Raw genomic sequence first — 53,817 nt, forward strand, 5'->3', positions numbered from 1 at the left:
GGTTCTCCCCTACCCGCAAGCTTACCGGCTAGGGGAGATCTCACCCAGGGAAATTCTGGTTGAAAAAAATTTCCCTTGCTTTTTGCTTTGCTTTTGGTTTTTTTTTTTGTTTTTCACAACCATGCCCATTGATTTTTACTAAATTTGAAATGCGTTGTTTGTCATATTTATTTATTAATAATTATAGGATAAATATATAATAGAATATTATATATTTCATATATATATTATATATTCTCACGCTGCGAAAGATGCCAGCCACGCATGCTGCGGAACGAAGGTAGCACCAAAAAGTCCGACTGGGTCGCATTGGTTTATTATTGTGAAATGGTAAGTTTACTGCTCCGTTAATTCAATTCTTTATATTTTATTGTGTTAATAATGATGAATAAACGTTATTTCATTAAACAAATATTTTCAGTTCTGGCTGTACTAGAAATTTGGACGTCTCAATATCTTTATTTGTAAGAATCTTAAATAATTTGTTTTCTTTTTAATTTATTTTCAGCTTTTTGTTATTTCTTTTTTTATCTTTTCAGTTTTATTTTTTAAGATCAATAAATAATATTCTATTATATATTTATCCTATAATTATTAATAAATAAATATGACAAACAACGCATTTCGAATTTAGTAAATATCAATGGGCATGGTTGGGAAAAACAAAAACAAAAACCAAAAGCAAAGCAAATAGCAGGGGAAATTTTTTTTGAAGCAGAATTTCCCTAGTGGAAGGTTCATACCGTTTTCCCATAGCCGGGAAGCGTGGGCCTAATGGAACTCAAGCTGCGATCCGCGTGCATTACGCGCTTGCGGAACGAAGGCATACATGAAAAAAGCGGCCACGCCAATGTAAATTGGAATGATGGTTTTCCGCAGATGGATGTGCGCCGCGAGCATCATTTGCTATCGCGGGATGTTCATTTGGCAGTTGCAAGGCCCGACTGGGTTGGCGATCGGAAAAAGAAGGCGGTTCTCCCCTACCCGCAAGCTTACCGGCTAGGGGAGATCTCACCCAGGGAAATTCTGGTTGAAAAAAATTTCCCTTGCTTTTTGCTTTGCTTTTGGTTTTTTTTTTTGTTTTTCACAACCATGCCCATTGATTTTTACTAAATTTGAAATGCGTTGTTTGTCATATTTATTTATTAATAATTATAGGATAAATATATAATAGAATATTATATATTTCATATATATATTATATATTCTCACGCTGCGAAAGATGCCAGCCACGCATGCTGCGGAACGAAGGTAGCACCAAAAAGTCCGACTGGGTCGCATTGGTTTATTATTGTGAAATGGTAAGTTTACTGCTCCGTTAATTCAATTCTTTATATTTTATTGTGTTAATAATGATGAATAAACGTTATTTCATTAAACAAATATTTTCAGTTCTGGCTGTACTAGAAATTTGGACGTCTCAATATCTTTATTTGTAAGAATCTTAAATAATTTGTTTTCTTTTTAATTTATTTTCAGCTTTTTGTTATTTCTTTTTTTATCTTTTCAGTTTTATTTTTTAAGATCAATAAATAATATTCTATTATATATTTATCCTATAATTATTAATAAATAAATATGACAAACAACGCATTTCGAATTTAGTAAATATCAATGGGCATGGTTGGGAAAAACAAAAACAAAAACCAAAAGCAAAGCAAATAGCAGGGGAAATTTTTTTTGAAGCAGAATTTCCCTAGTGGAAGGTTCATACCGTTTTCCCATAGCCGGGAAGCGTGGGCCTAATGGAACTCAAGCTGCGATCCGCGTGCATTACGCGCTTGCGGAACGAAGGCATACATGAAAAAAGCGGCCACGCCAATGTAAATTGGAATGATGGTTTTCCGCAGATGGATGTGCGCCGCGAGCATCATTTGCTATCGCGGGATGTTCATTTGGCAGTTGCAAGGCCCGACTGGGTTGGCGATCGGAAAAAGAAGGCGGTTCTCCCCTACCCGCAAGCTTACCGGCTAGGGGAGATCTCACCCAGGGAAATTCTGGTTGAAAAAAATTTCCCTTGCTTTTTGCTTTGCTTTTGGTTTTTTTTTTTGTTTTTCACAACCATGCCCATTGATTTTTACTAAATTTGAAATGCGTTGTTTGTCATATTTATTTATTAATAATTATAGGATAAATATATAATAGAATATTATATATTTCATATATATATTATATATTCTCACGCTGCGAAAGATGCCAGCCACGCATGCTGCGGAACGAAGGTAGCACCAAAAAGTCCGACTGGGTCGCATTGGTTTATTATTGTGAAATGGTAAGTTTACTGCTCCGTTAATTCAATTCTTTATATTTTATTGTGTTAATAATGATGAATAAACGTTATTTCATTAAACAAATATTTTCAGTTCTGGCTGTACTAGAAATTTGGACGTCTCAATATCTTTATTTGTAAGAATCTTAAATAATTTGTTTTCTTTTTAATTTATTTTCAGCTTTTTGTTATTTCTTTTTTTATCTTTTCAGTTTTATTTTTTAAGATCAATAAATAATATTCTATTATATATTTATCCTATAATTATTAATAAATAAATATGACAAACAACGCATTTCGAATTTAGTAAATATCAATGGGCATGGTTGGGAAAAACAAAAACAAAAACCAAAAGCAAAGCAAATAGCAGGGGAAATTTTTTTTGAAGCAGAATTTCCCTAGTGGAAGGTTCATACCGTTTTCCCATAGCCGGGAAGCGTGGGCCTAATGGAACTCAAGCTGCGATCCGCGTGCATTACGCGCTTGCGGAACGAAGGCATACATGAAAAAAGCGGCCACGCCAATGTAAATTGGAATGATGGTTTTCCGCAGATGGATGTGCGCCGCGAGCATCATTTGCTATCGCGGGATGTTCATTTGGCAGTTGCAAGGCCCGACTGGGTTGGCGATCGGAAAAAGAAGGCGGTTCTCCCCTACCCGCAAGCTTACCGGCTAGGGGAGATCTCACCCAGGGAAATTCTGGTTGAAAAAAATTTCCCTTGCTTTTTGCTTTGCTTTTGGTTTTTTTTTTTGTTTTTCACAACCATGCCCATTGATTTTTACTAAATTTGAAATGCGTTGTTTGTCATATTTATTTATTATTAATTATATTTATTATTTATTAATCTTAATAAATAAAACTGAAAAGATAAAAAAGAAATAACAAAAAGCTGAAAATAAATTAAAAAGAAAAACAAATTATTTAAGATTCTTACAAATAAAGATATTGAGACGTCCAAATTTCTAGTACAGCCAGAACTGAAAATATTTGTTTAATGAAATAACGTTTATTCATCATTATCAACACAATAAAATATAAATAATTGAATGAACGGAGCAGTAAACTTACCATTTCACAATAATAAACCAATGCGACGCACTACGAACAACCCTATGTGACCGTTTCGATTTGGGTTGATTTAGCTTAAAAACGCTGCACAAAACGCACACTAATTACGCGGGATTATTTTTTTGCTGCCCTCAGTTAATGTAAGAAAAAATTCCTTATATAAATAATCATCATTTCATTAAATATTGAGCTATGTTTAAATTTTGTACTTCAATAAAATTATTATAGAACATAAATTGGTAAACTTAAATAATAAAATACGTTGAATTGTTCATGAAATAATTTGCCATGAAGACCCAAGCGAGATGAAAATTTTCTAAGTCCAGTTTTTTGAGAGCAAAATCTATGTACACACACAAGTATAAGTAAATGCAAGCTTCACAGGAGGCTGCACAAAATGGGTAACTGCGCTTACCATAGAAAGTCCCATCCTTCTAACTTAAAAAACACCAAAGTTATGGCATTTCCGATCAATCAGTTATATGGCAGCTATAGGATATAGTCGACAGATCCCGGCCGTTCCGACTTATGTACTACCTGCAAGGAAAAGAAGGATGTGTGCAAAGTTTCAACTCGATAGCTCTAAAACTGAGAGACTAGTTTGCGTAGAAACAGACAGACGGACAGACGGACATGCTCATATGGACTCAGGAGGTGATCCTGATCAAGAATATATATACTTTATAGGGTCGGAGATGTCTCCTTCACTGCGTTGCACACTTTTGACCAAAATTATAATACCCTCTGCAAGGGTATAATTATAAGTGGCTTCACAAAGTCCAGTTTCTTTATATGCGGGGAAGGGGGCGGATGAAGGCAATGGTACTATTCAAAAATCAACAAAAACCGAAATTACACATTAATCTTAATAGTGTATATAAAAAATGTATCTTTAAAACTAGAGTTTATGCCAAAAAATGGATTTTTTTCCCATAGTGCAGCGCCAATTTAATGATTCAACATTTTTTTATTTCACCCTAATTTCTCCCAAACCAAACGACTTTTGTTCAATAGTATTACAAAATTCAATTGATTATGTTGCTTCTATAATTGGATATCCTTGAAAGTGAACTGTAAACTTTGAATGGCACAAAAAAAAAACTTTCACCTTAATGTTTATAATATAGTTAATTTCTATCCGCTTTTTAGTGAATGTAGCCTTTCTGTAGAATTTTCCTGTAGCAACCTCAAATTTTTCATCATAGAAATACGTTCGCTTCAATTGCGACTGTTATCGCCCACAAGAATTTTTAAATGAATAACTTTTATGTTTTTTATCCAATCTGGACCAAATTTGGGAATAATAATTCAAACCGTAAAAAGTATATAAATTACAATTGAGGTCAAAAACTTAAATTTTAAAAATATTTAAAAATTTTCACAAGATTTTTTACAGATCTAAAACTTATTTGGTTATTTGGAAGGTTTAGCAATAAAAATGCCAGGAATATTCGGTCTTTTTCCGTTTTTTGAGGACGGTGCGGGCATTGCCAAGTCCAGAATAGCTTTTAAGGTCCTTTAAAAACACAGTAAAAATCTCTCGATTAAGGCCAAGAAAAGTGGTCGTTGGCCCATAGTGAACCGTGTTCTTGCAAAAAGAGGGGGAAAATGGACACCCGGAATGGGGAAAAGTATTTTATTTGCTCTTTATTTGTAGGGGTTTTTAGAGGAACGAATGCCCAGAAGCTCTTTTATAGCCAATTCGATTCTATTTGTCACTAGACCTTCTCATCCTTCTCCTTTCCACCTAAGTTACTAGGACGCCGTCGTTCTGTCCACATATGTCGGAAAGAACATCTCCCACCCGGACAGAACACAAAACATTTAAAATAGTGCTGTAGTTAAGTCAAACTGAAAAATGTATTTGTTAAAACCTGAGTTAATAATTCTATACAAGAAATTTGTCAATAAAGTAAATATAACTTTTTATTTTTTCCATATCTCTGGTTCTGGTAAGTTGAATTTTGTGAATTTTCTGGATGCAAGTAAATCGTACATATGTATGTATAAATTCTAAAGATAAGATTTGTTAGGAAAACAATTCTTTAAGAAAAGGTAATCGGAATAAGCTCGCTAAAACTTGAAAATAATGGACTTATGTAATTTGGGTACTCCGAAAACCCCTCAAACATCCCTCGTGGTATAGAGATCATATTCAACATGTGCCCTTGGTTCCGGGTTTAGATTTATCGAGACAATTCTTCCAACACCCAAGCTAATTTTAGAATATATGTACGTAATACAATTCTCATGTTTTTGAAGGTTTTTCCCATAACCAGATAATTATAATGGTGGGTGTGACCCAATATACAAATGATATATCCCCTCATGAGTGACGTTATGGAGCTAGCTACAGGAAGTGGTATTATCAGTCAAACCTCAACTTGGCACAGTTGCTAGCACACACTTGTGTGTGTGCACAGTTGCCATTCGCGATGCTAATTTAAGTTCAGCCGAGGCGATATCTTTAAGAAAAGTGAATTTTTTTGCGGAGCTTGACCCTTCTCATGCTGTAGTTTTAGATAAAAGCTCTAGATCGTTAGGAATTGCGTCTGAATGGAAGCTATAAAAGCCACCTCGTTCATCGTTTTATCCAGTTGTGTTTTCGCAGTCGCTAAGAAATCGTCAATTGTCGCAAATTACTAGTAGAAATCTGCCGTGAAGTTTTGGTTGAAAACTTTGATTTTTTGTGGAACGGAAAAGAAATAGTTGAAGTCCTTGCATAATGGACTCCATGTGCTAGATTTATATTTTTGTCCCGTATATATAAATAACTCTGTTCTAATGGATAAGAAAACTATTTTCTTAACCCTGTACTTGCTCTACATCTGTCACGTGCATGCTGAGGATGGAGACATCATTATGAACGATGAAGACGACGAGGACATAAAGTAAATTAACTGTTGCAAATTACACAAATAAAATAGTGTTTTTAGTCCGAAACAGGAATTTTCTTCCAAGTATAAGCTGTTGAATAACAAAAATCCCCGCAGCTTAATTCTATTTTTATACCCTTGCAGAGGGTATTATAATTTTATTATTTTTATTATTTTTTTTATTTTTTGCAACGCAGTGAAGGAGACTTCTCCGACCCTATAAAGTATACATATTCTTGATCAGGATCACCTCCTGAGTCGATATGAGCATGTCCGTCTGTCCGTTTCTACGCAAACTAGTCTCTCAGTTTTAAAGCTATCGAGTTGAAACTTTGCACACACCATTCTTTCCTTTGCAGGCAGTATATCGGAACGGCCGGGACCGGTCGACTATATCCTATAGCTGTCATACAACTGATTGATCGGAAATGCTATAACTTCGTTGATTTTCAAGTTAGAAGGATGGGACTTTGGATTCTTTCTTTGGGCAAAATAATTCGATATGCCAAATTTCATAAGGATCGGCCAACTATATACGATCCGCTATATATCTAATAATATAAGATGCGTGGCGCCACCTAGCAACTGCGACTCAACTGCAAGGGTATATAAACTTCGGCTCCGCCCGAAGTTAGCTTTCCTTTCTTGTTTTTAATATAGTATAACTTTTTATAATATTCAATAATACATGTAGATTTTAGTAAATTGTCCGTTTCGAAAACTAAAGAAACCCTTAGTGAACTAATCAATTGCGGTTGAAATTAAAACTTAGCGCATGAATACATTAATAAATAATTGCGTTAAAAAAACCCTAAGTTAATTTATAAATGGACTTTCATTCAAATCATACCAATATAATTTTTAATTACATCTTATTTTATTAAAATTTTATATCAGTTTTAACCTGACTTCTATACCTTTATACTTGTTTGGGGAAATGTGACAATATGTATGATAAATGAGACAAAGTGTGATAAATAGCGAGCAATCCTGAAGTGAGACTATCTTCTGAGATCAAAAAATTAAACAATCATATTTTATTTATTTTTGACGTAAAAATAATTATTATTTGAGAGAAAGCTAAAAATAAGCGTTTTCAAATCATTGAAGAAAAGTTTTTGCCGTAGAAATCAGTTTTCATGTTTGTCGATCCTAGGACAATAAATTTAAAGGTCTATATTAAAATTTGCAACAATAATCATTATGACATAAAAGCCCTGAATTCGAAGTCGTTATATTTATTTTAAAAATATTTATGGCTTATGTTATTGCTTAGTGCTTATGTTATTTATGAATGTTATGAAAATGTATGAATTTTGGGAAGCAATAACAATAGCTTTGATTTAAAAACATTGAAATATATTTAAATTTAAAAAATAATATTATTTGATTAATAATGATTATAAAATTAAATAATAATTCAAGTGGAAATAAAAGATATCCTTTAAAAAAATAAGTTAAAAACCTACTTAAAAAAATATAACTTTTTTCAAAAAAATGTAACTACTTGAATGGAATGATTTCCAAAAGAGAAACTTCCTCTGCCAATTTTAGTGTCCATATTTTTAAAATATATGTATGTGTAAATATCTGCTTTATAATATTTAAAAATGTGCATAAAAACTTTGAAATTTTAGCCCACTGGTCCACGCCGCACCGGAACTGACCGATAACGAGAGTGACCGTCCCGAGCGCCATATTAGTTTCAACGTCCAGAGCGCGCCGGCTGTTAGGTAATGATAAGTCGAAAGGAAGCGCGATTAGCGCTCAAGTTCAGAGCGGGTTATATAACCTAAGCACTTGCATTATTCCAGTGCCAGATACGCTTATGGCGGAGGAGCAGGAGGCGGGGGAGGATACGGGAACAACATTAAAACGTCATTTAAAACTGGATTCGGGTGAGTAGCTGTGAGGAGAGTTTTCTACCTAGGGCTTCTATGTCTTGTTTCGTTTCAGAGGGGACCTTCTTTCTAAGACTTTAGGTGTCTTTGGACTCGGAAAGGGGTATGGCGAACTTTCGGAAAAGTGATTAAGTTTAAATTTTGACTCGTTTTTTAATTGAAGGCAAGGAAACTTTTACGGCGGCGAGTCCCAACGTCTAGATGCCTCTGGCAAGTGCTCCGCCCTGCCGCTTCCCCCAAATGTCCAAGCCTCGTGCCATAACGGGCGATGCAAGGTCTTTTGCCCAGCTGGGTACAGCTTCGCCCAGAACATCCAGGAGCTCGAGATGTTCTGCAGTAACGATGGGTGGATCGTGGCTAACTCAGTTTTTACCGAAGTTCCTCCGTGTCAGGCCCAATGCTTCCCCCCTTGTCAGAATAATGGCATATGTCTATCGGCTGGAGTGTGCCAGTGCCCGGAAAACTACTACGGCCCGGTGTGTCAGCAGAAAAAGTCGATTTGTGCGTCCTTTCCCAAAGCTCCTAAGAACTCAAAAGTCTCCTGCCGCAACAAGTGAGTTCTGAGATGCTTTCGAAGATCAATCACATAATTACCCCTCTTCATTCCAGTGTGTGCAACGCTCAGTGCATGCGGGGTTTCCAGTTTCCGGATGGCAGTGGCATAACTAATATCGAGTGCCGTAACGGCCAATGGGTGCACACTAAGACTGGACTTTCCACCACCCCAGACTGTGCTCGTGAGTGATGAATCTAATTCTGACTTAACCGATTCTCATTTCAGTGTTTCTTCCAGCCACCTGCAATCCCGCTTGTCAGAACGGAGGACAGTGCATCAGCTTCAACGTATGCCAATGCTCGAAGATGTTCCGTGGCGCCCATTGTCAATTTAGTAAGCTTCCAATATATCCTATATATCCAATATATCCTTAAACATATCCTAGATTCTAGAATCAAATGTCACCAATCATAGCACTTTAGGCTCAGATTTCTACTTTGTTAGAAGACCGCCATCCCAATTTATAACTAAGTAGTTAACTTAGACTACTAGGTATGCTTTTAGCATTACGAGACTTAATCGACACTAATTTTTCAGATATTGACCGTTGTAACGTGACGAATACTAACTTCAACGGCAATTATAAGTGCTCCTATGAAATGGAGGAGGCTCGCTGTACATTTAACTGCCCTCAAGTGCCAGGATTGAAGGTCCAAGGACGTCTCGACATTGAGTACAAGTGCAACTATCAAACGGGACATTACAGGCCCGCAACGCTGCCAAAGTGCATTTTCCGTGAGTGCCGATTAATTAAATACAATTTACTGTGACTTCATGCCACGTCTATCGTAGCTCCTGGCTATACGATTCGCTCCAGCACCTCTACACAGAAGGTGACGCAGCAGGCTGGATCCGTTTATCACGGAGGCTTCAGTGGCGAAGTGGCCTACGAAATCCGCACCGAACGAGAGAAACTGTTGGCGTTGCTGGCAAAGTACAGAGACCTAGAGCGGAAAAGTGTAAGCTTTGGTCCAGAATACATAAACAAACTGTCTTATCCATTAAACATTCAATTGCAGGAGTGGTGGTCCTCCGAGGAAACAGTGGTGACTCCCGGCAGGTATTCCCTGTACCAGAGCAGTGAAGTGGACTTGGTGATCGACAAGACTCCTCGCCCAGCCCTTTGTACTACTTGGGGTGGAATTAACATAAAGACTTTTGATGGCCTTGTCTTCAAGTAAGTTATATACTACCAAACTATTCTTTACATCACAATACATAATTTTTTTTTTGTTACCACAGAGCTCCTCTGTCTTGTTCACACACATTGATTACGGACAACGTTTCCGGCACTTTCGATATCATCCTAAAGGCCTGTCCTTATGGTTCCGGCTATGGGTGTGCTCACACCCTGAAGATTCTATGGCAATCAGTTCTGTACACATTCGAGAATCTAAGTAAGAGTTTTCCTAGGATTAGGAGTTGTGGAAGTCCGACCTTAAATTTTACTTGCAGATGGTACCATGCAGCTGTCGACGCCCATAAAGACTCTTCCCATGCCAGTGCAGGTAATGGGCATGAAAGTTATGCCCGTGGCTCAGCATGTGCAAATCGATCTAGAGTCCGTGGGCATTAAACTAGACTGGGACCATCGTCAGTATGTCTCTGTTCATGCCGGTCCGCAAATGTGGGGCAAAGTGGGTGGTCTTTGTGGATCTTTGGACGGTGATTTCAACACGGACTTGGTCTCCAAGACTGGCAAAAAGCTGGAGACAGTCAAGGCATTTGCGGACGCATGGCGCGTGGAGGACAGAAGCGAAATGTGTCAGGTGGAGAACAGCGCCGAGCTTGATTTCGGAGTTGAATCGTGCCCGCAGGCCAAAATGCAAAAGGCTGCGTCAGTCTGTGAGCGACTGCTGGCCAACGAGAAGTTGGGTGATTGCATAAAACCATTTAACTACGAGGCTCTGATCCGGTCCTGCATGGCCGACTACTGCAACTGCGCGAACCAGGAGCACCCTGAGAGTTGCAACTGCGACTCCATCGCCATGCTCGCCAAGGAGTGTGCTTTTAAGGGAATCAAGCTAGAACACGGCTGGCGAAACCTGGAAATATGTCGTAAGTTTTTCGTTTCCCAAAGTTGAGAGCTTCAACCAAACTATACCACCAATGTTTTCATATTTTGTTATTTCCAGCCATCAGTTGTGGGTTTGGCCGGGTTTATCAGGCTTGCGGTCCAAATGTAGAGCCCACATGCGACTCTAACGGAGCAGTCAGACCGTCCAGAGAATCGTGTAACGAAGGCTGCTTTTGTCCTGAAGGCACCGTCCAGTATAAAGATGCTTGCATCACTCGCGAGCTTTGTCCCTGCACTCTTCGCGGCAAGGAGTTTAAGCCAGAGTCCACTGTAAAGAAGAACTGTAATACTTGCACCTGTAAGAACGGACAGTGGCGCTGCACTGATGATAAGTGTGGCGCCCGGTGCGGAGCTATCGGAGATCCGCACTACCAAACGTTCGACGGAAAGCGGTACGACTTCATGGGAAAATGCTCATACCACCTTTTGAAGACGCAGAATTTATCGGTGGAGGCGGAAAATGTGGCCTGTTCGGGTGCCATTTCGGAAGCCATGAACTTTGCCGCACCTGACAATCCATCTTGCACCAAGTCCGTGACCATCAGATTTACCCTGCGCGACGGTACTCCTTCAACGATCAAACTTGACCAGGGCTTGGCTATCGCTGTCAATGACAAACCAATTGTCAAGCTCCCGAAGATGTTGGGTCTAGGCGAGATCTTGATCCGGCGAGCAAGCTCCACTTTCCTGACAGTGGAGTTTGCCGATGGCATCCGCGTGTGGTGGGATGGGGTATCGCGAGTGTACATCGACGCCTCTCCCAGCTGGCGAGGCCAAACAAAGGGCTTGTGTGGAACCTTTAATTCCAATACTCAAGATGACTTCCTTACACCCGAAGGCGACATAGAAACGGCCGTAGAGCCGTTTGCAGATAAATGGCGGACCAAGGACACTTGTCAGTTCCCAGCTGAGAGTCACCAGGGGCCGCATCCCTGCACGCTAAATCCGGAGAAGAAAGCCATGGCGGAAAAGTACTGTGACTGGATCCTCCAGGACATTTTTCAGGAGTGTCACTTCATGGTCGAACCGGAGCAGTTCTACGAGGATTGTCTATATGACACCTGTGCCTGCAAAGATGAGCTGTCTAAGTGCTTTTGTCCCATTTTGTCGGCCTACGGTACGGAGTGCATGCGGCAGGGAGTAAAGACTGGCTGGCGCATGACGGTCAAGGAGTGCGGTAAGTTGGACATAGATTTCAATTGAAGCTTATTTAATTTAACCCCCTGCCCTTGAAGCTGTGAAGTGTGCCATGGGACAGGTGTACGACGAATGTGGCGATGGCTGCGCTCTCACCTGCGACGATTTGCCCAGCAAAGGCACCTGCAACCGGGAATGCGTCGAGGGCTGTCGCTGTCCACACGGAGAGTACATCAACGAGGACGGCGAGTGCGTTCCTAAGAGTAAATGCCACTGTACCTTCGATGGCATGACTTTTAGGCCGGGCTACAAGGAGGTTCGTCCTGGCGAAAAGTTCCTGGACCTATGCACCTGCACGGACGGGCTGTGGGACTGTCAAGATGCCGAGCCGGGAGACAAGGAGAAGTATCTTCCCTCGTCAGAGCTGCGATCTAAGTGTGCAAAGCAGCCCTACGCTGAGTTTGTCAAATGCGCTCCCAAGGAGCCGAAGACCTGCAAGAACATGGACAAGTACGTAGCAGACTCATTAGACTGCCTTCCCGGGTGCGTCTGCATGGAGGGTTACGTCTTCGATACGTCCAGATCCACCTGTGTGCTTCCAAGTAACTGTTCCTGCCACCATGCTGGAAAGAGCTACAATGACGGAGATGAAATGAAGGAAGATTGCAACCTGTGCTTGTGCCAATCTGGCAACTGGAAGTGCTCGAAAAAAGGCTGCGAATCAACATGTAGTGTCTGGGGCGACTCTCACTTCACAACATTCGACGGTCATGATTTTGACTTCCAGGGAGCTTGTGATTATGTTCTAGCCAAGGGTGTCTCCGACAATGGAGATGGTTTCAGCATAACTATTCAGAATGTCCTTTGTGGGACTTTGGGAGTCACTTGTTCGAAGTCACTGGAAATTGAATTAACTGGTCATGCTCAAGAGTCGTTGATTCTCAGTGCCGATTCTGCCTACAGCACCGACCCTAACAAGACTCCCATCAAAAGTAAGTAAACAATCGGCCCCTAGTCAGTTATTTTAAAATTTAAATATTTCTTTTCATTTCAGAACTAAGAGATAGTGCGGCGTCTAAAGGCTATAACTCTTTCCACATTTACAAGTCGGGGGTCTTTGTGGTTGTTGAAGTAATTCCCTTGAAACTGCAGGTTAAGTGGGACGAAGGAACTCGCGTTTACATAAAGCTGGGTAACGAATGGCGTAGAAAGGTCAGCGGGCTGTGCGGAAATTACAATGGCAACAGCCTGGATGACATGCAGACCCCCTCACTGGGTCTGGAGACCAGCCCAATGCTCTTCGGCCACTCGTGGAAGCTGCAACCACACTGCTCAGCTCCTGTAGCACCCATTGAGGCCTGCAAGAAGCACCCAGAACGCGAAACATGGGCCCAACTGAAGTGTGGTGCATTGAAGTCGGAGATGTTCAAGGAGTGCCATGCGGAAGTTCCTCTGGATCGCTACTGGAAGCGCTGCATCTTCGACACATGTGCCTGCGATCAGGGTGGCGACTGTGAGTGTCTTTGCACAGCAGTAGCCGCTTATGCGGATGCCTGTGCCCAGAAGGGCATCCACATACGATGGAGGTCTCAGCACTTCTGCCGTAAGTAAACCTTTTATTTCCATATAAGTTCTAGGGAAAAATTATCTCCGACCTCTAAAGATTACATATACAAAGTAAATAATAGTGGTAGTTCTTAAGTAATGAACTTGCTATTCCTGTTGGAAAAATGTGAAAATTTTCATTTCATACAAATCCTTATATGATCTCTACCTATCCTTATATTCTAAGTACCTATCCCTTACTTAGAATTAATGTTGAATTAATGATCAAATATCAAAAGTAAATTTATATTTCAACTTATTAAACTTTGTCCCCCACCTATTTTCTTAGCTATGCAATGTGATCCCCATTGCGCTGAATATAAAGCCTGTACGCCGGCCTGCGCGGTGGAGACTTGCGACAACTTCCTCGACCAGGGAATTGCCGATCGGATGTGCACCCGGGAGAATTGCCTGGAGGGCTGCCACATAAAACCTTGCCAGGACGGATTCATCTATTTGAATGACACTTACAGAGACTGTGTACCCAAGGCCGAGTGCAAGCCGGTGTGCATGGTAAAAGAAGGAAAAACATACTACGAGGGCGACGTAACCTACACAGATGCTTGCGCCACGTGCCGCTGCTCAAAACGGAAGGAGATCTGCAGTGGAGTCAAGTGCGAAGCCCCTACGACGCCGAAGCAATGGTCGCCCATTATAGAAGGCACCACAACCTCTCCACCTCTAGCGACCCAAAATCAGACCAAGTGCGTCAAGGGATGGACGCGGTGGTGCGACAAAGACAGAGACTCATCGGACAAGAGCGTACGTCTGAACGACGAAGAGAAGCTTCCGCGTTACGATCGTCTGGAAAACATCTATGGAACGTGCCTGAAAGAGTACATGACCAAGGTGGAGTGCCGCGTCAAAGGAACCCACGAGGATCCCGCTCAAATGGATGAGAATGTTGTGTGCAACCTGGACGTGGGTCTTCAATGCACCGGAAAGTGTCACGACTACGAGTTGCGGGCCTTTTGCCAGTGCGACGACCAGCCTTTGCCCGACATCCCGAAACCAACCGAGAAGCCCCAAATAGGACTAGCATGCGATGCGGCCATTGTACAATACAAGGAGTTCCCTGGAGACTGCCACAAATTCCTCCAGTGCCAGCCAAACGCAGTGGACGGTAGTTGGATTTACGTAGAGAAAACCTGCGGCGACTTTATGATGTACAACCCTAGTCTGTTCATTTGCGATCACATAGCCACCGTCCAACAAATTAATCCCAGGTGCGGCACGAAACCTACCTTGGAGCCCGAACCCGAACCTATAAGACAGTGCCCAGAGGGGCAGATCTGGGCAGACTGCGCCAACCAATGCGAGCACACGTGTCACTACTACGGCAGCATTTTAAGAAAGCGCGGGCTGTGCCATCCCGGGGAGCATTGTAAGCCTGGCTGTGTGGAGCTTCAACGGCCTGACTGCCGGGTGCAGGCCAAGTATTGGCGAAATGAGACCACGTGCGTACATGTAGACGAGTGTCCCTGCATGGACAAGAACGAACTCTATGTCCAGCCCCACAAGCCCGTGGTCGGAGAAACTGAGCTTTGCCAATGTATCGATAATTCCTTCACTTGTGTGCCAAACAAACCGGAGCCCATTCCAGTACCACCAAAAGGTAAGCAACCCCATTCCAATTTAGTCACTCCCCTGTAATGTAATGAACCCTTTCTTTTGCAGAGGAAGGGGAGACACGAATACCCTTTGGACCCATTTTGCCGGTCACGTTGACCCCGCCCTTGGAATGTTCCCCAGAAAGGTAAAATCGTAATCAGCTATTATTGTTACTGCATACTAATATAACCTTGGGTGTAGGCTAATTCCCAAGATTGAAAACATTCAGCACCCCCAGCCAGACGGTATTTTCAATGCCAGCTCTCAACTTGCTCCGGAGCACGGGCCCCACATGGCTCGTCTCACTAAAGAATATCCCAAGGGCAGTTGGTCCCCGAGCATCAACGATCAAATGCAGTATCTGGAACTAAACTTTGGCAAGCCTGAGCCATTCTATGGAGTGATCATGGCTGGAAGCCCTGATTTCGACAATTACGTCACTCTTTTTAAGGTATCACTTGTTCTCAAAATGATTTCCTCTAGAGACACGTTGGCAATCAAATATTTTTTTTACGTCTTGCAGATCCTTCACAGTCACGACGGCATTAGCTACCACTATCTGGTTGATGAAACAGAGAAACCACAAATGTTCAGCGGCCCCCTGGACTCAAGGGCCCCCGTACAGTCTCTCTTTAAAATTCCAATTGAAGCCCGATCCCTCCGCATTTACCCTCTCAAATGGCACGGCTCGATTGCAATGCGCGTTGAGCTCTTGATATGCGGGGACAAAGTGGTTCCAGAGCCCATAGTCTTTGTCCCAACCACCACGGAGACACCAACTGAGCTGAGGAACCAAGAATGCATAGACCATATGGGCGTAAATGAGGGAAAACTATACCCCGAGCAAGTGCAATCGAGCAGTTTATGGCAGTGGCCCGAACTCACTAAGAAGCCACAAATACTGGATTTGCTCAAGCTATCCACTCCACTCGCCTGGAGGCCCCTCGCCAATACTCCCAATGAATTCATTCAGTTTGATTTCCTCGAGCCGCGCAACATTTCTGGCTTCGTTACCAAGGGAGGTCCAGATGGATGGGTTACGGGGTACAAGGTGATGTTTTCCAAAAAAAAACCGACTTGGAACACGGTGCTTTCCGCCAATGGGCAGCCTCGCATTTTCGAGGCCAACGTGGACGCCCAAACAGAGCGCACGCACCATTTTAAGAATCCGATTCTGACCCAATATCTAAAGATTGTGCCAGCGAAATGGGAGAAAAATATCAACATGCGCATTGAGCCCTTGGGATGCTTCCAACCATATCGTAAGTCACCTCCATAGTCATTTCGTCTCCCATTAATTTATATTGCTTTTTCAGCTGAGATCCAGCGTCAAGTACCCGTAGACTTTAGCGAACCCACCAAGTGCAACATTTGTGAAGGAATATCTGCTCCCGGATTGAACGAGGTCTGTGAATGTGTGGATCAACTGTTCTGGGATGGCAATACCTGTGTGCAACACAACCTCTGCCCCTGCGTCGAGAACTATGTTAGCTACCCGATCGGAAGCAAGTTCGAAAACTCCGCCTGCGAGGAGTGCGTCTGCGTTCTTGGAGGCCACAAAAATTGCAAACCAAAGAAGTGCCCACCCTGCCAAGATGCCAAGCTTCGATCAGTCATTACTAGCGACTGCTTCTGCAAGTGCGAGCCTTGTCCAAAACATCAGCGATTGTGCCCGTCTAGTGGAGACTGTATTCCCGAGATTCTGTGGTGCAATGGTATACAAGACTGCGCCGATGACGAGGACGCCAGCTGCAGAGATTCGTTTACTGTGGAGCCCGAAATCAAGCGGGAAAAGAACCAGAGTAAGTCTAGGGTGTATTTATTTCCATACATTTTAAACTAGAAGTATTTTGAATTATTATATGTACTTCCAGCTGAAGTCATCACCTGTCCTGTCCCGGAATGCCCACCACATATGAAGATCAAAATAACAGAGAAGAAACAGCGAAAGATGTCCAAAATGTTCACGTTTTCCAAGCAGGTGTCTATCGTGGATGATGGTGTCACCATCACAAAAACAAAGTTTATTTCTTCGAAAGAACAAATTCTGGCATTACCCAGCCAGGAAGTAGACTTCCATGAGGAGGAGCAGTGCGAAGAGTTCACCTGTGTACCCATCCCAAATACGCAGTTGAACAAAAACGAGACTATTTCCTGCACAGAGCCTAAGTGCCCTGAGAAATACGATGTCGAACTGGATATGAGCGCTGCTAAGGCAGGAGACTGTCTGAAGTACACCTGTGTTCTCCGGCCCAACAAAGACGACGTTTGTGAAATTAGCGGCAAGAGTTTCACAACCTTCGACGGAACCGTTTTTAAGTACAGGCCCTGCAGCCACATTCTAGCCAGGGATATTCAAAATGGTAGCTGGTCCATATCAGGTGGGTACTTCTTTTAAAATCACTGATTTCTGGTGTTTAATAATAATACTTGGGTGTATTTAGTTCACCAGGACTGCAGCGACGAGCACCGAAGAATATGCCGCAAAGTGATTACAATTCAAGACAAAGAGGCCGGAAATGAGCTGATTTTGCTGCCGTATCTGAAACTCAAGTTCAATGGATTCGAGTTTACCGTGGAACAGCTAATCAATTCACCAATATGCAAGGCTTCTTTTGTAGTATCGCAGCCGGGAAAAACTCTTCTGGCAGTGTCGACCAAGTACGGCTTCTGGGTCCAGCTCGATGACATTGGAATCGTCAAAGTTGGTATCTCATCCAAGTTCATACGCACGGTCGATGGTCTGTGTGGGTACTACAACGGCAATCCTCGGGATGACAAAAGATCGCCGGAAGGCCAAATAGTTCCTAACACAGAAATGTTCGGCGACAGCTGGTATGATAAGCGGATCCCAAAAGATCAGTGTGGAGACTTGAAGTGCTCCAGAGATATGCAGGCCAAGGCCCTCCAGTTGTGCAACATCATTCAGTAAGTTATAATATGCGATACTTCCAAATTATATTTCATAATCACTTTTTATGTACAGCCATCCAACCTTCGCCCGGTGCCACAAGGCTGTCAACTATAAGCAGTTCCTCAACAATTACTGCCTTGAGGCTGCATGCGACTGCATGATAGCTAATAACGGGGACACAAGCGCTTGCAAATGCAACATCCTGGAGAGCTTTGTGAAGAAGTGCCTTAGTGTAAATCCATTGGTTCAGCTGACCACCTGGAGAACGGTGGCGCAGTGCGAGATTAGTTGCCCGGCTCCATTAGTGCACACGGACTGTTATAAACGCCGATGCGAACCGTCCTGCGACAACATTCATGGCGATGACTGCCCGGTGCTCCCTGATGCCTGTTTTCCGGGCTGCTATTGCCCGGAAGGAACTGTAAGAAAAGGTCCGAACTGCGTCCCAATATCCGACTGCAAGGACTGCTTATGTAATTCTCTGGGTGGATCCAAGTACATGACCTACGATCGTAAAAGTTTTAATTTCAACGGAAACTGTACTTATTTATTGTCTCGAGACGTAGTGCTGCCTGGGGTGCATACCTTCCAGGTGTACGTCAGTATGGACGACTGCAAGAAACTGGGCCAGATTACGTCTCTGGACGGAGCCAGCTGCACCAAGTCATTGCATATTCTCAACGGAGACCACGTCATTCACGTCCAACGTATTCCAAACAAGCCGAAATCCTTGCAAGTCCTGGTCGATGGTTTTGAAGTTAAAAAGATTCCGTATAAGGACAGTTGGATCGGGATTCGCCAGGTGATAGGCAAGGAGCTTGTCTTATCACTTTTAGACTCCCATGTGGAGCTATCTGCATCCTTCGAGGAGCTCATTTTCTCTCTGGGAGTGCCAAGCATTAAGTATGGAAGCAAGATGGAAGGTATTTGCGGGGATTGCAACGGGAACGCTGGAAACGACCTGCAGCCTAATCCGGCAAAGATGAAGCCTGGTGTAGACGTCATTCAGAGCTGGCAAGCAGATGAACCAAAACTGGGAATTGTGGAGGAATGCCTGAGCGAGGATGTGGCCAAAAAGGACTGCATCCCCCTTCCGCCAGAGAAAGATCCCTGCTTGCAGTTCTACAACTCGGAGCTATTCGGCAAGTGTCCCCTGGTGGTGGATCCCATTGCATACGTGTCTGCGTGTCAACAGGACATTTGCAAGCCAGGAAATACCCAACAAGGGGTCTGTGTGGCTCTCGCGGCTTACGCCAAAGAGTGCAACCAACATGGAATTTGCACCAAGTGGCGAAGGCCCCAGCTCTGCCCATACGAGTGCCCAAGCAACATGGTATACGAACCGTGTGGATGTGCTAAGACTTGCGATACCATTAAGGCCTTATCGGAGTTCGATGCAGTAAGCTTAAAGAACCAGGCCTTCGTTCATACGGTTAAGAGCGATGAGATGTGTCTTAGCTCGGAACGCTTTGAAGGATGCTTCTGTCCCGCAGGTCAGGTGATGGATGACGGAAAATGTGTGCCTGAAATAGCCTGCACGAAGTGCGACGATGGCTTGCACCTCCCCGGCGATACCTGGCAAAAGAGCAAGTGCATTGATTGTCTGTGTGACCAAACCGGCAAGACATCGTGTGTTGAAAAGAAATGTCAGGTGGAAGAAAACATCTGCGCCGAAGGCTACAAGCCCGAAACCATCGTCAGCAAGGATTCCTGCTGCCCCAAGTATCGATGTGTTCCGGAGCTCAAAGACCCAGCAAAGGTGTGCTTGGCTCCGCTTATGCCCATTTGTGGGCCAGGACAGTTCAAAAAACAGAAAAACGATGTGAACGGCTGTCCTCAGTACATTTGCGGTGAGTTTGATTTACTTTTCTATACGACAATGCATTATTTCGGGTTTACCTTATTCTTTTTCAGAATGTATGCCCAAAGATCAGTGTGAACCTTTGATGCCGTCACGGGAGTTGGGTCCTGGCGAAAAGATTGTGACAATCGAGGAGGGCTGTTGTCCCACTCAAAAGATAATCTGCGAACCGGAATTGTGTCCCAAGGCCCCCAATAGTTGTCCCGAGCGATTCTACGAGGTCAAGACAGTGAAGGATTTGGATATGTGCTGCTCCAAACATTCCTGTGGTTAGTAAAATGAGCCCATCAGATGATCATCGAATGCATAAAATCTATTTTCAGTCCCACCAAAGGATATGTGTATTGTCCAGTATGGGCTTGACGAATCCTCCAAGTTTACCAAGCAAATAGGAGAGAAGTGGACTCACGCCAAGGATCTTTGCATTCATGAGACCTGCTCATATGGTCCCGACGGATCATCCCAAGTGGTCAGCTCTCTTGAACAATGTGTGACAGATTGCGCCCCAGGATTTAGTTATCAAAAAGTCAACCCATCCAAATGCTGCGGCCAATGTGTTCAGACCTCTTGCATATTTGAACAGAAACTTTATGATGTCAACGCACATTGGAAGTCAGTCGACAACTGCACTTCCTACATCTGTCTGAAAAAAGATCAACAACTAATGGTCTCTTCCTCACAAGAAGTGTGCCCCGATGTGGGTAGTTGTCTCTCCCACCTTTTGTACCAAGATGGCTGTTGCAAGCGCTGCAAGGTGGAGCCGTTGGTGGAGGATAAATGTAGGTTGCTTACTTTATTGAAGCTTCAACTGCTTTTAATTTCTCAATCTCGACTTTAGCAAACTGCTTGCCAGTTTCACTGGCAGAGTCGCAAACAACCCGCATTATCAAGGTTCCCAAGATAGGTCATGGGGAGTGTGTGAACGCCGAACCAATTAGAGGGTTCACTGACTGCCAAGGCGCCTGCTCTTCCGGAACTAAGTACAACACACTCACTGATGTCCACGAAAAGTATTGCACTTGCTGTAATATCAAGTCCTACCAACCAATATCAGTAAACATGATATGTGAGGATGGCCACACTTACATCCAAAAGGTAAATATCCGTCTATCCAATCTGCATTCCAAATTGATTGTTAATGTTGTTGCAGCATGAATTACCTGCCAACTGCGGATGTTCGTTGTGCTCAGAGTTATCAGACCCCGCGATCGACATTAGAATTCAACCGGACGTACAATCCCCGCTTCTTAAGTTACTGAGTTCTCCGAAAACTCTATAATAATCCACATAAGACTAAAATTACTCGTTAATAAAAAGACACAGCAATTTATATTTTCGAAGGCCTACATTTTTAAAAACATAAGATAACATTACGATTAAATTGAAGTTGAAAATAAAAAGCTCTTGTTAGAGTGTTGCCTTACCATTTAGGTGCTATAACCTAATGGCCGTTTGGAAGAGCAGCGTTGGGTGTCTTACCGCCCATGATATAGTGTAGTTTAGCACAGCATGCATATTTTTTCACAAACTATCAATTTGTCTATAGGATACCTTCATACCTACATACATACATAATGGGTAGCAAAATTGGGTACATGTTCCAAATTTGATATTTAAGTGCTCACAACACCAAAACGCGAAAGTAAATGGCAACGGTCGGTAGTGTCTCCTTCACTGCGTTGCACACTTTTCACAGAAATTATAATACCCTCTGCAAGGGTACAACAAGAAAGGAAAGCTAACTTCGGCCGGAGACGAAGTTGATCCTGACTTTCGCTCTAAGGGGACTTAATTGGGATGCAAATCTTCACCTTCCTTCTAATCATAGTAGACTTTTACTAATCAACCTACCATCACTAACAAACCGTAGAACGTTGCTGGGTGTCGTTTTTATATAATCTTACTTATGGACATTTTTTTAATTTGTGGGTAACTCGGTTGCTTTGGTTCCTATTTTGACGTACTCTGTAGACATACGTTTTTGTTTGCCGATATCCCCAAGACAAAACAAATACAATTACATGACATACCTCTGTTGTTTATTACCTGCGTTTGAAGTTAATTTTACTGTGCATACCGAAAACGGGTATAGAGTAATTTGGAAGTAGATGAAAATGAGTGTTTTCGTGCAGGGCTCTAATTTAAATAAGTATCGCATCCCACTTTTTAGATGTAAAAATTACCTCTCGGCTATCCCTAATTTTTTTTTATGCATATATTTGAAGGTTTAATTGAGGCAAAGTTTGTTGAGTTCGAGTCAAACCCCTAAAGTATTTTTGAACTGAGCTTTGTTTTCGGTCTTTTTGAGACATTTCGGTCTAGGTGGGTGGATTTTTGACTGACCTCAAACAACTGAAATAATCCAGTAGGGAATCAGAATGAAAAGTCTTTTTCAAAAAACTTTTCTGAGCTGGCGCTTCATCAAGACTTTATTTTTGGCGGCGAAAGGAGGCGTGGTAAAATGCAATAGGTACCTAATTTGATAGCTCTATAGTCCTGGGATCCATGCGTTCAAAAATACAACAAACCTCATCTGTGTGGATATTAAGAAGTCTACATGAAAATCATATACATATATCTATTTCTTATAGTCTCTGCGTTCATATAAACGGACGATGGCTATAACGTCTCGGCTGTTGATGCTGATCAAAAATATATTAAATAATTTATGGGGTCGTAAGTGATTCCTTCTCCTTCCATTATGTCACATAAACTTACATAGCTTACATAAATAGATTTCAATCATTGAAAGAGTACCGGTAGAATCATTTGCAGCTTTTTTTCTGTTGTATGTTGTGAAATAACATTTGCTTTCATGCATGAACTGTTTCCGATCTTTATTAGTACAGTGAAAAGTATTGAAACGCGAATAAATATATATATAAGCAGACAACTTTGGTTAAACAGAGATTAAAATTTTTCCCCCTGTGGCTTTATGGTTACGTTGTGAACCTAAAAAATAAAAAATTTTTTATAAAATTATGTCAATATTTTCTTTGTTTTTTTAAGTCTAACCTGTACATTGGGCGGAGTTCCGATGGCCCAAAGCACTGCATCAGCAACATCCGCACACTTTAGCATGGGCATGTGCTGTTTAATGATGCCCTGGATTTGCTGCGGCAAGATGTCCGTATCAACGATGCCAGGACTTATTGTCTAGGAACTCAAGAATTTATAGTTATGGATCCACTCACTTTAACAAGTTTAAAACTTACCGTGACTTTCACAAGCGTTTTGTGCCGTTGGAATTCTTGGCGATAGATCTCGTTCATTGCCGTGAGGGCGAACTTGCTCGCCGGGTAAATGTTTAGAGACGGCAGTTGGGGTCCCAGGTTGGGCACCTGTTGACCCGCGACACTGTTCATGATTACTACGTGGCCTTCAGCTTCCCGTTCGCGCATCGATTGGAACGCTTCCCGTATGCAATATACGCCTCCCATTACATTCGTCTCCATCGTAGACAGCATGGCTCCGGCGTCATCCTGCCCACTAAGCTCGCCCGTTGCCATGGTGCCGGCGTTGCTTATTAGTACGTCCACGGCGCCCAGGTTCATCTTGATCCATTCGAAAGCCTTAGCAACTTGCTCATTTCGAGATACGTCGCACCTGATCGCATGAACCCGGGATTGCTTCTCTGCGGACAGCTCCTGGCGGAGCTGTTCGACTCGATCCTGGCGTCTAGCAAGCCCTACTACCACCATTCCAGCCCCGACCAATGCCCGTGCACAGGCTGCTCCAATGCCGGAGCTGGCTCCTGATATCACGGCCACTTTGTTGCGCCAACGCTCCATGAGACCTATCGACTGATGGCCAAGTCACAACGACAGTAAGCACCAGCGACAGGGAAGCCATAAATGTGTAATCATATTAAGTCATATCGATTGTTCAAAGCTGCGCGGTAATTTAGACCACTCTACTGAACTCCCTGGCAAGGGGACGCTATTCGTGTAGATAAAATAAAAACAAGAGAGGAATGCTAAATTCGGGCCGATTGACATTTAAGATTGGATTGACACCTTGCCACATGGGATTTTTGTACCCTTGCAGAGGGTATTACAATTATGGTCAAAAGTGCAACGCAAACTATTTTATCAGCTTTTTTTTCTGTATATTGGTCATTCTCTAAAGTCTAACGCGACCAAAAAAAGTGAATCCTTTAAAAATAGTAATCAAATACTATATTTGGTGCAAATATTAATATTGGGAAACTTATTATTATTTAAACAAAACTAATATATTTAAACAAAACTAAGGCTGTCGCACGCGACATATATGTAGATAGACGGTGCAAGCACTGATTTCTACGAAACGCAATGGATGATTTTTCTGCAATTGATATTACAATGGTGTACAACAACAACCATTAATTTTTCTTAATAATTTATTTTTTTTGATTCAATAAAAAAAATATAGTAGCTTTTTTGCAGAGGATATTATAATTTTGGTCAAAAGTGTGCAACGCAGTGAAAAAGACATCTCCAACCCTATAAAGTAAGTATATTCCTATATCAGGATCACATGAGTCGATATGAGCATGTGTTTTTTAAGTTAGAGGGTTGGGACTTTCCACATATAATATTTGGCCAAAATATTTTATGTACAAAATTTCATAAGGATCTGCCGACTAACTGCCATATAACTGAACGATCGGAAATGGAACAACCTTAACTGCAAGGGTATATCAACTTCGGCTCCGCCCGATTTATTTAAAAACAAAGTCTTGGTGCAATGTCTTGTTTTCATATAATACGAAATCATAATACACTGGATAAGGGATATAAAAAACTTTTGAGGTCGAAGGTCACTGGGTTGACAAAATTACATAGCCAATAAAGCTATGTACACCAGGTGAAAGGGGATTATCAATAGTAGCTGAACTAAGGATAGCGACATAGCCACGGGACAAGAGTTCTTGTCGATCCAATCACGATAGTGGTACACGTCAGTATAGATGCCAGCATTGTGGGGCTCCCCGCAACCACGGCCAAAGGAAACGATGCCGTAAACCTTTTCGTCGCAGATTAGCGGACCACCAGAGTCACCTTGGCAGCTATCCACCTCGTAATTTTTTGGATTAGAGGCACAGATCATGCCATCCTTAAAGCCTTCCAGAGTCTTGCAATACCTTTCTGAATGGATTTGCATGTCCGCATTCAGGGCCTCGTCGGGAAGCGGTCCAAACTACTCAACGAAAAGGGAAAGTTATGCGAGCACTGGTTCGATCCAGATAGTTTTTAGTAAAATTGTACCTGTAAAATTGTTCCCCAGCCAACGACGGTGCAATTTAGTCCTGCCTCCGGCTTCTCTTTGGCGATAGGTATGGTACCTACAGTGTTCCCAATAGACAGATCTTTTTCCATTATCACAATACCTACATCGTACTTGTGGCTCCTCAGCGGCTTATACCTGGGGTGTGCCCTAATACGTTTCACCTTCATGCTCTGCGTGCTATCCGTCTTTACCAGTCTTTTCGGCGTTCCGGCTACGACTACGATCTCCGACGCCTTAAGCTTTCTAAGACTTCAAAATATTAAAAGAAAATCGTTAGAGAAATAGCTGGTAAAATGCAACGAATCCTTAAAGGAATGAACGAATCGTTCATTCAGATTTTGTCTAATATCTAGGAGTAAGGCCCCATTTCAAATAAGAAGACAAAATGCGAAAAGGACTAAAAACCTTTAATTTACTGGTATTCTCAGTCAGCTTCTTTGCTTTATTCAGAATGGAGAAAAGTTTATTTTCGGGGGGTAACTTTTGCAGGTCCTCCAAGGTTCTAAACGAATTACCGACCCATCATAGTCTTAACACGGCCACAACTTTGTTCTAATCTGATCATAACCGACTTATCACTTTCAAAATTGTTACTAGGATATCTACTCAGGGGGGCTATCCTGATGAAGAATAATAATCATAATTTAAAGGCCTAAAATCATTATTTATATGGGTCTTATCTTCTTACACACATGTCTTTACAAGTGAACCTTTAGAGAAAATTATAATAAGCTCTAAATGGGTATAAAAAGTGATACAAAAAATTCTGAAAACGTCCCGACATTCTATCTTCAAAAACACCGACTTGCATATCAACTGCGTGCAAATAAAGTAGCTTTAAAAATTTGAAACAGATAATCAGACAGACACACAGCCATGCTCATATCATCTCTGGAGGTGGTTCTGATCAAAAATATATGTACTTATAAGGTAAGAGATTTCAACATAATAATAACCCCTGTAAGAGTATAAAAATATATACACAGTTATACCACAGATTACCCAAAAAATCAGACCGTTTTGGGCCCTCTTGTTTGATCTATGTAATGTAGTTTCTGGTTGTACATAGTTTCTGGAGTTGCCCCATAAATTAAACTTTATTTTAGGATCTCTAATACCCTTGCAGAGGGTATTGCAAGATCGCAATTACTGGCATAAAGAACGAGATAGCATAGCTAGGATGGCCTTGGAGTGGAACCCGCAAGGAAGTAGAAGAGTGGGACGTCCCAAGCTAACCTAGAGCCGATCAACATTACGCGAACTCTCTGCCAATAACACCACCTGGGACTTTGCAAAAATAACAGCGCAGAATAGAGTCCGGGGGAATGCACTTGCGGATGCCCTAAGCTCCCAAGTGAAGCAATAGGAGAAAAAAAAAATAGGATCGGAGATGTTTCCTTCATTGCGTTGCACACTTTTGACCAAAATTATAATTCCCTCTGCAAGGGTATAAAAACGATTTAAATATCCGAATAGTGATAGGCATTACAAAAGATGGAACTAAATGAAGTGTTTTATAAAGACAATTTGGTAGGTGCGGAAATTTTGTTTTTAGAAAATAAAATAAAACTTCTATCCTAATATGGATAATATAACAAGAAAGGAAAGCTAACTTCGGGCGGAGCCGAAGTTGATATACCCTTGCAGTTCAGTCGCAGTCCGCTAGGTGGCGCCACGCATCTTATATTATTAAATATATAGCGGATCGTATATAGTCGGCCGATCCTTATAAAAATTGGCAGATCGGATTGTTTTTATAGTTATAGATTGTTATACAAAATAGAATCTGTACCAAATCCCATCTTTCTAACTTAAAAAACACCAAAGTTATGCCAATTTCGATCGTTCTATGACAGCTATAGGATATAGCCGATCCTTATGAAATTTTGTACATAAGATATTTTGGTCAAATATAATATGTGTGGAAAGTCCCAACCCTCTAACTTAAAAAACACCAAAGTTATGGCATTTCCGATCAATCAGTTATATGGCAACTATAGGATATAGTCGACCGATCCCGGCCGTTCCGACTTATATACTACCTGCAAAGGAAAGAAGGGTGTGTGCAAAGTTTCAACTCGATAGCTCCAAAACTGAGAGACTAGTTTGCGTAGAAACCGACAGACAGACAGACAGACGGACAGACGGACATGCTCATATTAACTCAGGAGGTGATCCTGATCAAGAATAGGGTACTTTATAGGGTCGGAGAAGTCTCTTTCACTGCGTTTCACACTTTTGGCCAAAATTATAATACCCTCTGCAAGGGTATAAAAATAGCTATGCTAACATGGGACCCATTTCATGCGAGAGAAACGATGGTTTGGCGGTTGACATACTCATTAAATAAACAGTGGGCTGCTGTCAGGACGGCACGCTTCGAAATTATCGCACCTCCGCATGCGTGGTTATCTCCAAAGAAGCTTTTCTCTTTGTACGCCCGCAAGGACACTACGTACTTGATCAGATGGTTAGACTCAGGCCGATAACCACCGGTAACCAAAAATTGGTAATCCGAATCATTCAAAACTTTGGGCCTAATCAGGGGCTGTTTCACGGATGCATTTTCATTTTGTTGCAGCTTCAAAGACGTACGCTGTGCTTCTGTCACGCTTCCGTGGGCCAACAAAACAATCGCTACGATACAAACAATTTTTTGCAAACCCATTTAAGATTTTGTAAGGGTTGTTATGTAAGTTTTGGTTGACAAATAAGTAAAATTCAAAATAAAATAAGTCACTTTCTAAATGTTTGCTCTAAATGTTGTTAAAATTACACATTTTAAATATATTTTATTTACACATCAAATATAGATAGTTTATTTCACATTATTTAAAAAATATTTATAATATGAATTATGGGCAAAAACAGATTTCGACATTGTACCCATCATGTTAAATGTACCGCCAAGATAATGAGTGAACTTTCAGTTTATACTCTCATACAGAATGTGCATCGAATACCCGGTATTTTTCGTGTTCCTATCGATAAGAGTGTTGGGTAGCGGAGATAGAGCGGTGGAGACTTGGCTATTCAAATTCAAATAATGTTAACAGTCGATGGTTGCAAGGATGGTTGCAAGGAAAATCGTTTTGGGGACAGGGCTTAAAATTAATTTTCAAAATAAAATAAAAACAGTCCAACAGTACAAAATAAAAGTAGGGCACCAAATGCTCGCTGATAAAGAATCTATTATATATATGTAGATAATTTTGATTGGTATCTCACCCTTATAGTAATAAGAATAGAATCTGATAATAAATAAATTTTTAAAAATTCTTATATCGACTCAGTAGGAAATAAAGTTTAAAAATATATGAATTAATGGTATGTATACATCGGAAATCGGAAAATCGGAGATCGGAGCATTTACCCAAAACTAGTATATAGTAAGGCAAGGGTATAATGATAAAAATATCTTTATTAAAACAGGTAACATTTTGATTAATAACTTTTATATTACGCTTAGTTTTTAATTTAAGTTTATCTATAGTGGCCATCGGCAGGGGCTATTTCCATCCAAATTATAATTCAGAATTCAGTACACAAATGTATACATATGTCATAAAAGAGTATCACCCAGGCAAAGCACCACGACTATACCTGTTACTTGTTTTGTCTTGTTTTTCTTTTTAGTTCCGATTGGATGAGTGAGCTATAAAGGGTGTTGGAAAAGCTAGATTTAGTCTGCACCATTTTCGAAATACCCTTCTTCGAAGTTTCCGGACCATGTTAAATGATCTCCATAGAAAAGTGTCAATTTTAAACCACACAATTCTTAATACAAAGCCGAATTTTTTAAATATTTTGTAAATTACCTCCAAATAAGTTTCTTTTAACCTTTGCAAAACTTTATGTAATACAGTTTCTGAAGTGTGGGAAAGTGTTATTGCTCCCTCTGTGAAATACACACGTGTTAGTAAATGGCCAGGGGTGTTCTATAGTTGTTTTAGAAGGGGTCTATAAGAAATAAGAAGTTTCCGGTTTTTATTTAAGTCAATTCAAGCAATGTTAAAATTGTAATATAGGCCACTCCAAAGTACCCCACCCCGTCCCGACACTGGTAGACGATTTTTAATTGTATTTGTCCAGCTAAGCGAGACGGTGGAGTATTTTCACTCTCTGAAAGTTGTAGTTTTCATTTTTTTTTTTGTTCGCCAGAAGTATTCATCGCACTGGAAGGGAAACATCGCCGCACCGAGCTCAGTTATCAATTGAACAAAATTCTATCAAAAGAATGGAGTAAGCAACGTTCGTGATGCTGGATTTCGCCAAATATGTTATGTATTATTTTCAATAATACCGGAAGCCGCCGCAGTTTTGTGTCACTATGGGTCGTTCTCATTACAAGTTTTTGCTTAATTTATGTAATTTTCTTTTCTTGGTGAGTCGTTTGAATTATACACAAAAAGAATCATGGGTGTAATATTTATTTACCAAAATTCAGTTTATTTATAAATACACGATGTCACAGTTCATTTTTAAAAGTTGCGCAACTATATTTTTTTTATTCACTCAGGTTTTTTTTATATGTTATACATATGTATGTAGATTTGGTTTTGGTCGACTGGTCTTCTTCAAAAGGCTCGACACCTACTCGACTTTATTTTGAACTACACTTTAAACTTTAATATTTTAACAATAAACTCGACTTTTTTTTTAGATATGTGGCTTGCTGTTGATTGCATCGGGGTGCTACCTGTATTCCGACGGTAAGCGCGTACTGCTCTCCAGACTTTTTGCTGCCTCCAGTGATAGGCTGAACTCGCTCCCCCAGCCACTGCTCCATTACATTGCCTTGGGAGTTGCCTCGGCGGGATTAATAGCTGTACTGGCCGCTGTCGTGGGCTGCTGGGCCAATTGCCTGCACACCTACATTTTCCATTGCATTTACTTTCTAAGCGTGGTGGCTCTCCTTCTGACCGAATCGGTAGTGTGCCTAGCCATAACACTATGGCCCCACTGCTTGGGAATCAGCTTGGACGAGAGTCAAATGGTGAGAGCCTTGCAAGCGCTCTACGGAGTACCAGGGCAAGAACAATTCACAAACGCCATGGACCTGGCGCAGGCTCGCTTTGGGTGCTGTGGGATGAAGAGCTCCCTCGACTACGATACATCCCTTTGGCGTCTCCAGAATTTTGGACAGAGGAATTGGCCTGTGCCGCTCAGCTGCTGCGTCTTGGAAAATGCACCGCATCCGTTGGCGTATTTGGATCCCAAGCCAGTAAACGCATCTGTTTGCCAGTCCCTTGACCGTTCGAGTTATGAAAGGGAGAGATTTACGGAGTCCTGCCTTCCTCATCTCGACGATTGGTATCGGGAGCATTACAGTATTTTTCTTGGGGCCAGCCTGGTGTTAGCTCTGGTGGAGTTCTGCGTACTACTTTGCATTATTATGAGTTGTGCCGGCCTGGCATCCGAAAGGGCTGTGCTGAAAAGTTGCAAAGAAGGAATGCCAGATCGAAAGCGACGACTAAAAGTTGTCCAATCGAATCTGGCACTAATCGAAAACATATACGAGCCGGAAGTTGAACTTCGGCCAAAAGCTAGGCATAGTACTGAAGCCGCTGGACCTAGTAGACATGTAAGCAGTGAGGATTTCAGCGAATATTATTCAAGGCGTCAATACCAGTGACAGCATCATTAAAGCATTAAAGGTACATACTTACATTTACGAATATTTATCATTGTAAAGCGCAATAAATCATTTTTTATTTACTTTTTAGGGTTTTTATTTATAACCCCTTTATTGTATTGTCGTGGCTTTTTTTAAAGAAAAGATGATGGGATATATATTTACTGTATCATAAAACCTCTTGACGAGATAAAATACCGGTGACCGGAGGATTAGTGATTACTAACTATCCTTATGAAATTTGTCATATCGGATTACTTTGTCCAAAATGGAATCTGTACCAAGTCACATCTTTCTAACTAAAACAAGAAAGGAAAGCTAACTTCGGGCGGAGCCGAAGTTGATATACCCTTGCAGTTGTGCCATTTTCCATCGTTCAGTTATATGGCGGCTATTGGATACAGTTGGCCGATCCCTATGAAATTTGGCAAATCAGATTATTTTGCATAAAATGGAATCTGTACAAAGTCCTATCTTTCTAACTTAAAAAACACCAAAGTTATGCCAATTTCGATAGTTCTATGACAGCTATAGGATATAGTCGGCCGATCCTTATGAAATTTTGCACACAAGATATTTTGGTCAAATATAACGTGGAAAGTCCCAACCCTCTAACTAAAAAAACACCAAAGTTATGGCATTTCTGATCAATCAGTTATATGGCAGCTACAGGATAAAGTCAACCGATCCCGGCCATTCCGACTTATATACTACCTGCAAACAAAACAAGGATGTGTGCAAAGTTTCAACTCGATAGCTTTAAAACTGAGAGACTAGTTTTCGTAGAAACCGACAGACAGACGGACACACGTAAGAAAAAAGGAGTCATTTTGTAATTGCTAATAAAGGTGGCCACTTAATTGATTTTGTTTTCAAAAAATTGTAAGGAACCAAACTGAATAAAAATACATTACTTATAGAAATCGGTTGTTTTTTCTCAAAGATATTCATGTTTACATACCGACATAAAAGATGAAGCACCCCGTATAATACCCTCTGCAAGGGTATACAAATTCAAAATAAACAATTTTTTGTTTAATTTTGAGTTCCAAAATATTTATATAGCTAATTTATATTTAAGAGGCTTAAAGGAGTTATAGATATTTGTATTCAGATTCCCATATTGGCTAGCAATATATTCGAACGCGCAGATCTCAGAGACTATTTGAGACAGAGCAGATCCCCGCAGATCAAGTGTGTATTGACAATTGAGGCATAGTTTGTAAAATGTTTTATTTTGCCCCAAAAATGTTGTAATATTGGTTTTTCCTTGGGAAACCAATATTAAAAAATGATATAATCCTTCAGCGAAGGCAAGCCAATTACATAAGGGACAAGAAAAGTTATCCTTATTTATCTAGTTCTATAAAGCATATTCCTCAAAAGGTCCAACCCTATCTATATATTCTTAAAAACAGTCAATTGAAAAAATAAAAATTAAAAGGCTTTACAAACCAAGGTGTAGGTAAATAATCAACAGCAGCAGGACTAATGGTAACGACATGACGTCCTCGGGACAAGAGTTCTTCTCGATCCAGTCGTGGTAGTGATACACGTCAGTGTAGATGCCAGCGTTGTTTGGCTCGCCGCAACCAAAGCCAAAGGAAACGATACCGTAAACCTTTTCGTCGCAGATCAGCGGACCACCTGAGTCACCTTGGCAGCTGTCCACCTCATAATTTGCTGAACTGGAGGCACACATCATCCCATGAGCTCTAAACCCTTCAATTTTCTCGCAAAAGCTCTTGGGTTGGATTTGCATGTCGCCATTAACGACCTCGTCGGGCAGCGGTCCAAGCTACGCTACGGAGAGTCAAGTTAGGTGAGCAATTTTGCAACTTGGACGCTAACCTCTAAAAGTGTTCCCCAGCCAATGACGGTGCAATTTAGTCCTGCCACCGGATTCTTGTTGGCTATAGAAATGGTGTCTGTGGAGTCCCCCATGGACAGTTCCTTTTCCATTATCAAAATAGCTAAATCGTTACGAAGGGTCCTTTTTTTAAATCGGGGGTGTACTCTTATGCGTTTTACCCTCACGATCTGCGTGGTATTGATTTTGACCAGTCTTTTCGGCGTTCCGGCAACGACACTTAGCCTCCATGCCTTGATCTTTTGATTTCTTAAAAAAATTAAAGAACATTCTTAGATAAATAGCTGTGTACTGTGGCTTAAACACTGAATAATAAATGTTTAAATGGGCAAAAAACGGTTTCATTGTCAGACCGTTACACGAAAGTGGTGGAAAGAATGGATATAGTCGAGGTTACTGATTATACAGTTCCCTGTACTCTTCTCTTCCACTCTTAGCCCTTTCTTTCTATAACGACTATTAATGATTAACCTAACAAAACAAATAAACTCCTTATACAAAATGGCAAGAAACTTGAACTTCGTACTGTTAAAGTGCTACCTTTCTATCTTAAAACAAACGAAGTTTTTTCTCTGATTCTGCGAAATTTCTGATCCTTAAAATTTAGGACAGGTATAAGATATACTCAACCAATTCCGGCCGTTTCGAGTTCTATACTGCCTGCAAAGGAAAGTTAATTGTGCATAATGCAAAATCAATAACTTTACGAAGAAAGTTTTTACTAAAACAGTAACACGAACACTCCTATATCGACTCAGCATGTGTCCCAATCATAAAATCACGGCTTTATGTACAGTAAGGTAATAGTAGTTAGAGTTAATATCTAATAGTAATAATAATAGGAAGGTATACTATGATAATAAGGTTTTATTGAAAAATGTTGAAAGACAATAGAGGAAGCATAGGAGAACCCTTCTTAGCGCCCAATATGGATAGCCATATAGCGAGCCTAGTATGAGGCTCTTTTGCACAGTAGCTACTAAACGATGTAGTGGCGAGTGGCCCTATTCGCAGACATTTCATATACAAACTGGAATTTAAAATCCCATTGGTTCCCAGTAAGAATTTATCAATACATACAATTCATATACACAGTGCGCTGCAGTCAGGATGGCTCGTTTAGTTATTATGGAACCTCCGCACACGTGGTTATCCCCAAAGTTTCCTTCCTTGCCTTTTCTCAAGGATACCACGTGCTTAACTAGGTTGTTAGACTCAGGCCGATAACCACCGGTAACCAGAAATTGGTAATCCGAATTAGATACAACTTTCAAATCATTTGGGGGCTCTACTGCGGATGAATTTCCATTTTGTTGGAGCTTCTTAGACGTACACTGTGATTCCGCCACGCTGGCAAACAATAAAATACAAAACAATTTTACCAAACTCATTTACGATTTTTTCGACTTTTTAAGTTTGATTTTGTATGACAGCTATCAAAATAAAATTGAACATAAAATTGGTCAGTTTCTAAACTATACAATTTTTAAGAGCGGGGCGGAGCCGAAGTTGATATACCCTTGCAGTTATGTTGTGCCATTTCCGATCGTTCAGTTATATGGCGGCTAATATATTGCCTAAAATCCGTAGAAAGCCGAGATACACTGCAAACAATGAAGTGGAAATTTAAATAAATAAACCTTAAAAAATAATGAAGCGAGAACAGTGCTAGAAAAATATTATAAAAGAAATAAATGAAAAGGGGTAACTATCTAAAAAATAGATAGTTAAAAATGTAAGAAATAAAGAATACGTTTAAGAATGAAAAATATATAAATAAAGTTAAAAATGTGAAAACATGCGGCAAAAAATTAGAAAGGCTCTTCGTAATTTAAATTGTTAAATTTTATGTATATTTTTTTGTTTTTTTTTTTTCTTTTATTTTCTTTTGGCTTTGGAGTTTGTTTTTCTAAATTTTTTTTATTAAAATTTTACAACAACATACCTGCATGCAATTATTATTTTGTTGTTGTAATTTAAAAATCTCACAAAACTATATTTTGCGGAATTAAAAGATGATAAAGATCAAAAGAACGGTTATGATCACAGCGAGCTTATCTTTTGTTTGTTTTGCTTTGAATTTCTCAAAAAGCTTTTGCTACACGGAGAAAATGTTATGCATGAATTTTGTTTAATTTAATATTATTTAAATAAAAAAAAAAATAATGAGAGATTATCAGATGTGAATGAAAACATGAAAATATTACAGCTAAAAGCCATTGTTACTTTAATATTTTGTAATACCTTTTTAATATAATTGTATTCTTTTATATTTAGTTTTAATTCATTTGTATAATTACTATTTTTCTATACACTAGTTTTGAATATCTTCAATCAATCTTTGGTTATAATTTCCTATCGTACAAAAACAAAAATGTATATTTTAATTATTAACTTTTATAACGTTTAAAAAAAAAAATAATATAATGAATAACTAAACCCATAACAGAACCATGCTGTTGTTTCTTCGGTCCTAGGGTATAAAGGGATCCTTAGAGCCATGCTCGAGCGGAGAGGGTCATAGGATGGGTAGGGCATAAAGCGAACACCACTCCATCTGTGTATCGCAACCTTTTCATTTCTCACCTCTTTCTGTTTCCCTTTCTTCTAGTTTCTCTGAAATTGTCCTTCTGTTCTTCCGGTTATCGTTTAGCTCTCTAGAAATTTTCACAGTTTTCCTGTTTAAATATTTTTTTTTTGTCGCAGCACGCTAAATTCTAATTCTTATTAATAATGTTGGATTCTATACGGAGCAAGACCACCACCCCCAAAGCCGACGAGCTAGAGCCGGAAAATTAAAGCGTGCCCCGCAAGTATAGAATCCAGGAATGATCGCTACTACCGTTACACGTTACAGATAATTATTTTTTATTAATTAAGAACAAGTGGCGCACAAAGTGGGGCTTTAGTGAATAAATTTAAGTTCATTAAGACTCGCGAAATACATAATTTCAGAAACTCTTTCATTTCTTCGTTACTTTAAAATTTCACCTTTCTAAATTTTCGACTGTGTTCGAATTCCTGGAATTCATGCCGTAAGAATATCAGTATTCAAAGCTGACCGGAATTAGACCATAAAGCGGAAATGTAGTACCTAATGCAGAAGTGACTGGGATTTTCAGTCGCAGGAAAACAGATTAAAAAAAAATCAAAACTGCGGTTGATTTTCTGTTCGCGATTGCAAATCCAATCACTGAGCTGCTCAAACTGTTCTATAAAGGAAGTTATCGATGAACAAAGATGAAAATACTGGCATACGGCGAGATGCGCCGTATCCTAACTTCGTAACTTCTGAATCTAAATTCTTGCTACTGGAAGGAAAATTGGTTTTACTTGAATACGAGTGTAAAAGTACACCGTCCTAAACTTAGGTAGAAAGAAAGGATTATCTTTTGAATAAGTTTAAGTCAATTTGAACGAATTTTCTTCCAAACTCTATACACCTTTCGAGAAATTTAAGAAAAGAGAATGTACATATCCTTGGACACAAGAACAACAAGCTAAGGGTTCAGTTTATATAAATTTTATTGAGTTATATTTTTCTTTACTATATTGAGATATTTTTTTCGTGTGTCACATTTTTGAGAATTATTTGAGTATGATGGGGTTAGATCGATCGCCGAATAGGAGAGTCGGAAGTGCCTCAAATTCTTTGTGTTCTATATGTCAAGTTGACATTAGTTCAGCAGACGCATATACAACGACATGTCAGCACGAATTCCACAGAGAATGTGTTGAAGCTCATTGGAAGAACAGTGAGAAGTGTCCAGTTTGCGAATCGGCATGTAGAGCCACAGCCTCTAAAACTGCCGAAAAAGTAGCTCGAGAAACTCAAAGTAGATCTAAAGCTACTCAGCCGGTTAATAATCCATTATGAGGGACCTTCTACTTCAATACGAAGTTCTAGCAATAATAATACAAATTCAAGTATTATCACAGCCAACGCAGTCACTTTGTTAGCCATGGAGCGGAGGATGTTAGCCACTCTCTCTGAGAAGATGTCTGAATTAATACAGAATGCTTTCTCGGAAAGTGTGAATCGAGTGACGGTCACTCCAAGCCCAGCTTAGCCCCAGCTCCAAGATCAGGTGCCAAGAGTTTTTGATAGAGTCGAAACTCCACGCATCCGAATTACTAACGCGGCCAGATGAAGTGTTTCATATTCTCAATGGCTGGAAAATTAAATTTTCTGGAGAAAGTATGTCTGTTGAAAATTTTATTTATAGGGTCGAAGCCCTCACAAGGCAAATGCTGGACAGAAACTTTACCGTGTTGTCTAAGAACTGCAGTGTTCTATTCGAAGGGAAAGTCAACGAGTTTTATTGGCGGTACCATAAGGCGTACGGTGAAATCTCTTGGAAGGATTTTTTTGCAGCCTTACGACTTCAATTTAGACACAGTAGGGATGATAATGACGTAGAGGAAATAATCAGAATGACCAAACAGAAACCAAACGCATCCTTCGATAGTTTCTACGACAACATATCAGGACTAATTGATCAGCTAGAACAGCCTTGGGTGTCAAGTAAACTTGCCCGAGTACTTAAAAGTAATCTTCGTCCTGAAATTCGGCATGAAATCCTGAATTCGGAAATAAAAACGGTGTCCAAATTAAGGGAGATTTGTAGGCGTCGCGAATCATTTCTCGCTGATGTCAAGAGATGTAGTGGGTACACTAAGGTTGTTCCTTTTAGTAGCTGAATTTGGAGATGAAATGGTAGATCTCCAAGAATCAGAACCTGAGGGTGAGGTAGAAATCGAAGCCTTTTCCTTAAAACGCTGGAACTGCCAAAGCGAAGGACATTGTCTCTCAGAAAGACGTATTTTTTGTTATGGATGCGGTGCGGCGAACACGTATAAGTCAAGTTGCAGTAAATGTTCAAAAAACTTCAAGCAAGGCCTATCGAAGTCGCAATACAGACAGAAGACTTCATATGCCAGTCGAAATCAGTCCACAATGACCGACCAATAGAGGACACTTTTCAAAGTGTATCGGCATAATAAGTGTATGTACCCAGATGAACAAATAGTCCCAGATAGTTCTCTAGAAATTTTCACAGTTTTCCTGTTTGAATATTTTTTTTTTGTCGCAGCACGCTAAATTCTAATTCTTATTAATAATGTTGGATTCTATACGGAGCAAGACCACCACCCCCAAAGCCGACGAGCTAGAGCCGGAAAATTAAAGCGTGCCCCGCAAGTATAAAATCCAGGATTGATCGCTACTACCGTTAGACGTTACAGATTATTATTTATTATTAATTAAGAAAATGTGGCGACCCACGTTGGGCTTTGCGGGTGGTGGTTTTTGTTTTTGGGCGATAGGAAATTATAACCAAAGATTGATTGAAGATATTCAAAAATAGTGTATAGAAAAATAGTAATTATAAAAATGAATTAAAACTAAATATAAAAGAATACAATTATATTAAAAAGGTATTAAAAAATATTAAAGTAACAATGGCATAATTAAATTCAAAAAAAGTAAACAAAAATTTAAATTCCTATTCTAAACGTGGCTAATCGTGGCAATAAACCTAGTAGGCAAATTTCGAAAATTCATTTTTAAACTTTATTGTTAATTAGCGTTATTCATTTAAGAAAAATGTAATATAAATAATACACATTTTTTTTTTATTTTTTAAAACCTAAATTAAAATTTTTCAAACATTTTTTTTCCAGTGTATGCAAAATTTTCTTTTAGCTGTAATATTTTCATGTTTTCATTCACATCTGATAATCTCTCATTATTTTTTTTTTATTTAAATAATATTAAATTAAACAAAATTCATGCATAACATTTTCTCCGTGTAGCAAAAGCTTTTTGAGAAATTCAAAGCAAAACAAACAAAAGATAAGCTCGCTGTGATCATAACCGTTCTTTTGATCTTTATCATCTTTTAATTCCGCAAAATATAGTTTTGTGAGATTTTTAAATTACAACAACAAAATAATAATTGCATGCAGGTATGTTGTTGTAAAATTTTAATAAAAAAAATTTAGAAAAACAAACACACGTGCATATCCCTCGACGAAAGATCGATCTCCCGGCGCTTGTGTGCCGGAAACAGAAATTTTGGGGGTTTTCCCATAATTTTGGCATAATTCTGAGACGCAAATAATTTAACTTTTTGTGTAAAACATCAGAGCTTTTCTTTCAGTGTTTCTTTGCTCTACCAAACCAAACTCACACAAACGCACTCTTCTGCGCATTCTTGCACTTATGCTCTTATCACTTCGATCTCTACCTGGTTTTTTCCATGCAAAACCAAAAGAAAATAAAAGGAAAAATAACAAAAAAATAAACATAAAATTTAACAGTTTAAATTACGAAGAGCCTTTCTAATTTTTTGCCGAACGTTTTCACATTTTTAACTTTATTTCTATTTTTTAACATTTTTCTTTTAGGTTATTGGTTACCCCTTTTCATTTATTTCTTTTATAATATTTTTCTAGCACTGTTCAATCTTCATTATATTTTAAGGTTTATTTATTTAAATTTCCACTTCATTGTTTGCAGTGTATCTCACTCAAAAAAATTTTTGTATAACCAAAAAAAAAATTAATTTTCGTTTTATACAAATTTTCATTTATATTTTCACGTTTTTTTAGTTCACTATCATTGATCTTTATTATTTTTTTTATTTTTTCATTATAGTTTTTGTCTTATATTTTTTCTTTCAGTGTGCAAATGTTTTTATTGGGGCTTTAGGTTAAATTTCACATTTTTTCCACTAGGCTTTTTCGGCCACTTTTACATCCCAAAAAAAAAATATGCTGGCCCGCGGAGTTGCCGATCCCTCGATGGGATTGATTGGGCGCTCCGCGGGACACTAGCGGGTCGCTGGGCCGGCTTAGGGCTTGCTCTGCCTGAATGCCGGGCCGATGGATGATCCATGTGGAGGTGGGTTCTCCTAGATAAAGTCGGTGTCTCCAAAGGGTTCCTATTTTCCTTCCTTCCTTCTTATAATTCCGCGGGAATGGGTTGGCGGTTAAGCTGGGTAAATCTAAAGAAATAACCCAACAAGAATTTAATCTATGTGTGAGCAATGACGCCCACATGCCAAGGCAAGAAACTTACTTGGACAGGTCTACCTGCTCTGAAGGTTCGATCGAAAAGAACCTAAGATTTCAGAGCGGAAATCTACGTCAGTCAAACATTACGCCATGATAGGTAAATGCAGCTTTCCAGTGCATACCTGCATACAGCTGATAAGAGGCTACATCTCAGATGGCAACTCTTAGTTTACCTATTCGGTAATCTACACTTAGTGTCTTTGGCGCCAAATATAAAAAAACAATAAAAAATCAAAATTTTTATATTTTTTTCCATTTGAATTTTTTATTGGCTTCAGTCGCCAGTACAGAGGGTCTAAAGTTCCTTTTATGATATGTATATATGAATAAATGTATTTAAATCATTAAAAATAAAATTGAATTGAATGCTAATTGGAGTGAAACAAATATTAACAAATATCTTCTAATAAATCAAATGTGCTTGTTTGACTTGTTATGAAAGGGTCTGAATGCGAAAGAAGTGTATTAATTAAGTATGCGAGACATCTTCCGAGTATGAGCACTTTCCTTTTTCCTTTTTGAGAACTAAGCAAAATCAATTTTGGATCGTCCACGTTCAGTATTTGCAATCCTTTGTTGAGGTGGCTCAATCATAATTGTTTGAATAGTGTTCAGCCAATTAGATTGATGTTTAACAATTGAATTCTTAAAACGATTTTTAAGGAAAAAAGCACAAATTCTTTTGCAAATGTATTTACATTGCATTATTTAATGCAATTATTAAGTTTTGTCATGTCAACTGCGTACCAGTTGTGTTTAATGCTTTCTTCTATTAAACTAGTAACTCTCCGATTTTTTTCTGCATTAACGCCCTCTTCTTTGCACCAAATATCAAAGACGTGCATGCGTGAAAATTCGCACTTACAAGAAGCACCTATTAAAAATGAAAACATAAAAATAAGCGAAAAAATAATATGCGAAATTATCGACAAACACAAATGAGGAAAACAAAAGAAACATCCCAACAGCAAACAAAGATCAGCAGATTTCGTCGCGAATTTGACCTTGAATATAGTAAGACAGCTTGAGTTTATTAATGAGTATATACACATCGGCAAAAATCGGCAGCTGAACTTAACATTTTTATTACCTGAAAACATTGGCAAATTCACTGATATCACTCATAAAGGGGTAATCGGGGGGCAACATATCTAAAAGATATTCAAAATATAGACAAAAAACATGTATTTTTTCAAATTAATAAAACAAGAACAGTTTAACAAGAACGATTTTTTTCAAATTTTAGAAAAAACCTTCAACTTCAAAATCCATTAAAAATATTTTAAATTTGGAGACGTAATAAATAATCTGACCACTTCAAAGTTCGGTTTTGTTATGAAAAATTCGGGATGCGCGCAAGCTGCGCTGTGAAAATGAACAGCTGCACTCAACTTCAATTTTATTTTTACAGAGAACGGTTAATTTTCCGTTCCGTAATAATTTTAATACAAAGAAGTTTGGACAATTTAGAAGCGATTTATTTACTTTTCCTACATTTTTGTTGATATGACTTTTTTTATTTTTGGCACATGGGCGCAACCCCTGTGCATAGGTTTTCTATTGGTTTTGGTTTGGTTCATCTTTACTGGAGATTGACTTGACCACTTTATAATGCCCACCTTGTTTTTGGTGAACCAGGCCTTGACCAGCTTTGATGTATGTTTTTGGTCGATGTCCTGTTGAAAGATGCTTCTCAATGTCAGACAATATATTCAATATCTACTCAAATCGGGTCATAGTATCGGTAATCCGATGAATTGGGCCAACTCTATGCCTACAAAATCAGGCCCAAATCATAATGATCATCACTTCCGTGTTTAACGGTTATTTTATTCAAATTATTACGGTTACATTATTCCACTTTTTGGAACCCTCTGGTCCGGACTTTGCCAAACGATTTTAGGCAAAATGTTTCCTCATCTTTAAATTATTCCCTCCAAGGAGAGGAACTTTTCTGGCTATGCGTCATTGTAAGCCTGCATTAGTAAGTCTACGACGAACTGTTCTAGACGATATTTCATTGTCAATATGAGCAGCAATGGACTTGGAAGATATGAAGGGATCCGTCTTGGCAAGACTTAGGATTCTTCTTCCGACCTCGAGTTTCGGTTTGAACCTTGAATTTTATTCTGGACAAAAAATACTGACCGTCTTTAAGCGATTTAGCGAAGACTTTATCCTTCCTTTTGCAGAATTAAAGCAATTTTTCTTTCTTCTTTAATACAATGCTTTTTTTTTTGCCCAACTATAGAATTTTTTTCCTGGGATATACTTAAATATGCAAGGAAATAATAAAAACGAAAATATCTTAACCTTTAAAATTGATCAAATAAACAGGTGCACTTATTATTTCGGCCAGACAAAAGCCGCATATCGCCGCACATTGAATACACGAGGTTCCCATATTTCATTCATGTTTTAGAAATTGTGTAACATTGTAACTTAGTAATATAAAAAAATTGGCGGGTGTGCAAAAATAAAGTTATATCGAAACAAATAAACACTATATCTGTGTACTTATTATTTTGGCCAGTAGTGTATGTGGATCTAAAACTTTTCAATTAATGAATAGATAGCTATTACACTATCCAATAGTACTGTAAAACGAGTGTATATATTTGGAATACTGTAAACTATTTAGCAGCTTTTGTGAATAATTGAATTTTCCTTTAAATTTTAATGTTATTTTAATAAAACTACAAAACCATATATAAATGAAATAAATCGATTAAAAATTTAACATTAAGTTTCCACGAGTCCACGAGGTGACGAACTGCATGCCTTTGCGTGCGCGAGGTATAGTCTCCTCGGAAGAATTAACAATTTTCTGTAGGCAACCGATCTAAATTAATTATATACCAATCGAAAGGTATTGTTTTAATTAGATAATATATGTATATACATTTTTCAAAAGTTATTTGGTTTGAGAGAAATTACGGTGAAAGTAATAAAATTTAAATTGGGGCTGGTGGAGACATTTTAGTCCTCAGATAGAATATTTATATATATTCGCAATCTAATGCTAAATACGCGTCGATTGGTACCTCAACCGACCCGATCTTTCTTTCAGAAGTTATTCAATAAATTCGATTTTTACAGCTTTTTCAAAATGAAAGCAGTTTGTCTGGTTGTCTGTTTGCACTATTTTTTCTTGGCAATCTTGAACAAAGTTGGAGATGTTTGTTACTATCATATGAGCAACAATTGTTCTGCAACTTTTTTAAATACCTTAATCTTACGTCAAAAAATTAAAAAAACTTGTTTACATATTTTTACAGCTTTACACCGTTGAAAAGGTTTTTTTAAATATCTATTTCACTTTCTTTAAGACCAAACGTATTAATAGTATACAAAAAAAATACACTAAAAATAATTTTTTAAAATTGGCTCATTCGATCTTACTTATATTGCACGTGGAGATAGCCCTTGAGATGACGCAACTTTTGATATATCGCTTATATCTGGCAAAATTCGTTACCTCAAGATATAGTCCTATAAGTGCAGCTACCAATTTTCTGTAGCCACCTGTCAAGCTTGGCGTTACTTACACATGTGTGTGTATTTGATTGGCAACTTTGCTTTTTAGAGTGTGTATATTTGGGCAATACCCTAGATATATATTGAGTATATCTTTTTAGCTTTTAGTTTGCTTATTTAAAAATAAAATCCAAATAAAAAAAGGTTTAAAAAGTAAAACAGAAACATTGGCTCAACTAGGACTAGAACTCACGCCCGTTTTAGAAAACAGAACGCTCTCCACTCGGCTAAACTCGAACTTTGTTTTACGATGTAATTCTGCTTTGTGTTTTAGTGTCCCATGTCCCATGTCCCTGAGAAGATTCACAAATGCACAATTATACGAGTAAAAAGCTTTATATGCATATGCTTCCACTTATATGCATATAATGCATATAAATAAAACACTGTTTTACTTAAGTAACAGCTACCACCGTTTTTGGGCCAAACCAAATCATGAATTAAAACCTACTTTTCGTCACCCACAAAATCATAACCACACAAGATAATCCAAAAATTTTGTTTTTTTTATTTTAATTATTTTATTTATAAATTTTCAGCAAAAACAATCATGACACAGATAAATTCGAGAAGAATTACAGTAAAAACGAAAAAAAACCGTATTAATAATTAAAATATTATTAATATTTTGTCCAAAGACCTCTATTTGAGATAACTTCCTGTACACGGTCAGACATGCTCTCTACCAAATTTTCAATAAAATCTTTGGGAATACGTCTCCATTCAGCTTCAACACGCTACCAAAGGTTGCCCATGTTTGATGGAGCTGCTTTGTATTGCCCGAGCCGTCTTTTCACGATTGACCGAAGATTTTCGACCGGATTGAGGTCGGGACTTTGTGCTGGACATTCCATTAATTTAAAAAGTTGCTTTTCAATCCATTCCTTAACAATTTTGGCCGTGTGCTTCGGATCCCCATCATGTTGAAAAACAATTTCCTTCTCGGGATAAGCACATTTTTCAATAAAATTGGGAAGATTGGTCGGTTAGATTTGTAGGTAGTCCTCTTTCCGCATAATACCTTCAATTAACTGTAGGCGGTAGACTTCCACCACCATGTTGTACAGTTAGTTTTACATGGTGTCTTTGGATACGATCTCCGGGTCTACGCCAGCGCCAAAATATGTACATATGTATGTATGTTAAAGCGCGTTTGAAATTTTCAAGGGCACACAAAAATTGGACTGGGGACGATTGGAAACGTGTTGTTGGTCTGACGAGTCCAAATTTAACCGTTTTTATTCCGACGGAAAGTAATATTGCTGGCGTAGACCCGGATATACATATGTATAGACCCACAAACATATATATTTGTGGGTTTTATAAAATATATTAAACCTGGTCACACTCTTTAATTGGTAACAATTGTCCGTTTTTACGCTAAGCAAGTCTAAATAACTAAAATAAAGCTCAAAATATGGTAAAAATCTTTTGATTGTGGAGTTTCTTTTGTTTATATTCATAAACACTTCAACTATTTAGAAACTGGAAGAAAGGTAAGTGAAAAAAGCGAATTATTATTAGTTTCGGGTGTAAAATCATATGGAAGTGTTTCCCACTTCCCAATGCACAGTGGTTGCGCCCGTAGGTCATAAATCGATTCCCATAAGTGTGCATTTACACGACTACATATTTTTAATCTTTGGTGTGCAGAAGGTGGCACCAACGCTAGAAGATTACAAAAAAATGTAGGACAACGTGGATATTATCCCCACAGGGGAGGGCTCCAATTTGGCGGCAACAGAAGAGCAAAAATATGCCAATGTTAGTGCCACAAATTAGGTAATGCTGCATGGGAGGCGCCATGTGCCACGTTGGTATAAGCGAGCCAAATCCACGTAACATTCGGCCAACAGGGTCCAATGCGCCAAATGCAGAACCCTTTATTGTTGAGCAGACGTCGCAGCAAAATCCTTAACGGAATGCAGCGCAGCCTAATCATCCAGCAAATGCAGCACCTTCAGAAACTTCAGGAGGTACTTCAAATGATGTAAAAATGGAGTGGGTGTTAGTGCCAAGGAATATTCTACCTGTTATTTCCCAAGGAGCACCTCAGAGAGCCCCGAATGCTGGAGAACCCGTCGAGGATGACCTGATCTACATTCCACCTGCTCAACAGCCCCGTAATTAAATTATTAACATTGAGTCATCGTCATTGAAGAAAAAACATAATTTACATACGAATGTGACGAAAAAATATACTTTAATACTTAATTACTTACTTAAATATATCAATAAAGAAATACATTTGAATAAAACTAAATAAACTAGTCTTCCATTTTTAAAGCTACCTCAGGGAAAGAAGTATATGTGCACTATTTAATTATTATTACTATGTACTATTAACGGTACAGTTTTTGTAAGTACGCAGTTTTGTATTCTTATCTTTTATGAACATCTTCATAAAAGAATTCATCGGTCCTCTTAGGACTTCATTAGTTGTACCGTTTCTAAGAACATGTGCTGAAACTTGTGATTTTAATAGGAAATAAGTATACATATGTGCAAATTGAGATTATTCTGTTATTGATAGCGTAGGTAAGGTAAGAAGTGTGATCTAAAAATATTTTATAGTCAGCGGAACGTGTAAGTAAAATATATTGTTTATCCTTGTATAAAAAAATAATTAATATTAAGTTTGATTTTAAGGTAGAATGCCACGTGGTTTAAATTTGTCATAGGTATATCGCAGCATGATCAAAGTACTGGCTGAATCTGGCCAGACCATTTCTTATATTGCTGGCAGATTAAATAGATTAAAAAAATTTTTAGATGGCCCTGACTCCTGTCAAAAGTACTGACGCCCACGGTAAGTCTGCCATAAACAAAACCACGGTGGAGGATCATTAATGGTTTGGGCCGGATTTGGGTATCCTGGAAGTGACTATTTTGTTTTATACCGACTAGAACAAATGCAGAAATTTATATAGAGACACTAGAAAGAGTGCTCATTGAATTTGCTGGAGACATTTATGGCGATGAGTGCATATTCCAGCAAGACAACGCGCCAATCCACACAGCTCGTCTTTTCAACTTTTATTTCGAATTTTCGTTCAGTATGCACATATACTTATTTCATATGAAATTAAAATTCTTTATTTAATTTAAAGTTAATAAAAACGTTTACGAAAACTATATTGTTATTTTTTGTTATATGTATTCCAGCAATGTAAATAAATTGAATCAAAAACCTAATATAATTTATTTATGTTTTTATTTTTTAAAAATTTCAATGCATATATACTGTTTTTCAATAGGAGCGCTTCAACTTTTTTTTTAATAAAACAAAAACGGTTTGACTTTTCAACTAACTTTTTTTTTATTATCGAATTTGAACATATACATTTAATTTTGAAACTCGATTTCTTTCGCATGAGTCCAATCGTTGAATCCAATTTTCAACCACTTTTTCGCATAAATCGGTCGAAATTCCAGCAATTTCGCGTTCAATATTGGCTCTGAGCTCTTGCAACGTCGCCGGCTTATTGACATAGATCAATGACTTCACGTAACCGCAAAGAAAATAGTCTAGAGGTGTCAAATCACACGAACGCGGCGGCCACTCGACCGGTCCATTTCGCGAAATAACACGCTCATCGAACTTAGTTTTCAATATTGCGATTGTAGCGTGCTGTGTGGCATGTGGCCCCGTCCTGTTGAAAATAAATGTCGTCCAATTTCATCCAATTGCGGCAAAAAAAAATCGATTATCATATCGTGGTATCGATAACGTGGCGATCGTATCGTCGACGAAAAAATATGGCCCAATGATGCCGCCGGCATGTAATCCGCACCAAACAGTGATTTTTTCGGGATGCAACGGTGCCTCACGAACCACGTATGGGTTGCTTCCTGCCCAGTAACGCATATTTTGTTTGTTGACAAATCCATTTAGCCAAAAGTGAGCCTCATCGCTGAAGATGATTTTTCGGTGAAAATCATAACAGAACAGAACGATTATTTTGAAAAATATTTGCACAATTTGCAACCGCTGTTCAAGTGTGTAGCATTCCATAATGAAATGTATACTAATGAAGTTTCATATGTCAAGAGAACGAGGAAAAACATGGCGTCGTTCGCCGTCCCTATCGGCAAAAAGATGAAGCGCACCTATTTCTTTCCTTTCTTGTTCCACCAATTATTTGCAAAAAAACATTAGATATGAAGTTTAATGTACAGTGCGTTTCACTTGAATAGCACACTTTTACATGCAATTTCAAATCTTGAAATCTTTTAACCAAAAAGAAAACTCACTGATGTTTAAGTTTCTATTAATAGTATAATCAATTTTAAATATAAGAAAAGTAACAAAACCTAAATTAAATTAACAATTAATAAATGTTAACAAAAAACTTAAAAACTTAAAAAATTCCACAACAATTTTGTTTCACATGAATAGCACATCTTGCTTTTAAAGTATATTTAACGAACTTAAACATTAGGAAATGTGTTTTTATTTAATAGTGAGTATTATAATATATATTTTTGATAATTTAATAATGGGTTGAGCCCCCCTTATTCAATATAACGTCGTAGATCCTGTTGGGCAGCGAATCATATAGACTTTTAATATAGTCTAGGGATTTTGTAACCCAGGCCATCTGAATGGCGTCAATAAGATCTTCTTTGGTTGAAAATTGTTTGCCAGACTCATAAACCTTTCTGGCCAGCCATCCCCAAACATTTTCAAATATATTCAGATCCGGCGAGTATGGAGGCCAGTTCACAGTATTAAAATTTTTATCTTTTAAAAAAGATTTTACAACACGTGCAATATAAATTAGGGCATTGTCGTGCTGGAATATCTGGGGAAAATTATTTTAAAAAAATTCCAATGGTGGAAAAGCTTTTTCCAGGACATTTAGATACGCTTTTGCGTTCATGTTTGAGGATAAGAATTTGAGTTTACAAGTCCCATAGTAAGAAATGGCTCCCCAAACCATAACTCTGCCTACTCGACTATGTAAAAGCTCCAATTGATGCGTCCCTTTCCTCAGATCATGAAAGCAATAATTGTAGCCATTTGGCCCCTCCAAATTGACTCGTTACACCATGACATATTGACGCGGCAAAAGGTGAACCGTGCTTCCTTTCGCTTCCTTTTCGCAGTGAAGGAGACATCTCCGACCCTATGGGTATATATATTCTTGATCAGGATCACCTCCTGAGTCGATATGAGCATGTCCGTCTGTCCGTTTCTATGCAAACTAGTCTCTCAGTTTTAGAGCTATCAAGTTCAAACTTTGCACACATCCTTCTTTCCTTTGCAGGCAGTATATAAGTCGGAACGGCCGGGATCGGTCGACTATATCCTATAGCTGCCATATAACTGATTGATCGGAAAGCCATAACCCATGTTATATTTGATCAAAATATCTTATGTACAAAATTTCATAAGGATCGGCCGTCTATATCCTATAGCTGTCATATAACTGATTGATCGGAAATGCTATAACTTCGTTGTTTTTCAAGTTAGAAGGATGGGAGTTTCAATGGATTCCTCTTTTGGCAAAATAATTCAATTTGGCAAATTTCATAAGGATCGGCCGACTATATACGATCCGCTATATATCTAATAATATAATTTGCGTGGCGCCACCTAGCGGACTGCGACTTAACTGCAAGGGTATATAAACTTCTTCTCCGCCCGAAGTTAGGTTTCCTTTCTTGTTTTTAAGTTTCAAACGCTTAAGATCTATAGCTTTCGAAATATCTCGCCAAACAGTAGTAAAGCTCGCGTCAACACCTGCTTTTGCCCTTATCTTGCTCACAGAGTCATGACAATTTGAGGCTTCCCGCAGATTCGCACATTTATCTGTGTCGCTAAGAACACTACTTTTGCGACCTTTTATATTTTGTTCATAGTTTTATTTGTTCTTGATAAAATTGTATACGACTTTTCTGCTTCTTCTTGTTTTTTTCGCTATATTAGCTACAGAAAGGTCACAATCAATATAGCTTTGTATTTGGATCAGTTCTTTGTGACTTAGTGACGTTCTACGACCCCTAATTGCACAAAATGATAAAACTATGTTTAAAATCCCAAATTAATCAAAAAACGTTTATGATTCAATCTCCTTGGCTGCTGAAATGACACTAAATCTAAAATGTGCTATTCAAGTGAAACAAAAAAGGTGCCAGTTATTGAAGCAAGTTGAAAAGAAAATTATGGCAAATTTAAACGTTAAATTTCCAGACTTCAAATTTTTGTTGAAAGGGAGTAGATAAGGATACAATTTAAAAAGATCAACAATCATTGCATTACATCAAGCAATTGTTGAGAGATGAACAAGTAACTATGAAAACTTTTGTGTGCTATTTAAGTGAAAATGAGTGTATAACTTTACAGTTGTACTAGAATATAAAATTTATTAATAGTATATTTTATTTTATCAGAAACAATTATCAATTAATTAATTAATTTACGGCACATCTCCAAAGGAGTCTAGTACCATGTCTTCTCTACGAATTGCCAACATTCTTTTCTATTTCGAAATGTGTTTGCGTAATGCGATGTCCTGTCCTCATCTTCAAATTATTTTTGTCGAAGGAGAGATACTTTTCTGTTAGCCTGCATTAGTAAGTCTACGACGAACCGATCTAGACGATATTTCCTTGTCAATATGAGCAGCAATGGACTTGGAAGATATGAAGGGATCCGTCTTGGCAAGACTTAGGATTCTTCTTCCTACCTCGAGTTCCGGTTTGAACTTTGAATTTAAGGCATTCGGGACAAAACTTACTGACCGCCCAAGGCTTTAAGCGATTTCCCGAGGACTTTTTCTTTCTCTTTGCAGATTCAAAGCAATTTTTCGTTCTTCTGTAGTACAATGATTTTTTTTGCCCATCTATAAAATGGGATATACTTAAATATGCAAGGCAATAATAAAAGCCAACATACTTTAACCAAATTTTAGCTTTAATCCTTTAAAATTTATCAAATACACACTTATTATTTTGGCCAGACCGGGCGATTTTGGTCTTGCGAAAATAATAAGTACACCTGTGTGTTTTGCCCAGCAGAGAATTAAGCCTAGTGTTGAATACACGAGGTTCCCATATTTCATTCTTGTTTTAGAAATTGTGTGACATTGTAACTTATTAATATAAAAAAAATGGCGGGTGTAGTTTGCACAAAAATCGAGTTATATCGAAACAAATAAACACTATATCTGTCTATTTATTATTTTGGACAGTATATTTTCTACATTTATTTTGTATACAAGAAAAGTCTTTAAAAAATGCTACAAAAAATTTAATGAAAACCTATTTAAATGGCTAATTTATTTCTAACAAGAAAGGAAAGCTAACTTCGGGCGGAGCCGAAGTTGATAAACCCTTGCAGTTCAGTCGCAGTCCGCTAGGTGGCGCCACCCATCTTATTTTATTAGATATATAGCGGATCGTTTATAGTCAACCGATTCTTATGAAAATTGGCAGATCAGATTTTCCCCAAAATAGAATCTGTACCAAATCCCATCTTTCTAACTTAAAAAACACCAAAGTTATTTCTTTCTTTTCTTTCTACGCATTCTATTTTGGGCCATCTAATCCGATATGACTATATCCTATAGCTGACATATATCCGAACGATCGGAAGTGGCACAACCTTGCTATTTTTAAGGATGCTTCGGGCTTCAAACATTTTTATTAGAACATTTTTTCGATGGTGAAATTCTCATAAGTATCGGACAGCTATATACGATCCGATATATATTTATATAATAATATAAGCTGCTACTTAACTGCAAGGGAATATAGCTCCGTCCGAAGTTAGATTTCCTTTCCTGTTTTGAATATTAATGCATTTTAACTCTCTTTATGGAAATTACTTAAACCAATCCAAAGAAATATTGAATAATTGAAATTTAATTGAGCACAATCTTTGAGCAATTTTTGATTCTGCAGAGAATTTTGGTCCTTTTTTACAGAATTAATATTATCATGAGTTTGAATATTATGAGACCACAATTTATGGTCACCAAACTCGTAGGTTTTGCAACATGATAACGCACTATTGCCCCACTATTCGTAAGTCTTCCATGGTACCTATGACTTCCCTCCCAGTGAATATTCTCAACTCAATGTCCAGTCAACGTAACAAAAATTGAGGGGAACATAGCCAAGAGAAAGTAATGGAACAATCGCCGGATGCTTGGGTATGCCCAAAGCCGAATATATGTATGTATGTAAAAAATGTTGCAAGGATCGGATCCAGAGCTAGGTCAAATATGCCGCAATCGATTGGAATCGCTTTAAAGGGAACAATATAGATCGATTTCGATGTAAAATTTAGTATTTTGTCAATAAATTCCGGGAACATTTTGATCAAGGTGGTTATAGGATCGGAAGTAATCTGGACAAAATGAACATGTACTGCAAAGGTATAAAGAGCTCGTGAAATGCACCAAAGGAATGATTCGGGTGCCTGGCTAGTTCCTACACTGAATCTCCGGCTTGGTAGAGAGGGGAGCCGCCACCCGTCAATTGGGATGCAGAAGCTCTTATTCCGCGCAGTAGGTACACCTTGGCCCGACAGGGATCTCGTCGCCGCTGTCGTCATCTCGGCTTCCGCCACCTCCCCCACCAGAGTCCTCTCCCTCGGCACTGCTCCGGTAGTCGTCGATGATTGCCTGCAACTCCTGCTGTGCATCCATGAACTCCTGTTCCTCCATGCCCTCACCAGTGTACCAGTGCAGATGGGCCTTGCGCCTCAGCATCACCGTGGAGCCATCGAGAAGACGCTGAAATAGCGACTGAATGGCCGTCGTGTTGCCGATGAACGTGGCCGACATCTTGAGGCCCCTGGGCGGAATGTCGCAAATCGCAGTCTTTATATTATTCGGTATCCAGTCGACGAAGTTGTTAATGTTCTTGTTCCGCACCCCGGTCATCAGCTGGTCCACCTCCCGCGGAGACATCCGGCCACGGAATATGCCGGCCGCCGTCAGAAGCTTCCCCTTGCGCAGATCAACTGCGCAGAGAAGATTGTTGCTGGAGAATATTTGCTGAACCAGCTCCGATACGGTTCCTTTGCTAAACTGCTGCTGCTTGCAGGTGACCAGCGGTGCGAACCCCGGTATGAGGAAGTGCAATCTGGGAAACGGCACCATATTTACATAGATCTTGCGTAGTCCGGCATTTAGCTGCCCAGGAAATCGCAGGCAGGTGGTAATCCCAGACATTGTCAAGCCCACTATGTGGTTGATGTGCTCGTAGCCTGACATTTTTATCTTCAGGTTTCGATTGCAGATCTGAAAAAGTGCCTCGTTGTCCAGACAGAAGGTAAGATGCGAGTTGTTCACCAGTGCGGGTGTGCTAAGAAGCGCGTTATACGGCTCGACGACCACCTGGGACATGTTTGGCGACGGTATGGTAACGTAATTGCACAACAGGTTGTCCGGATACTGCTCTACCAACGCCTCCATTATTAAAGAGGTCAGACCGGAGCCCGTGCCGCCTCCGATCGAGTGGAGCAGCTGAAAGCCCTGCAGGGAGTCCACGGACTCGACCTCCCGACGCGTGTTATCAAGTACTTGCTCCAGGATTTCGGCCCCGTCGGTGTGGTAGCCCCTGGCGAAGTTGTTGCCCGCGCTTTCCGACCCGGCCACGAAGTTTTCCGGCCTGTACAACTGGCTGCTCGCGTGCAGTCGCTGTATACTGCTCGCTTCCGTGTCAATGATGATGGTCCGGGCGTAGAACCTCTTGCTCGCGGTGGCATTAAAAAAGACGTTGATCCGCTCCAGCTGGAGCGGGCTGGTGCCCCCAAAACGTCCGGAGGCGTAGTCCACGCCGTGCTCATGGGATATCACGTGCCAGAACTAAAAATTAATTAATTTAAGGATCTTTTTAATTTGATTATCTAAAAACTTACCGCATCGCCTATGGCATTCCCGGCTCCTCCAATCTGCAGGGTAACTATCTCCCGCATTGTCACTCCCTGACTTCGTTTCTAGACTCTCGTCTCCAGACTCTCCAAACCCTTTCACTCCGCTCGAGAACCCTAGAATCCAACACGGCAGGATTCTACTGCCGCATTGCGAAACTCCTCTCCTCCCTTGTTTCCCGCTTCGCTCACGCCGCTCAGATGATCCTGTTGACATTGTCGTAGGGAATCGACTTCTCCAGGCCGCCTTGATCCCATCATTTTTGGGAGAATTGTCATTTGAGCCACCTCAAATTTTTGTGTAACACTGATAATAATTATAATTATAATTATCACGCTATCTACGCAAACTATCTACACAACCTATCCAGAGGGATCTAAACAAACTATCTACGTGATTGTCATAATCTCTTACATTAATACTATATATATACTAGTATTATATATAGTACTATATAGTACTAGTACTATATATATATATATTTTTTCTAGAAAATTTTTTTTTATTTCAATAAGAATAATTATTATTTACTATATATATAAGTGTACGGGGCTTATAATCGAAGGCGTTGCAAATTATTGGATCGGCCGACTATGTACGATACGCTATATACCTAATAATATAAGATGCGTGGCGCCACCTAGCGGACTGCCACTCAACTGCA

At 39.3% G+C, this 53,817-nt stretch overlaps 6 protein-coding genes across 9 annotated transcripts; 2 read left to right on the forward strand and 4 right to left on the reverse strand.

The window, feature by feature from the left end:
• Positions 1-5,934: 5,934 nt before the first annotated feature.
• Positions 5,935-21,206, forward strand: LOC6506118 (hemocytin). Its single transcript, XM_001958478.4, has 27 exons — positions 5,935-6,229; positions 7,852-7,947; positions 8,029-8,112; positions 8,171-8,218; positions 8,279-8,668; positions 8,725-8,852; positions 8,909-9,004; positions 9,209-9,406; positions 9,464-9,630; positions 9,691-9,848; positions 9,914-10,068; positions 10,127-10,729; positions 10,807-11,925; positions 11,984-12,877; positions 12,940-13,488; positions 13,780-15,105; positions 15,168-15,246; positions 15,303-15,552; positions 15,625-16,363; positions 16,418-16,903; positions 16,976-17,482; positions 17,546-18,029; positions 18,088-19,865; positions 19,930-20,145; positions 20,200-20,655; positions 20,715-20,971; positions 21,027-21,206. The coding sequence occupies exons 1-27, from the start codon at positions 6,123-6,125 to the stop codon at positions 21,153-21,155; spliced, it is 11,499 nt and encodes a 3,832-aa protein (XP_001958514.2). The 5' UTR covers positions 5,935-6,122; the 3' UTR covers positions 21,156-21,206.
• A 1,481-nt stretch (positions 21,207-22,687) lies between these two features.
• LOC6493826 (farnesol dehydrogenase) lies at positions 22,688-23,705 on the reverse strand. The gene is made up of 3 exons (XM_001958477.4): positions 23,092-23,705; positions 22,892-23,032; positions 22,688-22,828 (listed from the first exon to the last, which is right to left on the reverse strand). The coding sequence occupies exons 1-3, from the start codon at positions 23,665-23,667 to the stop codon at positions 22,787-22,789; spliced, it is 759 nt and encodes a 252-aa protein (XP_001958513.1). The 5' UTR covers positions 23,668-23,705; the 3' UTR covers positions 22,688-22,786.
• An 889-nt stretch (positions 23,706-24,594) lies between these two features.
• Positions 24,595-27,883, reverse strand: LOC6493825 (trypsin epsilon). The gene is made up of 3 exons (XM_001958476.4): positions 27,487-27,883; positions 25,126-25,396; positions 24,595-25,057 (listed from the first exon to the last, which is right to left on the reverse strand). The coding sequence occupies exons 1-3, from the start codon at positions 27,813-27,815 to the stop codon at positions 24,695-24,697; spliced, it is 963 nt and encodes a 320-aa protein (XP_001958512.1). The 5' UTR covers positions 27,816-27,883; the 3' UTR covers positions 24,595-24,694.
• A 1,396-nt stretch (positions 27,884-29,279) lies between these two features.
• LOC6506119 (tetraspanin-11) lies at positions 29,280-31,779 on the forward strand. 2 transcript variants are annotated; one of them, XM_032454103.2, is made up of 3 exons: positions 29,280-29,531; positions 29,811-30,804; positions 30,874-31,779. In XM_032454103.2, exons 1-2 carry the CDS (start codon positions 29,478-29,480, stop codon positions 30,780-30,782), a joined length of 1,026 nt encoding a protein of 341 aa, XP_032309994.1. In that variant the 5' UTR covers positions 29,280-29,477; the 3' UTR covers positions 30,783-30,804; positions 30,874-31,779. The 2 variants fall into 2 exon arrangements, with proteins under 2 accessions (XP_032309994.1, XP_001958511.1); XM_001958475.4 differs by lacking the exon at positions 30,874-31,779 and having other exon boundaries at positions 29,811-30,866.
• Positions 31,780-32,169: 390 nt separating this feature from the next.
• Positions 32,170-34,081, reverse strand: LOC6493824 (trypsin eta). 3 transcript variants are annotated; one of them, XM_014909063.3, is made up of 3 exons: positions 33,733-34,077; positions 32,634-32,901; positions 32,170-32,585 (listed from the first exon to the last, which is right to left on the reverse strand). In XM_014909063.3, exons 1-3 carry the CDS (start codon positions 34,041-34,043, stop codon positions 32,484-32,486), a joined length of 681 nt encoding a protein of 226 aa, XP_014764549.1. In that variant the 5' UTR covers positions 34,044-34,077; the 3' UTR covers positions 32,170-32,483. The 3 variants fall into 3 exon arrangements, with proteins under 3 accessions (XP_014764549.1, XP_001958510.2, XP_032309995.1); XM_001958474.4 differs by having other exon boundaries at positions 32,170-32,580; positions 33,733-34,075; XM_032454104.2 differs by lacking the exons at positions 32,170-32,585; positions 32,634-32,901 and adding an exon at positions 33,505-33,682 and having other exon boundaries at positions 33,733-34,081.
• A 17,463-nt stretch (positions 34,082-51,544) lies between these two features.
• On the reverse strand, positions 51,545-53,378 carry LOC6493823 (probable tubulin beta chain CG32396). Its single transcript, XM_001958473.4, has 2 exons — positions 53,141-53,378; positions 51,545-53,087 (listed from the first exon to the last, which is right to left on the reverse strand). The coding sequence occupies exons 1-2, from the start codon at positions 53,195-53,197 to the stop codon at positions 51,771-51,773; spliced, it is 1,374 nt and encodes a 457-aa protein (XP_001958509.1). The 5' UTR covers positions 53,198-53,378; the 3' UTR covers positions 51,545-51,770.
• Between the last annotated feature and the right edge of the window lie 439 nt (positions 53,379-53,817).

The sequence above is a fragment of the Drosophila ananassae genome, chromosome 2R, assembly GCF_017639315.1.
Source record: "Drosophila ananassae strain 14024-0371.13 chromosome 2R, ASM1763931v2, whole genome shotgun sequence".
In the NCBI taxonomy this organism is placed as follows: domain Eukaryota; kingdom Metazoa; phylum Arthropoda; class Insecta; order Diptera; family Drosophilidae; genus Drosophila; species Drosophila ananassae.

What these genes read in the sequence shown, in the direction of transcription:
- LOC6506118 (XM_001958478.4), top strand. Translation starts at nt 6,123, where the DNA reads ATGGATAAGAAAACTATTTTCTTAACCCTGTACTTGCTCTACATCTGT. An exon ending in TTTGATGGCCTTGTCTTCAA is followed by an intron (nt 9,849 to 9,913) that starts GTAAGTTATATA and finishes TTGTTACCACAG; the next exon opens with AGCTCCTCTGTCTTGTTCAC. An exon ending in GCGAAACCTGGAAATATGTC is followed by an intron (nt 10,730 to 10,806) that starts GTAAGTTTTTCG and finishes TGTTATTTCCAG; the next exon opens with CCATCAGTTGTGGGTTTGGC.
- LOC6493826 (XM_001958477.4), bottom strand. Translation starts at nt 23,667, where the DNA reads ATGGAGCGTTGGCGCAACAAAGTGGCCGTGATATCAGGAGCCAGCTCC. An exon ending in AAACGCTTGTGAAAGTCACG is followed by an intron (nt 23,033 to 23,091) that starts GTAAGTTTTAAA and finishes TTGAGTTCCTAG; the next exon opens with ACAATAAGTCCTGGCATCGT. An exon ending in GAACTCCGCCCAATGTACAG is followed by an intron (nt 22,829 to 22,891) that starts GTTAGACTTAAA and finishes TTTATTTTTTAG; the next exon opens with GTTCACAACGTAACCATAAA.
- LOC6493825 (XM_001958476.4), bottom strand. Translation starts at nt 27,815, where the DNA reads ATGGGTTTGCAAAAAATTGTTTGTATCGTAGCGATTGTTTTGTTGGCC. An exon ending in GCCCACTGTTTATTTAATGA is followed by an intron (nt 25,397 to 27,486) that starts GTATGTCAACCG and finishes AATATTTTGAAG; the next exon opens with TCTTAGAAAGCTTAAGGCGT. An exon ending in GCTGGGGAACAATTTTACAG is followed by an intron (nt 25,058 to 25,125) that starts GTACAATTTTAC and finishes TTCGTTGAGTAG; the next exon opens with TTTGGACCGCTTCCCGACGA.
- LOC6506119 (XM_032454103.2), top strand. Translation starts at nt 29,478, where the DNA reads ATGGGTCGTTCTCATTACAAGTTTTTGCTTAATTTATGTAATTTTCTT. An exon ending in TATGTAATTTTCTTTTCTTG is followed by an intron (nt 29,532 to 29,810) that starts GTGAGTCGTTTG and finishes CTTTTTTTTTAG; the next exon opens with ATATGTGGCTTGCTGTTGAT.
- LOC6493824 (XM_001958474.4), bottom strand. Translation starts at nt 34,043, where the DNA reads ATGAGTTTGGTAAAATTGTTTTGTATTTTATTGTTTGCCAGCGTGGCG. An exon ending in GCGCACTGTGTATATGAATT is followed by an intron (nt 32,902 to 33,732) that starts GTATGTATTGAT and finishes AATTTTTTTAAG; the next exon opens with AAATCAAAAGATCAAGGCAT. An exon ending in GCTGGGGAACACTTTTAGAG is followed by an intron (nt 32,581 to 32,633) that starts GTTAGCGTCCAA and finishes TCCGTAGCGTAG; the next exon opens with CTTGGACCGCTGCCCGACGA.
- LOC6493823 (XM_001958473.4), bottom strand. Translation starts at nt 53,197, where the DNA reads ATGCGGGAGATAGTTACCCTGCAGATTGGAGGAGCCGGGAATGCCATA. An exon ending in GGAATGCCATAGGCGATGCG is followed by an intron (nt 53,088 to 53,140) that starts GTAAGTTTTTAG and finishes ATTAATTTTTAG; the next exon opens with TTCTGGCACGTGATATCCCA.